This window comes from Bufo bufo, chromosome 4 (assembly GCF_905171765.1).
Source record: "Bufo bufo chromosome 4, aBufBuf1.1, whole genome shotgun sequence".
Classification (NCBI taxonomy): domain Eukaryota; kingdom Metazoa; phylum Chordata; class Amphibia; order Anura; family Bufonidae; genus Bufo; species Bufo bufo.
In genome coordinates, this window is record NC_053392.1 from 633,022,152 (window position 1) to 633,094,240 (window position 72,089).

General features: G+C 48.6%; 3 protein-coding genes across 3 annotated transcripts; 2 read left to right on the forward strand and 1 right to left on the reverse strand.

The window, feature by feature from the left end:
- Positions 1 to 41,192: 41,192 nt before the first annotated feature.
- LOC120999404 (histone H1B-like) lies at positions 41,193 to 41,831 on the forward strand. Its single transcript, XM_040430285.1, has one exon. It carries the CDS (start codon positions 41,193 to 41,195, stop codon positions 41,829 to 41,831), a length of 639 nt encoding a protein of 212 aa, XP_040286219.1.
- Positions 41,832 to 43,103: 1,272 nt separating this feature from the next.
- Positions 43,104 to 43,527, forward strand: LOC120999844 (histone H2A type 1-like). The gene has a single exon (XM_040430864.1). It carries the CDS (start codon positions 43,129 to 43,131, stop codon positions 43,519 to 43,521), a length of 393 nt encoding a protein of 130 aa, XP_040286798.1. The 5' UTR covers positions 43,104 to 43,128; the 3' UTR covers positions 43,522 to 43,527.
- Positions 43,528 to 44,184: 657 nt separating this feature from the next.
- Positions 44,185 to 44,596, reverse strand: LOC120999842 (histone H3). The gene has a single exon (XM_040430862.1). It carries the CDS (start codon positions 44,594 to 44,596, stop codon positions 44,186 to 44,188), a length of 411 nt encoding a protein of 136 aa, XP_040286796.1. The 3' UTR covers position 44,185.
- Positions 44,597 to 72,089: the final 27,493 nt, after the last annotated feature.

Here is a 72,089-nt window from a genome sequence, read left to right on the forward strand (position 1 = left end):
GAATTTTCTGAAAACAAGATTCACCCAGATTCAGTCTGACCTAGACCAGGGGGTCTCTAGGGACGACATTCTGGCCTCATGTAAGACGGCCAGCCTTGCCATAGACTTCCTGTGTGACGCAGCTCCACAACAGTTGAAGCTGGCATCTAAGTCCATGGCTCTCTCAACCGCGGGCAGGCATCCGCTTTGGTTTAAACCTTGGAAGGCCGATACAACCTCAAAGCACAATCTTTGTGCCATGGCATATGAACCCGGCAAACTCTTTGGTGCAGAGCTTGACCAAATAATGGAAGGGCTGTCGGACAAGAAGGGCAAGTCCCTTCCCCAGCAGTCCTTTCGTGGTCGGGGCAAGGGGTTTGGTTCCAGGGCGAAACCTCAACCCAGAGCCCAGAGGAATTGGGGCTCCCATAGAGGAGGAAAATCCTCTCGGGGTTCTAGACCCCCCAAGAAGTCCTCGGCGCTCTGATTGCGTGCCTCCTCGAGGCTCTTGGTATTTAGCCGGTCTGACTGGAAATCCCAGGCTCCCTTCTCCCCACATTCCCGTAGGCGGTCGCCTACAGCACTTTCTACCTTGTTGGCAGGATCATATCCAGGACAGTTGGGTCCTGCGTGTAATTTCTCAGGGCTACCTTGTGGACTTGAGCAGTCCGCCTCCGGACAAGTTCGTCCAAACAAGGCTTCTTCCCAGCAACAAGCAAAAGATTCTAGAAAATTACGTGCTAGAATACTTCCAGAAGGGGGCCTTAGAAGAGGTTCCTCTCCAAGAGAGGGGAACAGGTATCTACTTGTTGAGGAAGGGTGGCAGGTATACATAAATATATATGCATGCCTACTGGACATGCATATATATATATATGTTAGCGGTGCATAATGTTCCCCTCAGAGGGCGATGTGCGCAGACATGCGCAGCACCTGCGCCCATCCGCCTCTGATATTCCCCAGGGGCTCATTCATGCTCCTGTGGGAATTCATATAATGTGCCCCCTGATATATATGCACGTGCCCCCTTAATAGATATATGTATTACTTATAGGCCCCCTGTATCATATAGGCCCCCGGTATCATAAGGCCCCCTGTATCATATATGCCCCCTGTATCATACCATATAAATCCCCCCCTACATGGACACAGATGCATCAATGTAAATGTGCCCCAAGCATTTACATTGATGTAATCTGGGTGAAGGCGCCAGAATGACTGGACAAGGTCCGGTCATTCTGGTGAACTCAAAAGGATTCAAATTCAATAGAATTTGAATCCTTTTGTTCTAATTATCTGCGGCTCTGCTGGAGATAATTAGGCATAATAGAGAGAGAGGAGATACCTCCGCTCACTCTATTATGTGCATTCTGGCATCGCAATTACCATTGCGATGTCCAGAATGCTGAGAGCTACAGGCGGGAGATCAAAGGATCTCCCGCCTGTCAGCAAGTGCACGCGGCCCTGCGGTGCGCGTGCAGGGACGCGCGGGCAGGCGCGGTGACGTCATCTCACCGCGCCGGCCCACGTGTCCTGCACTGTGGTGCGCGCTCGCGCGCCGCTGTGTGGGCGGTACGGCAGTGCGGGCGGCCGGACATATAAGTCCGGCAGGCCTGCACTGGGTAGAAGAGAGCCGGCCGCCCACCCACCCTGAAGGAAGGAGACCCCCTTGGACTAACGAGCACCCCTAAACGAACGAGCGACCCCTGGACAACAAGCATTAACCCTAAGTATCTCTATATACCCCCCCTGCACTATATCTATATACCCTCCGGACCCCCCTGCACTATATCTATATACCCTCCGGACCCCCCTGCACTATCTCTATATACCCCCCGGACCCCCCTGCACTATCTATATACCCCCCGGACCCCCCTGCACTATCTATCTGATATATATATCCCCCCTGCACTATATAAATCCCCTGGTAACCCTCACTATATACCCTCCTGCTATCCCCTGGTAACCCTCACTGTAACGGTCCGTTTCAGCAGACAAGGGGTTAAAATCCGTTTAGGCGATAAGCCCCTTTCTGAGAGACAGGCACAGCTACTTGCAGAACACCCAACTCCCGAACTGGATACAAAGTAGCACTCCAAACTGGAACCTCACGAATAGCTGCTAGCAGACGAACAGGAAAAGCATACAATCCTGGCAATCGGTCTTCTAACAGCATACAGCGGATCCCCCCAATAACGAGACAAGGCTCCGTGTTGAGGGTCAAACAGTGGTCTGCCTGTACTTCACGTACAGCCTCTTTTATTCATAAACCACAAACATAGTACTGCCCACAGGGGTTTGAAATACAACCAATCAGTAATTAACACATACAATGTAACTACAGCAACCAATCGTTCACGCCCCCAGAGGACCAGAATGAAGACTGTGACATAGGACAACATATCCCCACAATGCATCATGGTTTCCTCCTCTCTGTCCATACAACCTGAAGAGCAATCTAATTATCTCTGAGGACAAAGGGAGATCGCCAATACACATGTGAGGACAACAGAACAGACATCACCATTTTAAACACACAATGGGACAATGGCACAATAGAAACACACCCGCATATTCCTCCCAAGCAGACAAGTTACACTTATTATAAATTGTTACAACTTTGTGAGTTTACATTGGCCATACATATAACTTACATTAATTCAAACAGTATAACGTGGGGACAAACCTATCCAAAATTCACTTGAATCGGTTCAGGGGTTTAAAAGTTAGTATATGGCCCATAATCCTGGGGCAAGAGGCCAGCAGCCAGTCCTCTCCAAAACCCAGTGGCGAGGTCGGTTTCGCCACACATCTCCCCCCCCAGGGAAGACTAACCAGATACCTGACCTCACGCCGGTCGGTACCTGAGTTAGTCTGGCAGCCCACCCACAACCAACTACTGGACCTGTTGACTTTAGTAGCCTGTCTCTGTCCAGTGAGTCCACCAAGGTTATGTTGGAAGCTGGTACTCCCGGTCTCTGTGTTGCTCCCTGGCTTGGAGTGGAGGTTGCTTTGTGGGCAGGGATCAGCGGTACTCTGCCCTGGTGCCAGCGCTACCACGGAAGAAGCCTGGTTGGAGCAGGGGGAGACCGACTGTCTCTACCCCCTGTGCTGTAAGTGCAGAGACCACGGTCCCATCTGCACTGTTGTGGGGCTTACTGTCTCCCCCTGGTGCGTTAAGCTGCCGCTGGGGAGAGGGGGTAACAAGCTCCTCTCCCATACATACTTCCAGCCGCTGGGGAGGGCTACCGACCGTCTCCGCTCCCAATACAGTGTCCTGCAGCTGGGGAAAGGAGACTGGGCTCTCTATTCCCTGCTGGACACTCTGCCGCTGGGGGACAGGACCGACTGTCTCTGCCCCCTGTAACTCCGCCTGCCGCTGGGGAATGGAGACTGGGCTCCCAATTCCCAAAAAATCATGCTGCTGCTGGGGGGCAGGAACAACTACCTCTGCCCCCCGTAACTCAGCCTGCCGCTGAGGAGGGAGGACGCTGCTCTCCTCTCCCTGCATTTCACACTGCCTTCCCGGCATATCACTCTGCTGCTGGGGGGCAGGAACAACTACCTCTGCCCCCTGTAACTCAGCCTGCCGCTGGGTTTGGAGGACGCTGCTCTCCTCTCCCTGCACTTCACACTGCCGCTGGGGAATGGAGACGGGGCTCCCAATTCCCTGCTGGACCGGTGGAGAGACCTCGGTCCCATCTCTACCGGCCACCTGGGGTCCTTCCCAGTAACACTCTACAATATCTGCCCAGCTGAATGGGTCTGGATCTGGGTCTGTCACCTTACCGTCCTGCTGAGCCTTCTCAATGGAGTGGAAGAGATCTCGGTAGTCCTGCTCCAGTTCCCACTCCAGGGTTGCTAGGTGAGCCAGGTCTTGCTCTACCTCATGAGGGTCATCCCACTCATGCCTAGCCTCCCTCTCATAGAAAATGTCCTGAAATCTGGACTGGGCAGGGCTCCCGAAGTCAGGCTCTGCAAAGTACTCCCATAACAAGCCAGGACCATAAAACTCCTCTCCCTCTGGCTTGTCATGTTCGGCTGTCCAGGGTATATACTGTGCCATATACCACCAAAGCGCCTGGTAGGCATCCTCCAGCCATAGCTCCTGCCATACCCGGTGCTCTAGTTCCTTCACCCATTCCTCCAGGGGCTGCTCTCCCAGGAAGGGCATCCGCAGGGCCACTTGCTTCTGCAACCGCTGCTCTTCACTGGGGAGACTCTCACCCCGCTGGTATTGTAGATTATACAGGGCCTGGTACCAGATGCCTTTCCTTAATGCATCCCGGCCATTCAGGTCCTTCTCCTCGTATAACACTGCTGGTTCCATCCTGCTGCTGTCAGGGACGCTGTACTGGGACATGCGTTGTCCTTAAATTGTAGAATCCACAGAAATGGTGTCTCCTGTAGCTGTCCTTCTGGCTGTAGGAACGATCCCGCTGCTTGCCACCAATGTAACGGACCGTTTCAGCAGACAAGGGGTTAAAATCCGTTTAGGTGATAAGCCCCTTTCTGAGAGACAGGCACAGCTACTGCAGAACACCAACTCCCGAACTAGATACAAAGTAGCACTCCAAACTGGAACCTCACGAATAGCTGCTAGCAGACGAACAGAAATCAGCTTACACTCCTGGCAATCAGTCTCTAACAGCATACAGTGAATCCCCCCAATAACGAGACAAGGCTCCGTGTTGAGGGTCAAGCAGTGGTCTGCCTGTACTTCACGTACAGCCTCTTTTATTCATAAACCACAAACATAGTACTGCCCACAGGGGTTTGAAATACAACCAATCAGTAATTAACACATACAATGTAACTACAGCAACCAATCGTTCACGCCCCCAGAGGACCAGAATGAAGACTGTGACATAGGACAACATATCCCCACAATGCATCATGGTTTCCTCCTCTCTGTCCAGACAACCTGAAGAGCAATCCAATTATCTCTGAGGACAAAGGGAGATCGCCAATACACATGTGAGGACAACAGAACAGACATCACCATTTTAAACACACAATGGGACAATTGCACAATAGAAACACACCCGCATATTCCTCCCAAGCTGACAAGTTACACTTATTATAAATTGTTACAACTTTGTGAGTTTACATTGGCCATACATATAACTTACATTAATTCAAACAGTATAACGTGGGGACAAACCTATCCAAAATTCACTTGAATCGGTTCAGGGGTTTAAAAGTTAGTATATGGCCCATAATCCTGGGGCAAGAGGCCAGCAGCCAGTCCTCTCCAAAACCCAGTGGCGAGGTCGGTTTCACCACACTCACTATATACCCTCCCGCTATCCCCTGGTATATATCCCCTGGACACTACATACCCCTGATAACCCTACCCCACATACCCCTGGTAACCCTCTGTATCCCTACCCCTTTACCCCTATTACCCCCGATCCTGGTAACCCTTTACACCCCTTGTTGCCCTGATTCCTGATACCCTAATTCCCTCCCGCGGTATATTTGTGCTTGGTGGTCGAATTGTAAGACCACCGTCTACCTTCGTCTGCCCCATAGGGATAGTATACAGTACTAGGTGGGTGGGCTGTTAATATTGAATGTGTGTATCGTATAGTTAGTTTACGGGTGGAATTGGGAACGTGTAGTGTAGTTGAGTACTGTATATGTAGTGCTGTGTATTTACTGTATTGCAAGCTTAGTGTTTAGTATTAATAAATACTGGGTTTGGTTTATAACTATCTGTGTGGTGTGTAGTTATTGGCGATCGTTAGTTAGTAAGGCGCATGCAGCTAGCTTAGTGATCAGTGTAAAGTATAGCGAAGGTATTGTTATTATTATATAAAGGCATAAATAGGCGGAGGTATCAATAGACGGTTCCTCCTATTTATGAATATTAATTATCGATATTTGCATAAATATTGGTGATTAATATTCCCCCTTTACATTGGCGAGCCAGGCCCACTGCGTGGATTTTGTGCTTATTTTTGGTCTTAAGGCTGAGGGTCGCTAGTACTGTGAATTAGCGGGCAGGAGAGACGCGGTCAGCGGAGTGTCTGAGCGTCTAGGACCCGATATTTCGTACAGGAGAAGCGATACTTCCCTTAAGAGCACCAGAAATAAAACAAAATCTTTTGCAGAGAATCTATAATTGTTCTGTGAATTAATATTTTTGTATTTGCTTTACACGGTCACTGTCGCTGGGGTAAGAGAAGAAGGATACGTCACGGAAAGAGATCCATCTTCGTTGGAGGTACATAAAAGTCCAGCTGGTCGGAAAGAAGCGATCCGGAAGAAAAGGACTTCTTTCAAGCAGCTGCAAGGGACAAGAAAGTACAGCACCAACAAGAAGATGGAGGCTCAGCAAACGGTGAGTATGAACTTCTCCACACTCCAACACTTAGCCAAAAACAGCACTTTTAATCCCATTGTTCCTACTACATATAAATCCGCTGAGCTGCTGTGGTCCGCTTTACTGGACCAGGTGTACGCTCATGACCGGGTTTGTATTAGTAGGAGTGTCTTTAACAAGACCACCAAACGCCTCCAAATGCTAGCCAAATTGGTTCTTTCCTATGAGGATACCATTTGGAGGGCGGAACACACAGAGATACTTGCCAGCACAAGAAAGGCAGGGGAGGCTGCGGACAAAGCAAACTTCCACTGCAATTGTTGTGTTGATAACTATAGAAGAATTCACACGCTAGAGGTTCAATTACAAGACGAAGCCCAGTGTACAGTCGAGAGGGGCAGAGAGATCTGTGTGTTAGAGTTGAGACTCTCGGATAAGGACAGTCTCTACTCTGACATGGACAGAGAGCTGCTCCGGCTGTACACTGAGATTAATCAGTACAGGAACAATACGGTATCTACGGATTCCCTGATTGTTCAGATGAGGGAGGACCTGGCTGCAAAGACGCAAACCATTGCAGACTTGCAGCGGGCAATCTCCAATTTGTCCAGGCCTAGTACCAACGGTATGGTGCCCACGAAACAAGTTTGTGTTTCGGAAATGGCACAGGGGGAGACAGCGGCGGCAGCGCCAGGGCCTTCGACGGATAATACATCCGCAGTGGTAGACATTAGGGGACAGGTGGAACGGTCTCTACAATTCACCCCGTCATCCGGGGAGAATAGAGGTAGCAACCGTTACCAGGACAACGGTTGGGGAGAGGAAAGTGGAGGGGTATATTCCGCTTCCAATCCGCCAACACGTCCGGAGAAACGGGAAGAGGTGTATCCTAACCATTCCAGTATGGAAAGGATAAACTTCCTGTTAAGGATCTGCAAGGAGATCCCGAAATATGATCCCCATGTAGATCCGTTCGCTTCATGCGATATTTTCGAAGGTCACTCTAACAAATATTCAGTGGCTCCGGAATATCGCATGGAGCTGTTCAGATTATGGTTACCAACACACCTTAATCAAAGGTATGAGGTAACGGGGAGGATGCGACCCACGAATGGCCAGTTTCATGATAAGGAGGAGCGCCTCTCCATACTCACGAGACTGGCCACGGGTCATTGGGATGTCACTCCAGAGGTCCTGTCAAAGTTCAAGCCTACTATACATGATGAACCCTTGTCATTGTGTAGTCGGTTTGAAGCGATGTACAGGAGGGTTACCAAAGATCAGGGTATTGGGATTCCACCAGGCATGGTGCGCATGTTTGTGGAAAAATTCCCATATCTTGATACTGCAATCCGGCTGAGTGCAGCTAGGGAGCCATCCCTCACGGACGCAGCCATGATTATTGAGCAGTGTAGACAAGACATACTGCTCAGTAAGAAGTCTGTGAAAGTGAGGGAGCGTGTGCCTGTATACGGTAGGTCGCAAGACGACCGGGTACAACACACGAGGTATGCATCAACTGTCCGCCCCACGGCCCCACCGCTGGAAAGGGCAGGAAACTTTCGTTGTTTCCTGTGCTTACAAGAGGGGCACATAAAAAGAAATTGTCCACAGTGGTTAAAGATTAACCGGACAAATTCGGAGAAAAACGGCAATAATAACGGTTTCAGGATGAAGCCTAATTATGCCAGACCTGTGGGGGAACAGGTTGATATGAATCTGGGACATTCATCAGGGCAAGCACCAAAATGCGTGGCGGTCATGAATGTCCCAGGGGGCGTGGAATCAAGAGATTCCACACCTAAGGATCAGGAACAGAGCACAAGAGTGGCAGTATGTACCACACAAATACCTACTGGGAGTCTGGTGGATATCGATTGAAGATTAGGGGTCCCTAAAGAATTGGCACCAGTATGTCCAATCATACTGGATCCTTCAGGGAGACCCCATATAAAAGCCACGATAAAAGATAAAGAAACGGAAATCATGCTTGATACTGGGGCGGAAATTTCCATTACCAATATCAAACATGATCTACTCCCCAACAGCCCTCAGTGTGTGGTGATCGGATTTGATCACCAACAAGGGGGGGTGAAGGCCCACAGAATTGATGAGGTAATCGTTCAGATTACCAGGTGCACTACCCTCAGGATACCCATGTGGTATTACCCCGGTTCTGATAACATCATCGGAACCGATGTAATGACACAAAATGGGTGGATCCTGGATCTGGCAAATTGCATAGTGTGGAAGGGTCCCAGACGAGCCAAGGTGTTTGTCATTCAACGCCAGTGTCTGGGACCACCTTTGCCAGCAGTAGACAACTCTACTGATGTGCTGGAACACAAGTGGCCTGAGGTCTCGCACAATCCAGACCTTGAGCCAATTGTGTACGAGCACCCTGATCTGTGGGCCCAAAATAAGAATGACTGTGGCAGATTGATTGGCGTTTTGGTGGACATACAGGGTCCTGACCCTCCACCTCAACGCCAATATCGATTTCCACCAGAGGCCACCCATTCAATTATGGACACTGTCCTTGAATTGAAGACTAGGGGTGTGGTCATTGAGGGCAACTCGAAGTGCAACAATGCCCTCTGGCCAGTTAAGAAAAAGGACACAAACGCATGGAGGCTGACCATAGACCTCCGTGTCCTTAATAAATACACCCCAATGTCAGCCCCAGTGGTGGCCCAAACTCCCGACATCATGGCCAGAATAAGTGGCGAAAGCCGCGTATTCTCGACCATCGATGTTGCCAACAGGTTCTTCTCCATCGAACTCACGGAGTCGTGTCGGTACAAATTTGCTTTTACGGTGGGGGACAAACAGTACATGTTTGCTGTACTGCCCCAGGGGTTCCATAGCAGCCCCACGTATTTCCATCAGGCATTGGCGGCTGTGCTGAGTGTGTTCTCACGGCCGGAATGCCTCCTGCAATACGTGGATGACCTGCTTTTGCATACAGAAACCTTGGAGGAACACTTGGTTCTGTTGAAAGAGCTGCTGGGACTCCTGGCAAAGTCAGGACTCAAACTGAGTCCCCATAAGGCAAATTTGGCTAAAGCGGAGGTAACTTTCCTTGGGGTCCAAATTTCCTGTGGAACCAAAGGAATCATGACGTCCCGGGTGGAAGCCATGGTAAAGTTACCCAGGCCTGGCACCCTTCAGGATTTGAGAAAATTCCTGGGGGTTGCCAACTTCATGAGGGAGTTCATAGAGGATTTCGCGGCCAAAGCGAAACCTGTCTACGAACTCCTTCGAGGAGAGTAACCCTCAATCAAAGGATGGTCCGATGCGCAGGAGGAGGCCTTTTCAACCCTGAAAAGGGACCTCTCCTCGGCGCCTGTGTTGGCCACTCCACATTCAGATGGGGAAATGGCCATACAGGCGCATGCAGGGATGGAGTCTATCTCAGCTGTCCTTGTACAGAAAGTAGGTTACGAGACCAGACCGCTGGGATATTTCTCCAGGCTGCTTTCGCCCGTCGAACGAGGGTTCGATGAATGCGCCAAACAATTGGCAGCCATACACTATGCTGTTAAGACCACAGAGCATATTGTTGGCTTCCGGCCCCTCACTTTGCAGACTCCACATTCACCGCTGACCCTTTTGCTCCGTGATACTCTCCCTGGAGTCTCCCAACAGAGATTCGGGAGATGGATCATGGATCTCAGCGGCCGGAATCTGCAGGTGGACCACAAGGCCAAGTATGTTCTGTCCCAGTTGCTGAACCTGACTGGAACTGAACATGACTGTGGCCAACCGGTAATTGACGACTCTCCACAGATGTTCAGGACTGACAAGCATCCAGATGACAGAATCATCTTTGTTGATGGCTCTCGGTTCTATCTGGATGGGGAATATGTCACAGGTTTTGCTGTGCTGGATGAGACCACTGGTACCCAGAGTCTTGTCCGGTTACCAGGTCACATGTCAGCACAGCGGGCAGAGCTGGAGGCGGTTAAAGAGGCTCTGCTTCTCTACCCTCCAGGGAAACGAGTTATATAAAGCGACAGCGCATATGTAGTTCGCTCCCTAACATTGCACCTGGATGTTTGGAAGAGAAGAGGATTTGTGGACAGCCAAAACAAACCTCTGGCTCATGTGTCAGTCCTGAAGGAGCTGTGGGAGTGGGGTATGGCACACGTGGCGGAAGCAGCCATCATTAAAATCCCGGCGCATCAAAAAGGGGACGAACCTTTGACAGCAGGTAACAACCAGGCAGACGAACTGGCAAAACTAGCAGCAGTGTCTGGGACCTTTAGGGAACCAGGCACTGAGCCACTGCCCGCATACCGGATTGCAGCACATACCCATCTGAGTGACAGCCCAGTGTCATTCGAGGAGGAACAAGCTAAGGATCCTCTTCTAATGACACACATCCAAGTACCACAGCATCCCTGGTCCTTACAACAGGGGATCCTGTGTTACGACACCGGTACTCAGTCGCTTCCTCTCCCGGTGGTTCCACAGCATCTGCAAGCAGAGCTGACATGGTTGAACCACAAAATGTTTGGACATCTTGGCCGGAATAAGCTCTTGCCTCTCCTGAGAGACAAATTGTACTGGCCTGGAATGTCCAACACAGTAGAGGACGTTACGCAACAGTGCCTGGTGTGCGCTCAGGTTAACCCAAGGGCGTCAGCCCTGAAGCCGGTGTTACAGCGGGTTCCTCCTACTGATGGTCCATGGTCCGCTATCCAAATTGATTTAATCTGACCTTTGCCAACTGGGAGTCGTAACTGTCGTTACGCCCTGGTAGTAGTGGATTTCTTCTCGAAGTGGGTAGAAGCCATCCCTACGGTCAATGACTCGGCCTCCACCACTGCCCGTGTTCTCTGGGAACAAGTTCTGTCACGATGGGGGATCCCCAGATTGATAGAATCTGACAGAGGGACTCATTTCACGGGTAAGGTCATGAAAGCGCTTTGTGGTCTCCTAGACATAAAGCAAAGGTTTCATGTCCCTTACCACCCTCAGTCGGCGGGCATCGTGGAGCGGATGAACCGGACCATCAAAACCCGGCTTTCCAAGGCACTGCTGGAGAAAGGTTCCTCTTGGGTAATCTCCCTTCCAGCTGTGCTAATGGGCATCCGAGCCACAGAGGCCTCTAGTACCGGTATCTCCCCATTTGAACTCATGACCGGACGTAAAATGCCCCTATGTCTACCAAACGAACCCCAAGTGTCGGAGCCCACGAAGAACGCCATCGCCAGAGACTTGTTTCTTCAACAGGTTCAGCAGAACCTGAAGGAGTTACTGCCTCATGCAGCTATACGGTTACACAAACCGTATCTACAGGGGGAAACGCCTAAGCCCTCTGTAGGAGAAATGGTAATGGTGAAAGTCTTTCGTCGGGTCGGCCCATGGGACGCAAACTGGGAGGGACCGTACAAGGTCCTTGAAGTAATGGGGGACACCATGCTGAAGGTACAAAGGCCTATCACGAGCAAGAAGAAATCCCGTAGACGCCAGGAAGTTTTTTGGATTCACATCGACCAGGCCAAAGCCACCCGAGCCTCCCCAACTCAATAACGCATACCGTTCCGAGTTGGGTGAGGGGGGGGGGAAGGGCTTGGTGGGTCGAGTGTGAATCCAATCCACTTAACACATTCCATCTCATTGCAGAACACAAGAGGGAGACACTCCATGGGACCACACTGCCAGGGAAGAGCTAGGCATCCTCTGAATGAGATACGTACCCAGCTTGTGACACTAGTGGTAAGCATGTTGATGGCGGCTCAGCCTCTTCAGGGGAGGACCTGGGGACTAATATTGGTATGGCCAGCATATCACTTGATGGACCCGGCCTTTTAATGGTGGAATGTTTGGATGGCAAAATCCTGGAACCATACAAGAACGTTACCTTTACACCAGGTCAATGGTATCTGTATGGTTTCCAGAGAGAGGGTTTTGCCAATGGTGTAATTCAGCATTATACCCCGGTGGAGAATGTGTCTGCCATACAACATGACTTGCACGCCCTCTGTTTTAAGGAATACAGGCATTTTCAGGACTTGGACCCTGTACCTAGCAAATCCTTAAGATGGGTGTCTAGGAATCCACACTTGCACCCTTACCAGCAAGTGAGAGCCAACACTACCACAGTGTTGTGTACCAAGGAGGGTTTGCTGAGTCCTGAAGATGTCACTGGGGCAGAGTACAGCGGTTGGTATATCCTGAAAGCTACCTTCCTAGGGAAGGATAGCAGAGACGGGTTGAGGGTTAGGACATATTTTGATAGGCCCATTCCGGTAAAAGGCACCCTGAAGGCTTATTGTATGTTGAGGGATTCCCAGATGATTATCACCAGGGAATCCAGTTATGTACAGGGCCATGTATCCACAGATTACGTGCAAACCAGCATAATGATGTTCAAGTTAAACTGCAGTGACTCTGATCAGGCCATTTGGAATGATCAGAGTGGTCCGGTAAAACTGGAGGGTTTGTATCGAGCCACAGTTTTAAAAGTACGGACCGATGCCAAGGACCCAAGGTATGCGCAGTTAAAGGGGTCTCCATCCATACGGTCTTTCATGATCACGATCATGAGAGACAACTGCGTTCCTGAGGTGACGGGATACTATTTCGTCACCTATGCCCACTGGGAACAGGATACCCAGATGGTGATGTTGGACACTAATCCCTGGAGGTGGGATTTAGTGTGCAATGGGGTGGACACCCCTACAGTGGATGTATGGATGGATGGTACCCCTATGACTGAGGAATACCGGGGTAGGTATGTGTCTTCCGATTGGACAGACCCCAGGGGCAGGGACATTAACTTTGACATCAATATAGATGGTTCATTCAAGTGGCCTTTTTGCGAGGCAGCCGACGAAGGGTGCTGGACCTTTACTCAATGGGTCTATCTGTCTCAAACCAAACCCGTAGGGAAACTAGTGTTACAGGCTGGAGAAGACGATCAATGGTATCCATTCAAAGGACGGGGACGGGTCTGTGTTACTATAGTAAGGGTCCCCTACGAAACAGAAGGTCTCCAACCAGTAAGACCACATTAGGACTCTTGCACCACCCCTATCCATCAATTGGCAGACCCTGTAGCTCCTCAACTGTCATCCCCCTGGAAGATCATCAGGGATGCAAAATTCATCCTGTTTACCTGGAGAATTTCCATAGATGACTTCCGAGTCGATCACTGGGATCACAGGTGTGAGGAGTTCGTTAGGAACCAAATTGACATGGTAAGAGGTTGGATAGAGGCGGGGCAAGAGGTCAGGAAAGACGACTCTCGACTCAGGAAGAACAGGGGGAGGAGAGACCTGGTGGCTATGGGACTTGGCGGAGGTGCTTTGGGAGTGGGTGCCCTGAACACTATGGACATGGAAGTCTTGAGAAGTAAGCTTGGGGAGGTTGCGCGACACGCCGGGGAAGGATTCAAGACCCAGATTGATGTAGACCATGTTTTAGAGGGTTTACAACACTCGCACATTGATGCCACTACCTCTCTATCTTCTGCTATACGTGAGAAGTTTAGGAGGTTAGTTGTGGGTCTTTTGGAGGAGCAATAAAAAGAAAAAATGTGCAGCAGCACTACGAAAAATATAGAATGTTCCTTACTGTGGTGGTGCTCGCTGTGTCAGAAGCCAGTCCTTAGCTTCCCCAAATCCAGATGCAATTGTAACAGAAAAACTGCAGCACTCTCCAGCCTTGATCCTTAATGCTTTATTTCACCAACAAATGCGACGTTTCGATCAGTGTGATCTTTCTCAAGCAATATAACAATGTGAACTAAACAGCGGATACATATACCCTACAAAGTCGGTCACATGACCTAATCAATTATGCAAATACATCATTAACAAAGGCTGTGAGTACCTCCCCTTTCTCTGCTCATCTTGCAGCAAATTCAACATAATGTGTCTTTCTAAAATCTCATATAATGTGTATACATCAAAAAATCATAAGTATCATTCCATCAACTTACTAAGATGCTGGGTGTGAACTGGGGAATATCGCCACTGCGGTAACTTCTATTATTTCAACCTTGTGTGAGGCCGAACTCCTTGCTTCACTCGGCGTTCCTCCATGTCAATTGCGCCTGCGCGTCTGTCTCATGACGTCAGCCTCAGGACGCTTAGCAGTCGCCCAGGAGACCAGACGCTTCCTATCCACGTCACCACTAGGTTGAGACGCGCATGCGCGCCCGACTCCAGTGGCGACAGGGCCCGGTGTCAAGTCTCCCGTCGCTGTGTAACGCCCCCTCGGCCGTTGTCATGGTATCCTAACACATTGTGTCGTCCTCTTATGCAGAGTGTAAACGCTAGACTTCTATGTTGTCATATATAATCTCCATATTCTACCCATGTCAAGGGGCAAACTTGGTCTATAGTTAATATTGATGTGGTTGAACTTAGATGTTTACTTATATGACCTTTAATCAAAAAATTGTGCAAGGCTACATGAACTAGGTGTCCACTACTCGCCCAAAACTCGGGATTAGAGTACCCAGTCACTAGTTTGAGTTTAGCCTCATGGTAATTGATTCGGGGTCCATAACCTCATACACGTAGGGCGGCACCATTCAAATTGGATCACTGAGTGTAAATCACCTCCGTCCTAGAATATGCCAGCACCTACCCTCATCAGACAATCCTGATGGTCACAATGGTAACACGTCTCCCCCTCTCACGGGGTTAATAGATGTAGCCATGGATCATCCCAAACAATTCTAGGGGGGGCATACCCTCCAATCTGGAGGGACGTCCGTCCCATATGTCCAGCCATTCCAACCTATCTAGTCAGATGATGGGCATTCCCGTCTCCGGGTATGCATCCATAATTCTGACCATTAGGTCATATCATACAATTCAACCCCCCTCCACTGTAGATATATATATACACCATACGGCTACTTCACAAAGGCCACGTAACTCATTCCCCCATATATATGGAGCAAGCAGTGGAAACCATATGTTATAGTCCAGTGTAACTTAAATAGATCCAAAAATTTGCCCCCTTTGTGGGGTGAATACAGAGAAAAATCCAAAATATTATATAACAAGTGACTACCTTTCAATTGTCTATATTATGTCACCTCAGTCCGCATCCCCAGGTCACACCCGCATACCCAGTCATCTATAAAAAAGAAGACAGAAATTGTGTGAGTATGTGACACATAAAAAGTTACAAAATTATTATAAATAATCTCAACCATTCAGATTGGGTACTAACTTCATTAGTTAAAAAAATCCAATTAATACTTAAGTAGAGCATAGTATTAATAGACAAGTGTGGAGGCTATTAGATTCAGGGAGGTCAGTAGAGTAAGCCAATCCTAAATTCCCTGTTGAGGCCTTTGGGTTCGAGTGTTTGTAACTCGTAAATCCACCTCAACTCCATTCTTTTTAAGAGTTTCTCCCTATCCCCCCCTCTCCTTTGGGGTGGAACTCCATCTATGATGCGGAAACGTAGCTGCGAAACATTATGGTTATAGTTGAGGAAATGTTCTGGGACGGGTAGTTCTGTCCTGGAGCTATCTGTCTCTTTTACTCCTCGTAGTAGTTTACGTATGTCATACCGATGTTGATTTATTCTTTTTCTAAATTCTTGGGTTGTTTCTCCCACGTAGAGAAGTCCACATGGGCATTGTAGTACGTAAATCACGTACTCAGATTTACAGGTGTAGTAATTCCTAATCTGATATGTTTTTCCTGTCCTGGGATGTGAAAAGGAACTTCCTTTTAAAATTCCATTACAGTTACAACATCCCAGGCAGGGAAAACAACCCTTTCTCTGTATAAGGGGTAGGCTACGCTGTTTGGTATCAGCATTAACCAGCTTATCCCCTACATTGCGTGGTCTTCTATAGGACATGAGAGGTGTAGTACAAAATGCCTCGATATCAGGAAAAGACTCAGTGAGAATGTGCCAATTGCTTTTGAGGACATGTGTTATTTGTTTGCTAACCGCTGTGTGTGTCGACACAAAGGGAATCCTCTTGTTCTCCTCTCCTGATTCCTTTTTCTTCAGGAGGTCCTCCCTTCTAAATTGGTTAACCCTCCGTTTGTGCCTCTGCACCATAGGCCTCGGATAGCCCCTCTCATAAAACTTATTGCACATCTCACTGAGTCTAATCTCTGATAAATCATTATCTGTAACTATTCTTTTAACCCTGAGTAACTGACTATATGGTAGTGACTCTTTCATATACCCAGGGTGATCACTCTGGAATAGCAACATGTTGTTCCTGTCCGTAGGTTTTACAAACAGATCAGTATATAGTTTCCCATCTACGCAATACACTGTCGTGTCCAAGAATTGTAAACTGGTTTGGGAGTACACAGCCGTAAACTGTAATTCTGCATGGACTGAATTAATATCTCCCTGGAACTTAAGTAAGTTCTCAAGGGATCCGGTCCAGACAAAAAATATGTCATCTATATACCTCATCCAGCCTTTCACTGAAGTAAAATGGCTGGATGGGTATACAGAACATTCCTCAAATCTGTTCATATAAATGTTTGCATAAGTTGGGGCCACATTGGACCCCATTGCGGTTCCCCGCTGCTGTACATAGTAGATATCCTCAAAGAGGAAGTAGTTGCACGTCAGGACAATCTCCAAAAGGGAGAGAACAAACTTAGCAATCTCAGGCTTGGTCCCACTCCTTGAGAGGGTCCATTCAACCGAATCTAATCCTTTGATGTGGTCGATACTCGTATAGAGGCCGACCACATCAAAGGAGACCAGGTATTGTCCTTCCTCAATTTGCAAAGTTTGCAATTTCTTGAGGAAGTCCGTTGTGTCTTTTACATATGACCTAGTGGACATGGCATAGTCTCTGAGATATCTGTCAAGAAAAATAGCAGCTGGGGAAAAAATTGAGCCAATCCCAGAGACTATGGGGCGCCCAGGTGGATCTGGGAGGTTTTTGTGTATTTTGGGCAATGTGTACAATAATGGTGTTACCGGTTTGTCCACCAATAGATATTCATGTAGCTTCTTATCTATTATATCCGATGCAAAAGCATCGTCTATTAATAGTTTAAGTCTCCTTTGGATGGAAAATTTGGGGTCAGCATCCAGTGCTCGATATACCGCGCTGTCCCCCAATTGCCGCTGGATTTCGGCTAAATATTTATTGGTGTCCATAATTACCGTGGCCCCTCCCTTGTCAGCTTTTTTTATTGTGATCTCCTTTCTACTACTGAGATTTTTCAATGCTTTTTTCTCTCCCTGACTCAAATTGTTCTTATTCTCACGTCCACTACTATTAATCTTAATTTTTTCTATACCTTTTTTGACTAGGTCAATGTATGTATTTACAGCGTCTTTCATGACTGGTGGTTGAAAATCACTCGGCAGAAAAAGACCCATTTCTTTCAGACACAACATATCAGTATTGACATTCTCCTGATTATCTGTCCTGGTGGCTAATTTAGGGGAATCCTTAAAGAAAACCTGTAATTTAATACGCCTATAAAACCTTTGTAGGTCTATCTCATAGTTAAACCAATCTACGTCTGAATAGGGACAGAAAGATAACCCTTTTTCCAACAGTGAAATTTCATCATTAGACAATGTAGCAGATGATATATTTACCACTAAAGTCTTTACATTTTCTGGTCCTATTGCATTCACTATATTGGTTGTTTCTTGGCCGTCTGTCCATGTTTGTAATCCAGTGGTGGTTTCTTTGAGCGAGTCATTATCAATGCCTCGTTTCTTCCGCCTATGGTGCTTGCGCCCCCCTCTTCTTGGCGGTTTTTGGCGCCTTGTATCGGTCTTTGATCTAAAAAACGCTGGTCTTCACTTATTTCCCCAGAGGATTCAGTGTCGGTGTTACGGTCTCTCCTTATTTGTCGCCTCACTGGTTTTTGTCGTCTCTGCACGTTTTTTCTCAGTCCCCCTTCTATGGGGTTTATTCTATATATTTCTCCCTTCAAGTAGTCGTCCTGGTCGCGGAACCACTTCTGACGTTTTGAGGTCTCTATGTTGGTTCTATACACCTGTAGATCTTTATCCGTTTGTTCTTTCATTATTGCATAATCTTGCGATGTCATCATGGATTTCAAATGCATTTCCAATCCTTCTATCCTAGTTTTGTTCTCTATGAGTTCCTTTTGTAGGTACTCCATATTGAGGAGCATTATGTCCATTGAAAAGCGGTTTGAAATTTGTGCGAATTTCACACAAAATTCTGTGTTTTTTGGTAGAAGGATTGGCCTCAGGTGTGTTCTTAAACCCCGTGGGATCCGCTCTGCTACGTAATACTCCTTCATAGTGGACAAGTGAAGTTTGGAGGAGCAGGATCGGGCCCAGCTTGCTCTGGCGTGTACGCAGGTCCAGAGCGAACTCTCGGACAACCTTAAACATATTGTCACGGCACTTCACAACGGCCACTTCCCATTCAACCTCCGTCAGCGAATAAGTCCACTGATTTCTCCTTTTGCCATTAATCACACCAACTGGTGGGTGGTTCAGTGGCATGGATGTCAAAATTTAACCTGCACTGCTTCGTCCCTGGCACCTGTATCCGGTCGCATCAGACAAGGATACAGTGTCATCAATCTAGGAACGATGATTAACAACCAGACGGTGCTTCATCCCCAGCTCCCCTCGGGCGTTCTAACCTATGAGGAGGGCCATCCCTTTTTGTTTGATACAGAGGGATGTCGGATAAGGGAGAATGCCATCCTCTGTCAGGGTAGTCGGGAGCGGATGCTCAGACACCAGTGTTGGAACACCGAGGGGTCCTGTGAGATGAAGGCCAACCCAATGCCCTCATCCTCTTTGAAATATTTGGGGCAGGGGTATTGGTGTTGGTACCAAGGGAGTGATCCATCGTATGCAATTTTTGGGCTTAACTGTACCGAACGAGGAACACTCCGCCCCGGAGTGTACTGCACCCTTAGTCCCGTTTTAGGTTTGAACGTCGCAGAGCAGCAGGGAAGAACCCCGATTACCCCAGAGAAAAGACTTGACATCCGCCCCGATGTTCCTGTAAGACTTCAGATTATTCCTCTTGGCTTCGGCAAAGAACTTAGACATCTCCTGATGGATTTCGGCCAAGAGGAAGAGATCATACAATGTCTTCGGGAGTCGGAAAAGCAAGCCACCATTCAACTCACCCATGACCGAACAAAGATTATCGCGGTTGCCACCGCATTGGACAAGGACTCAAAGGTTTCGTGGTGGGAGAGTCTTTTCGGATACAATCCAAAGGCAACGTCATTTTTCAATTTATTGATTCACCCGGTGATAGTGCTTCTGTTTCTGGTTGGACTCATGTACCTTGGACTATGGTGGATGTATCGGAGAGTCAAGAGACTAACGGACCAACTAAACCAGAACCAGACGGCACTTCACGAAAACAACCGCCGAAGGCTCAGGACTTGACGTCACAAAAAGTCCTGAGGCCTAATCGCCCAAAGAACAAGACAATTGGACTGAACTCTTGGATTTAGGGGGGGGGGGGGGGGGGTTGGTGTGTGAATAGGTGGTGTGAATGGGGATAAGATTAGGGCACGATAGGGATCTGGTTTCCATTTGCCACTTTGACCCCTGAACGGTAAGGATCATAAGGGAATAACCTGGATGTGTAGTGTAACGGAGGTATTCCCGTTGTTAGAATTTAGGTACCGTGACATCACCTCTATTGAAAGAAAAACATATATATATATCTGACCTGCCTTGTAAAGACCGATTCAGCTGTCCATGGGAGAACCGCACCCATCCTTCGATCAAGATGGAACAAGTCAGGCTTAAGAGTTGGCGCAGAATAGAGACTGAGACTGTAAGGGTGGACCCACTCCAGATTCCTTGGGCGTGGACTACACCTGAAGATCGACAGCAATGCCGAGACAGCGAGGGTGTGGTCATTCTAAACTTATCAGGAGTGACCGACACCGGAAGAGTGAGAGAAAGACAAGTCAAAGACAGCGAGGGTGTGGTCATTCTAAACTTATCAGGAGTGACCGACACCGGAAGAGTGAGAGAAAGACAAGTCAAAGACTGCGAGGGTCAAGCCACTCCGAAAGTCCAGAAAGAAATGACAGCAGGAGGGGCTAACACCGTAACAGTCGAGGCAGAAGAGAGTTCCTGGGAAACAAAGACGACGGTGTATCCTGTGGATGGAGGAGTCGGTTACGGTGAAGGGCAGGTCGGAGAAAGTCGTTGGGTTAGATGATGTCTAGGTACCTAAGAGACAGGGTGCACTCCGGTTTTCCTGGACCATCACCGAGGATGGGGTTGAGGGGGGCAAAAGATGCCTCCACCCTTCCCCCAAGATATTGTCGTATCACCGACAACAGGGGGATTGTTGAGGAAGGGTGGCAGGTATACATAAATATATATGCATGCCTACTGGACATGCATATATATATATATGTTAGCGGTGCATAATGTTCCCCTCAGAGGGCGATGTGCGCAGACGTGCGCAGCACCTGCGCCCATCCGCCTCTGATATTCCCCAGGGGCTCATTCATGCCCCTGTGGGAATTCATATAATGTGCCCCCTGATATATATGCACGTGCCCCCTTAATAGATATATGTATTACTTATAGGCCCCCTGTATCATATAGGCCCCCGGTATCATAAGGCCCCCTGTATCATATATGCCCCCTGTATCATACCATATAAATCCCCCCCCTACATGGACACAGATGCATCAATGTAAATGTGCCCCAAGCATTTACATTGATGTAATCTGGGTGAAGGCGCCAGAATGACCGGACAAGGTCCGGTCATTCTGGTGAACTCAAAAGGATTCAAATTCAATAGAATTTGAATCCTTTTGTTCTAATTATCTGCGGCTCTGCTGGAGATAATTAGGCATAATAGAGAGAGAGGAGATACCTCCGCTCCCTCTATTATGTGCATTCTGGCATCGCAATTACCATTGCGATGTCCAGAATGCTGAGAGCTACAGGCGGGAGATCAAAGGGTCTCCCGCCTGTCAGCAAGTGCACGCGGCCCTGCGGTGCGCGTGCAGGGACGCGCGGGCAGGCGCGGTGACGTCATCTCACCGCGCCGGCCCACGTGTCCTGCACTGTGGTGCGCGCTCGCGCGCCGCTGTGTGGGCGGTACGGCAGTGCGGGCGGCCGGACATATAAGTCCGGCAGGCCTGCACTGGGTAGAAGAGAGCCGGCCGCCCACCCACCCTGAAGGAAGGAGACCCCCTTGGACTAACGAGCACCCCTAGACGAACGAGCGACCCCTGGACAATGAGCATTAACCCTAAGTATCTCTATATACCCCCCCTGCACTATATCTATATACCCTCCGGACCCCCCTGCACTATATCTATATACCCTCTGGACCCCCCTGCACTATCTCTATATACCCCCCCGGACCCCCTGCACTATCTATATACCCCCCGGACCCCCCTGCACTATCTATCTGATATATATATCCCCCCTGCACTATATAAATCCCCTGGTAACCCTCACTATATACCCTCCTGCTATCCCCTGGTAACCCTCACTATATACCCTCCCGCTATCCCCTGGTATATGTCCCCTGGACACTACATACCCCTGATAACCCTACCCCACATACCCCTGGTAACCCTCTGTATCCCTACCCCTTTACCCCTATTACCCCCGATCCTGGTAACCCTTTACACCCCTTGTTGCCCTGATTCCTGATACCCTAATCCCCTCCCGCGGTATATTTGTGCTTGGTGGTCGGCTTGTAATACCACCATCTACCTTCATCTGCCCCATAGGGATAGTATACAGTACTAGGTGGGTGGGCTGTTAATATTGAATGTGTGTATCGTATAGTTAGTTTACGGGTGGAATTGGGAACGTGTAGTGTAGTTGAGTACTGTATATGTAGTGCTGTGTATTTACTGTATTGCGTGCTTAGTGTTTAGTATTAATAAATACTGGGTTTGGTTTATAACTATCTGTGTGGCGTGTAGTTATTGGCGATAGTTAGTTAGTAAGGCGCATGCAGCTAGCTTAGTGATCAGTGTAAAGTATAGCGAAGGTATTGTTATTATTATATAAAGGCATAAATAGGCGGAGTCATGAATAGACGGCTCCTCCTGTTTATGAATATTAATTATCGATATTTGCATAAATATCAGTCGGTGACCAATCTTCTTATGTCGGGAGATTTCTTGGCAACCTTAGACCTCAAGGATGCTTATCTCCATATTCCCATCCATCCTGGGTCCAGAAGGTTCTTAAGGATCGCGGTAAACATCGGGGGGGGTCCTAAAACATTTTCAGTTTCTGGCCCTCCCGTTTGGGATTTCTTCAGCCCCACACACTTTCACCAAAGTGGTGGTCTCTGTGGTGGCCGCGCTAAGGCTTCAGGGCCTGAGTATAGTTCCATACCTGGACGACTGGCTCCTCAGAGCTCCTTCCCAAGCGATCCTGTCCTAACACATCCAACAGGCTGTCACATTCCTGCATCTGTTGGGATGGATAATCAATTGGGACAAATCCCAACTTCAACCAGCCACCTCGGTAAGGTTCCTGGGGTTCATGGTGGATTCAGTCAGGATGATGATTCATCTCACTCCCGAAAGAAGGCAATCCGTGCAACAGACAGCCCGTTCTCTTTCTGTACCAAAACAGGTAACGATTCGAACATGGATGAAAATGTTGGGACTAATGTCTTCAACCGCTCAGGCGGTACCTTGGGCATTATGGCATCTACGTCCGCTCCAGTCGGAAGTACTAGCCAAGTGGAATCACAGTCCAGTGGGACTCAATTCCGTGCTCTCCCTGCCTTACAAAGTCCGATCCTCTTTAAGTTGGTGGTCCCACCTCAAGGATGGCAAGTCCCTGATCCAGCCCTCTTGGATCATACTTACTTCAGACGCATCCCTAGTAGGCTGGGATGCGCATCTTCAGGGCATGACAGCCCAGTGATCTTGGACACCTCAGTAGAGGTTATTGTCATCCAATCTACTGGAGATCAGAGCAATCAGACTAGCTCTTTTTCATTTTGCTCCCTTCATTCGAGAAGGGTGGGCACCGGGGAAGGCAGTGAAGGTACAATCAGACAGCATGACCGCTGTGCTGTATATCAACAAGCAGGGAGGCACGAGGTCACAAAGTCTCCTGAGAGAGATAGGGGTGATATTGGATTGGGCAGAACTGAACCTCACCCACTTATCAGCCGTTCACATTCGCGGAGTTCTCAATGTGATTGCGGATCGCCTGAGCCGAGGTCTTCCAACCGGAGAATGGTCACTTCATCCAGAGGTCTTCAAGGAGATAACGCTCAGGTGGGGCATGCCAGAGATCGATCTCATGGCAACGAGGTTCAACACCAAGGTGGAGAGGTATTGCTCCCTTTACAGGGAGGACAACCCGGTGGCTATAGATGCTCTGTCAATCCCATGAAGGTTCAGGCTGGCCTACATCTTCCCTCAAATTTCCTTGATACCAAGGGTCTTGATGAAAATCAGGCAGGACCAAGCGTCAGTTATCGCCATTATCCCATACTGGCCGAAAAGAGCTTGGTTTACCCAACTCTTACAGATGAGTCGGGGTCAATTTCTGAGGCTTCCCCCAGAGAGAGTACTGGTGTCGGGGGACACCCAGATCTCCTCAAATCTTCAAATGTTCAACCTGACGGCCTGGAGGTTGATCAGTCCCTTCCAAGGATAGAAGGTGTGGCGAAACCAACCTCGCCACTGGGTTTTGGAGAGGACTGGCTGCTGGCCTCTTGCCCCTGGATTATGGGCCATATACTAACTTTTAAACCCCTGAACCTATTCAAGTGAATTTTGGATAGGTTTGTCCCCACGTTATACTGTTTGAATTAATGTAAGTTATATGTATGGCCAATGTAAACTCACAAAGTTGTAACAATTTATAATAAGTGTAACTTGTCAGCTTGGGAGGAATATGCTGGGTGTGTTTCTATGGTGCCATTGTCCCATTGTGTGTTTAAAATGGTGATGTCTGTTCTGTTGTCCTCACATGTGTATTGGCGAGCTCCCTTTTGTCCTGAGAGATAATTAGATTGCTCCTCAGATTGTCTCCGGGACAGAGAGGAGGAGACCATGATGCATTGTGGGGATATGTTGTCTTATGTCACAGTCTTCATTCTGGTCCTCTGGGGGCGTGAACGATTGGTTGCTGTAGTTACATTGTATGTGTTGTAAATTACTGATTGGTTGTATTTCAAACCCCTGTGGGCAGTACTATGTTTGTGATTTATGAATAAAAAAGGCTGTACGTGAAGTACAGTCAGACCACTGTTTGACCCTCAACACGGAGCCTTGTCTCGTTATTGGGGGGATCCGCTGTATGCTGTTAGAAGACCGATTGCCAGGATTGTATGCTTTTCCTGTTCGTCTGCTAGCAGCTATTCGTGAGGTTCCAGTTTGGAGTGCTATTTTGTATCCAGTTCGGGAATTTGGTGTCCTGCAGTAGCTGTGCCTGTCTCTCAGAAAGGGGCTTATCGCCTAAACGGATTTTAACCCCTTGTCTGCTGAAACGGTCCGTTACATTGGTGGCAAGCAGCGGGATCGTTCCTACAGCCAGAAGGACAGCTACAAAGAAACATCATTCCCTGGAATTACAATTTGAGGGCAACGCATGTCCCAGTACAGCGACCCTGACAGCACCAGAATGGAAACAGCAGTGGAGTACGATGAGGTTGTCAAGGATGACCGAGATGCAGTCCGCAAAGGCATCTGGTACCAGGTACTGGGTATTGTGGAGTATATGCAGGACGAGAGACTCCCCACGGAAGACCAGCGGCTGCAGAAGCGAGTAGCCCTGCGGATGCCCTTCCTGGGAGAGCAGCCCCGGGAGGAATGGGTAAAGGAATTGGAACTCCTAGCATGGCGGGAGCTGTGGCTGGAAGATGCCTACCAGGCGCTCTGGTGGTATGGGGCACAGTACCTACCCAGGACAGCTGAGCATGACAAGCCGGAGGGAGAGGAGTTTGATGGTCCTGGCTTGTTATGGGAGACCTTTTCAGAGCTGGAGTTTGGGAGCCCTACACAAGCCCGGTTCCATGATCTCTTGGAATGGAGGGAGAGCAGGTATGACTGGGACGACACTCATGAGATTGAGCAGGACCTGGTCCACCTGGTGACCCGGGAGATGGAGCTGGAACAGGGCTACCAGCAACTGTTCCACGCCAGTGAGAAGGCTCAGCAGGACAGTAAGGTGACAGACCCAGTCTCCATTCCCCAGCGGCAGTGTGAATTGCAGGGAATTGGGAGCCCAGTCTCCATTCCCCAGCGGCAGTGTGAAGTGCAGGGAGAGGAGAGCAGCATCCTCCCTCCCCAGCGGCAGGCTGAGTTACAGGGGGCAGAGGTAGTAGTTCCTGCCCCCCAGCAGCAGAGTGATATGCCGGGATGGCAGTGTGAAATGCAGGGAGAGGAGAGCAGCGTCCTCCCTCCTCAGCGGCAGGCGGAGTTACAGGGGGCAGAGACAGTCGGTCCTGTCCCCCAGCGGCAGAGTGTCCAGCAGGGAATAGAGAGCCCAGTCTCCTTTCCCCAGCAGCAGGTCACTGTATTGGGAGCGGAGACGGTCGGTCGCCCTCCCCAGCGGCTGGAAGTATGTATGGGAGAGGAGCTCATTACCCCCTCTCCCCAGCGGCAGCTTAACGCACCAGGGGGACAAAGTAAGCCCCACAACAGTGCAGATGGGACCGTGGTCTCTGCACTTACAGCACAGGGGGTAGAGACAGTCAGTCTCCCCCTCCAACAACCAGGCTCCAACCAGGCTTCTTCCGTGGTAGCGCTGGCACCAGGGCAGAGTTCCGCTGATCCCTGCCCACAAAGCAACCTCCACTCCAAGCCAGGGAGCAACACAGAGACCGGGAGTACCAGCTTCCAACATAACCTTGGTGGACTCACTGGACAGAGACAGGCTACCAAATGCAACAGGTCCAGTATTGGGTTGTGGGTGGGCTGCCAGACTAACTCAGGTACCGACCGGCGTGAGGTCAGGTATCTGGTTAGTCTTCCCTGGGGGGGGGAGATGTGTGGCGAAACCAACCTCGCCACTGGGTTTTGGAGAGGACTGGCTGCTGGCCTCTTGCCCCTGGATTATGGGCCATATACTAACTTTTAAACCCCTGAACCTATTCAAGTGAATTTTGGATAGGTTTGTCCCCACGTTATACTGTTTGAATTAATGTAAGTTATATGTATGGCCAATGTAAACTCACAAAGTTGTAACAATTTATAATAAGTGTAACTTGTCAGCTTGGGAGGAATATGCGGGTGTGTTTCTATGGTGCCATTGTCCCATTGTGTGTTTAAAATGGTGATGTCTGTTCTGTTGTCCTCACATGTGTATTGGCGAGCCCCCTTTGTCCTGAGAGATAATTGGATTGCTCCTCAGATTGTCTCCGGGACAGAGAGGAGGAGACCATGATGCATTGTGGGGATATGTTGGCTTATGTCAAAGTCTTCATTCTGGTCCTCTGGGGGCGTGAACGATTGATTGCTGTAGTTACATTGTATGTGTTGTAAATTACTGATTGGTTGTATTTCAAACCCCTGTGGGCAGTACTATGTTTGTGGTTTATGAATAAAAGAGGCTGTACGTGAAGTACAGTCAGACCACTGTTTCACCCTCAACACGGAGCCTTGTCTCGTTATTGGGGGGATCCGCTGTATGCTGTTAGAAGACCGATTGCCAGGATTGTATGCTTTTCCTGTTCGTCTGCTGGCAGCTATTCGTGAGGTTCCAGTTTGGAGTGCTATTTTGTATCCAGTTCGGGAATTTGGTGTCCTGCAGTAGCTGTGCCTGTCTCTCAGAAAGGGGCTTATCGCCTAAACGGATTTTAACCCCTTGTCTGCTGAAACGGTCCGTTACAGAAGGGCTATCAGGGTCTGTCTTGAGAACCTTAGAGCACTCCAGATCAGAAGCTACCAATAAGGCCTACTCCAGAATCTGGAAGATCTTTTCATCCTGGTGTACAAGGCATCAGCAAACATCCGCTGAAGCTTCCATCCCGATAATTCTCTTAATTTCTTCAAGACGGTCTGGACCGGGGGCTATCACCAGCTACCCTTAAAGTGCAGATTTCAGCAATCTCTGCTTGTCTCAACAGAGCTATTTCTCAAGACCCTCTTATCAAGAGATTCCTGAAGGGAGCCTCAAGATTAAAGCCTACAGTAATCAGACCTATCCCTGTTTGGGATTTATCGGTCGTGCTCAGGGGGTTATCATCTCCCCACTTTGAGCCCTTAGAGGAGCCGGGATTCAAGTTCCTGACCTGGAAGATCACCTTCTTGTTGGCTGTTACCTCTGCAAAGCGAGTTGGGGAACTCCAGGCTTTTTCTGCCTTTTGAGCCTTATACAAAGTTCCTGCAGGATCGGGTACTTCTCAAATTTTGCCTACTTTCATCCCAAAGGTTCCTTCCTTTGACAATATTAACCAGGTGATCTCCCTGCCAATGTTGGCTCCACCCCCCTCCTCTGAGGAAAGAGGGCTCCATACCCTCGACATTTCGAGATGTCTTAGGATTTACCTGGAACGCTCCAAGGTATTTAGGAAGGATGAAAACCTCCTTATCCTTTTTTCCGGTACCCATAAGGGGAGAAAAGCCTCTAAGCCCTCCATCAGTCGCTGGATTAAAGAGGCAATTCGGGATTCTTATATGTCTCAGGGCTCGGAGCCCCCTGAATTTGTAAGGGCCCACTCTACTCGAGCAGTGGCCACTTCTTTTGCAGAGAGAAGCTCGATCCCATTGGACGTGATCTGTAAGTCAGCTTCTTGGAGTTCTCACTCCACTTATATCTCACACTATAGAGTGGATACTAGAATACATAGTTATTCCTCATTTGGCCGGACAGTGTTATCTTCCGCCAGGCATGAGGACCCTCCCATGGGGGTTTCTACTTGCTAAATCCCCATCTGTGCTACTGGTTGGGATGTAAGGGAATCGTTAATTTCTAACGATAATTTGTTTTCCCTTAGTCCTAACAGTGGCACACAAATTTCTCCCCCTTTTTTAGTAATTGTGGTTATTTTTGTCTACTTATAATTACACGATGTCCGGAGGGTCACTCCCCTCTTTATTGGGGGCAGGGAGGGCGTATATATGTCAGTTTTTTATTATTTCATTAAAACTTCCACCTGTCCTAACCAGTCCACAGGGGCAGAATACCCCATCTGTGCCACTGTTAGGACTAAGGGAAAACAAATTATCGTTAGAAATTAACAATTTTATATACACAGCTGAGATTGTTATGCTGTTTTATTACTGAATGTTATTATCACTTTAGAACACGATTGGGTGAATATGTAAGGGGGGGATTTGACCTTTCTGGGGGACAACCCCTCAACCAATCCGGATTGAATGTTACACCTATATACAGTTGCAAGAAAAAGTATGTGAACCCTTTAGAATGATCTGGATTTCTGCACAAATTGGTCATAAAATGTGATCTGATCTTCATCTAAGTCACAACAATAGACAATCACAGTCTGCTTAAACTAATAACACACAAAGAATTAAATGTTACCAAGTTTTTATTGAACACACCATGTAAATATTAACAGTGTAGGTGGAAAAAGTATGTGAACCCCTAGACTAATGACATATCCAAGAGCTAATTGGAGTGAGGTGTCAGCCAACTGGAGTCCAATCTATGAGATGAGATTGGAGGTGTTGGTTACAGCTGTCCTGCCCTATAAAAAACACATAGAAACATAGAATGTGTCGGCAGATAAGAACCATTTGGCCCATCTAGTCTGCCCAATATATCTGAATCCTATGAATAGTCCCTGGCCCTATCTTATATGAAGGATGGCCTTATGCCTATCCCATGCATGCTTAAACCCCTTCACTGTATTTGCAGCTACCACTTCTGCAGGAAGGCTATTCCATGCATCCACTACTCTCTCAGTAAAGTAATACTTCCTGATATTACTTTTACACCTTTGCCCCTCTAATTTAAAACTGTGTCCTCTTGTGGTAGTTTTTCTTCTTGTAAATCTTCTCTCCTCCTTTACCGAGTTGATTCCCTTTATGTATTTAGCAGTTTCTATCATATCCCCTCTGTCTCTTCTTTCTTCCAAGCTATACATGTTAAGGTCCTTTAACCTTTCCTGGTAAGTTTTTTATCCTGCAATCCATGTACTAGTTTAGTAGCTCTTCTCTGAACTCTCTCTAGAGTATCTATATCCTTCTGGAGATATGGCCTCCAGTACTGCGCACAATACTCCAAGTGAGGTCTCACCAGTGTTCTGTACAGCGGCATAAGCACTTCACTCTTTCTACTGCTTATACCTCTCCCTATACATCCAAGCATTCTGCTGGCATTTGTGCTGCTCTATTACATTGTCTTCCCACCTTTAAGTCTTCTGAAATAATTACTCCTAAATCCCTTTCCTCAGATACTGAGGTCAGGACTGTGTCAAATATTCTATATTCTGCCCTTGGGTTTTTACGCCCCAGGTGCATTATCTTGCACTTATACACATTAAATTTCAGTTGCCAGAGTTCTGACCATTCTTGTAGTTTTCCTAAATCCTTTTCCATTTGGCGTTTCCCTCCAGGAACATCAACCCTGTTACATATCTTTGTGTCATCAGCAAAAAGACAAACCTTACCAGCGAGGCCTTTTGCGATATCACTTATGAAGATATTAAACAAAATTGGTCCCAGTACAGATCCCTGTGGAACCCCACTGGTAACATGACCTTGTTTTGAATGTTCTCAATTGACTACAACCCTCTGCTGTCTGTCACTCAGCCACTGCCTAATCCACTCAACAATATGGGAGTCCATGCTCAATGACTGCAGTTTATTGATAAGTCTTCTATGTGGGACAGTGTCAAAAGCCTTACTAAAATCTAGATATGCGATGTCTACTGCACCTCCACCGTCTATTATTTTAGTCACCCAGTCAAAAAAATCTATAAGATTTGTTTGACATGATCTCCCTGAAGTAAACCCATGTTGTTTTTCATCTTGCAATCCATGGGATTTTAGATGTTCCACAATCCTATCCTTTAATAGGGTTTCCATTAATTTGCCTACTATTGATGTCAGACTCACTGGTCTATAGTTGCTCGATTCCTCCCTACTACCTTTCTTGTGAATGGGCACGACATTTGCCAATTTCCAATCTTCCGGGACGACTCCTGTTACTAATGATTGGTTAAATAAATCTGTTAACGGTTTTGCCAGCTCACCACTAAGCTCTTTTAATAATTTTGGGTGTATCTCATCAGGCCCCTGTGACTTATCTGTCTTCACTTTAGACAGCAAACTTAGAACATCTTCCTCTGTAAAGACACATGCATCAAACGATTTATTAGTCATCCTTTCTAGTGGAGGTCCTTCTCCTTCTTTTTCTTTTGTAAAAACTGAACAGAAGTATTCATTAAGGCAGTCGGCTAGCCCTTTATTCTCTTCTACATACCTTCCATCCTTTGTTTTTAATTTAGTTATTCCTTGTTTTAATTTCCATTTTTCATTTATATATCTGAAGAATGTCTTATCCCCTTTTTTCATAGACTGAGCTAGTTTTTCTTCTGCCTGCGCTTTAGAAGTTCTTATAACTTGCTTGGCCTCTTTCTGCCTAATCTTGTAGATTTCCTTATCTTCATTGCTCTGGGGTTTTTTATATTTACAAAATGCTAGCTTTTTATTTTTAATGATTTGGGCCACTTCTGCTGAGTACCACAGTGGTCTCTTCCACACACCACAGTACCACAGTGGTGTGTGTTCATTCTTCTGAACAAGAAGAATGAACACTCACCAGTTCTGGGTTTGCTTTTCACAAGAAGCATTGCCTGATGTGAATGATGCCTCGCACAAAAGAGCTCTCAGAAGACCTACGATTAAGAATTGTTGACTTGCATAAAGCTGGAAAGGGTTATAAAAGTATCTCCAAAAGCCTTGCTGTTCATCAGTCCACGGTAAGACAAATTGTCTATAAATGGAGAAATTTCAGCATTGCTGCTACTCTCCCTAGGAGAGGCCATTCTGTAATGATGACTGCAAGAGCACAGGGCAGACTGCTCAATGAGATGAAGAAGAATCCTAGAGTGTCAGCTAAAGATGTACAAAAGTGGAATCAGCTCCTCCTCTGGCTGCCCTCTCCTCTCTCTCCCCACCTCGCTCCTGGATGTGAAGGAACGCCGATCCCAGACCAGACCAGCCCTGGCTAATCGAGCCTAGATGGGACCGAGAGCAACCTCCAGACGTGACCTCACTGATGTGACCTGCCCCTGGCTGCTTCGCCCTGCCATCTGCCGCGATCTGCTTTGACGCAGGATTAACAGTGCTGTCTGTTACTTTCCCTGAGCGGTCTCCCGCGACTCAAAGTGACCTGCTGCCTGCCGCTTCATCCTGCCGCCCGCCGCTGCCCTACGGTACCTGCCTTGATCCACTGCCTGCCTGCGGCCTAATTTGGGGAAGGAAGAGGGTGCGTATAAAGCAGAGGTATCTATGGTTGTCGGAGGCAGATGGGGGGCTGTCATTACCTTTTTTTCAAGGTTATTTTCTATGTGCACAGATTCAGCGTTGTTGTTTTTCAAAAGAGAGTTTACTTTCACGATATTTGACAAAAGTTTTTGATAAACCAGTTGATAATATCCTTGCATGTTTGGAGACTGGGTTTATGGGAATGAGGAGGTCCTGGCTGGTCCCGTGCTCACTGCAGAGGGTCTGGAACAGACTGAAGAAGATCCTTAAATCTTCCGGTCCGTTTGTTTTCACCCCTCTGTGGGAGAACAGGGGGCTGGAGGAGTTCTTCAAAATCACAGATTTTGGTTATTGGTTACGTAATGGTATTAACAGAGTGTCCGACCTTTTTTTTTTATGGGTCGCTTTAAATCACTTTTGGAATTTGGTTTTTCAGATAGTTCACCATTAGACTTATTTATGTATTCACGTTTGAAACATATATTTGAAACCTCTAGGAATAGGGGTTTATTTTTCCACGAGAGAATATATTTTTTGATTTTTGTGACACCCAGAAGTATGAAAAAGTGAAGTTATCTAGACTTTATGTGAAACTCCGAATGGCACTGGCAACTGTAACACCTTTCAAAAGTACAGATAAGTGGGAGCAAGAGTTGAACTGCCCCCCACTACAGTGGTCTACTATCTATAGGAACGTGAGAAGGGCGACAGCTTCCAGTGCGCATAGGTTAATCCAATTTAAGATCCTCCATAGACTCTACTATACGCCTAAAACCCAAGGAAAATTTCTCCAAAATAAAGATCGTGATTGCTGCTGCTCTAAATGTGGATATATTAATGCGGACTATGTCCACTTGCTTTGGAGCTGCAGCAAAATAAGAAGTTATTGGGATGAGGTTTTCGCTACCCTACAAAGGGAGAGTTCAATGAATTATAACCCGGGGATTTTGGTAGTGATCTTTGGAGATTATGGGTCAGATGTGGAAGTCCCGCCCCAGGTCAGACGGATTTGGATGCGGGGATTGATGGTCGCTAAAGCTATATTGATAAAGTATTGGGGCTCCGTCTCCCCGCCCTCAATAAGGGAGTGGGGTGCATACCTCCAAAAAATTAGGGTATATGAGGACATTGAAAGGAAACGGAGAGCCGCACGCAGAACTGCATAGCTATAATTAATACTGATACTATCCTATACAACAATGAATGGAGTGGACGGCAGCCAATGGGGGGGGGGGGGGGGGGGGGGGGGGGTTGATATAGTTATTATTATATATTATCTTGAGGGTGTTATTAGGATGTTGTGTAGAACTTTTCTTGTAAGGATGTCTATGATTGCCATGCTGGACACACCTCTGTGATTAATATTGTTTTATGTATTAATACTATGATCTGGAAAATAAAAATATATATTTATAATAAAAAATAAAAAAAGATGTACAAAAGTCCCTGTTAGCGAATCTACGATACGTAAAACACTGAACAAGAATGGATTTCATGGGAGGACACCACAGAGGAAGCCACTGCTGTCCAAAAAACCATTGCTGCACGTTTACAGTTTGCAGAAGAAGCACCTGGATGTTCCACAGCAGTACTGGCAAAATATTCTGTGGACAGATGAAACCAAAGTGGAGTTGTTTGGAAGAAACACACAACACTATGTGTGGAGAAAAAGAGGCCCAGCACACCAACATCAAAACCTCATCCCAACTGTGATGTATGGTGGTGGGGGGGGGGCATCATGGTTTGGGGCTGCTTTGCTGCGTCAGGGTCTGGACGGATTGCTATCATCAAAGGAAAAATGAATTCCCAAGTTTATCAAGACATTTTGCAGGAGAACTTGAGGCCATCTGTCCACCAGCTGAAGCTCAACAGAAGATGGGTGCTGCAACAGGACAACGACCCAAAGCATAGAAGTAAATCAACAACAGAATGGCTTAAACAGAAGACAATCCGCCTTCTGGAGTGGCCCAGTCAGAGTCCTGACCTCAACCCGATGGAGATGCTGTGGCATGACCTCAAGAAAGCGATTCACACCAGACATCCCAAGAATATTGCTGAACTGAAACAGTTCTGTAAAGAGGAATGGTGAAGAATTACTCCTGACCGTTGTGCACGTCTGATCTGCAACTACAGGAAACGTTTGGTGGAAGTTATTGCTGCCAAAGGAGGTTCAACCAGTTATTAAATCCAAGGGTTCACATACTTTTTCCACTGCACTGTGAATGGTTACATGGTGTGTTCAATAAAAACATGGTAACATTTAACTCTTTGTGTGTTATTAGTTTAAGCCGACTGTGATTGTCTATTGTTGTGACTTAGATGAAGATCAGATCACATTTTATGACCAATTTGTGCAGAAATCCAGATCATTCCAAAGGGTTCACATACTTCTTCTTGCAACCGTAAGTATTGAACTTCACTTGTAAACCACATGTAGCTGAGAAAGACCTGGGTGTCCAGACGTTGCTGTATCCTTTCAGTGTGATTAAACGCTAAGCTTTGATTCAAGAACAAGAGGGCCGCGACTTTTCTGAAGTTTTCTCTAAGTTTGAGGGTTCCCTGGCGCCGGGAGCTGACGCCACGAGCAGCGCCGCCATACCACGGACTATGTGTTCCAGGAAGTGGTGCTGTCCTATTCCATTTATTATGTGGAGCCCTCGGGAAGCACTAGGAGCATCCATCAACGGAGGTACCCAGTCGGGGTGCTAGGAGATCCGTTACAATACTATTCTGTACTATACTATGCTGTACTGTACTGTGCTGTACTATACTATGCTGTGCTGTACTATACTGTGCTGTACTATACTGTGCTGTACTATACTATGCTATAATATACTGTACTATACTATACTATACTATGCTGTACTATACTGTGCTGTACTATACTATACTATACTGTGCTGTACTATACTGTACTATACTATACTGTACTATACTATGCTGTACTATACTGTGCTGTACTGTGCTGTACTATACTGTGCTATACTATACTGTACTATACTATACTGTACTATACTATGCTGTACTATACTGTACTATACTATGCTGTACTATACTGTGCTGTACTATACTGTGCTGTACTATACTATACTGTGCTATAATATACTGTACTATACTATACTGTAATATGCTGTACTATACTGTGCTGTACTATACTGTGCTGTACTATACTGTACTATACTATACTATACTGTGCTGTACTATACTGTGCTGTACTATACTGTACTATACTATGCTGTACAATACTGTGTTATAAAATACTGTACTATACTATGCTGTGCTGTACTATACTGTGCTGTACTATACTGTACTATAATATACTGTACTATACTATGTTGTGCTGTACTATACTGTGCTGTACTATACTGTGTTGTACTATACTGTACTATACTATACTGTGCTGTACTATACTGTACTATACTATGCTGTACTATACTGTGCTGTACTATACTGCACTATAATATACTATACTATTCTGTGCTGTACTATACTGTGTTATAAAATACTGTACTATACTATGCTGTGCTGTACTATACTGTGCTGTACTATACTGTACTATAATATACTGTACTATACTATGTTGTGCTGTACTATACTGTGCTGTACTATACTGTGTTGTACTATACTGTGCTGTACTATACTGTGTTATACTATACTGTGCTGTACTATACTGTGCTGTACTATAATATACTGTACTATACTATACTGTACTATAATATACTGTGCTGTACTATACTGTACTATAATATACTGTACTATACTGTACTATACTATGCTGTGCTGCACTATACTGTGCTGTACTATAATATACTGTACTATACTGTACTATGCTGTGCTGTACTATACTGTGCTCTACTATACTGTACCATACTGTGCTGTACTATACTGTGCTGTACTATACTGTACTATACTGAACTATACTATACTGTACCATACAATACTGTACTATACTGTGCTATACTTTACTGTACTAAAATATACTGTACTATAATAAACTGTACTATACTATACTGTGCTGTACTATAATATACTGTACTATACTATACTATGCTGTACTATAATATACTGTACTATACTGTACTATAATAAACTGTACTATACTATACTGTGCTGTACTATAATATACTGTACTATACTATACTGTGCTGTACTATACTGTACTATACTGTGCTGTACTATAATATACTGTGCTGTACTATACTGTACTATAATATACTGTACTATAATAAACTGTACTATACTATACTGTGCTGTACTATAATATACTGTACTATACTATACTGTACTATACTATACTGTGCTGTACTATACTGTGCTGTACTATACTGTACTATACTATGCTGTACTATAATATACTGTACTATACTATGCTATACTGTGCTGTACTATAATATACTATACTATGCTATACTATGCTATACTGTGCTGTACTATAATATACTATACTATGCTATACTGTACTATAATGTGCTGCACTAAACTGCACTAAACTGTACTATATTATGCTGTACTATAATATACTGTACTATACTGTGCTGTACTATACTGTACTATAATATACTGTACTATACTGTGCTGTACTATACTATAATATACTGTGCTGTAATATACTGTACTGTACTATAATATATTGTACTCTACTATACTGTGCTGTACTATACTGTGCTATAGAATACTGTACTATACTATGCTGTGCTGTACTATACTGTGCTGTACTATACTATACTATAATATACTGTACTATGCTGTACTATAATATACTGTACTATACTGTGCTGTACTATAATGTACTATAATATACTGTACTATACTATACTGTACGATAATATACTGTACTATACTATGCTGTATAATACTGTACTATAATATATTGTACTGTACTATACTGTACTATAATATACTATACTATACTGTGCTATACTATACTGTACTATAATATACTGGACTCTACTGTGCTGTACTATAATATACTGTGCTATACTGTACTGTGTTGTAGTATACTATACTATAATATACTGTGCTGTACTATACTGTACTATACTATACTGTGCTGTACTATACTGTACAGTACTATAATATACTGTGCTATACTATACTGTACTATACTATGCTGGACTATACTATGCTGTACTATAATATACTGTGCTATACAATACTGTATTATAATATAATGTACTATACGATACTGTACTATACTATGCAGTACTATAATATACTGTACAATAATATACAATACTGTGCTGTACTATACTGTGCTATATTATACTGTGCTATATTATACTGTGCTATACTATTCTGTGCTGTACTATACTGTGTTGTGTTATACTGTACTATACTATACTGTGCTGTACTATACTGTGCTGTACTATACTATAATATACTGTACTATACTATACTGTACTATAATATACTGTGCTGTACTATACTGTACTATAATATACTGTACTATACTATGCTGTGATGCACTATACTGTGCTGTACTATAATATACTGTACTGTGCTGTACTATAATATACTGTACTATACTGTACTATGCTGTGCTGTACTATACTGTGCTGTACTATACTGTACCATACTGTGCTGTACTATACTGTACTATACTGAACTATACTGTACCATACAATACTGTACTATACTGTGCTATACTTTACTGTACTATAATATACTGTACTATAATAAACTGTACTATACTATACTGTGCTGTACTATAATATACTGTACTATACTAAGCTGTACTATAATATACTATACTATACTGTGCTGTACTATAATATACTGTACTATACTATACTGTGCTGTACTATACTATGCTGTACTATAATATACTGTACTATACTATACTGTGCTGTACTATAATATACTGTACTATACTATGCTGTACTATAATATACTGTACTATACTATACTGTACTATACTATGCTGTACTATAATATACTGTGCTGTACTATACTGTACTATAATATAATATACTGTACTATAATAAACTGTACTATACTATACTGTGCTGTACTATAATATACTGTACTATACTATACTGTACTATACTGTACTATACTATGCTGTACTATAATATGCTGTGCTATACTGTGCTGTACTATAATATACTATACTATGCTATACTATAATGTGCTGCACTAAACTGTACTATACTGTGCTATACTATACTGTACTATATTATGCTGTACTATACTGTACTATAATATACTGTACTATATTATGCTGTACTATACTGTGCTGTACTATACTATAATATACTGTGCTGTACTATACTATAATATACTGTGCTGTAATATACTGTACTGTACTATGCTGTACTATAATATACTGTACTATACTGTGCTGTACTATACTGTGCTATAGAATACTGTACTATACTATGCTGTGCTGTACTATACTGTGCTGTACTATACTATACTATTTTATACTGTACTATAATATACTGTACTGTACTATGCTGTACTATAATATACTGTACTATACAATACTGTGCTGTACTATAATATACTGTACAATACTGTTCTGTGCTATAATGTACTATAATATACTGTACTATACTGTACTATAATATACTGTACTATACTATGCTGTATAATACTGTACTATAATATATTGTACTGTACTATACTGTACTATAATATACTGGACTCTACTGTGCTGTACTATAATATACTGTGCTATACTATACTGTGCTGTACTATACTGTATAATACTGTACTATAATATATTGTACTGTACTATACTATACTGTGCTGTACTATAATATACTGGACTCTACTGTGCTGTACTATAATATACTGTACTACACTGTACTATACTATAGTATACTGTATTATACTGTGCTATACTATACTGTGCTGTACTATAATATACTATGCTGTACTATAATATACTATACTTTGCTGTACTATAATATACTGTGCTGTACTATAATATACTATACTATGCTGCACTATAATATACTGTACTATACTATGCTGTACTACACTGTACTATACTGTAGTATAATATACTGTACTATAATATACTATAATATACTGTACTATGCTGTACTATAATATACTGTGCTGTTCTATACTATACTGTGCTATACTATACTGTACTATAATATACTATACTTTGCTGTACTATAATATACTGTGCTGTACTATAATATACTGTACTATGCTGCACTATAATATACTGTACTATACTATGCTGTACTACACTGTACTATACTGTAGTATAATATACTGTACTATACTGTACTATAATATACTATAATATACTGTACTATGCTGTACTATAATATACTGTGCTGTTCTATACTATACAGTGCTGCACTATACTATAATATACTGTACTATACTGTCCTGTACTATACTGTGCTATCCTATACTGTACTATAATATACTGTACTATACTATGCTGCACTATAATATACTGTACTATACTGCACTATAATATACTGTACTATACAATACTGTCCTGTACTATACTATAATATACTATACTGTGCTGTCCTATACTATCCTGTACTATACTATTGCGTGCTGTACTATACTATACTATACTGTCCTGTACTATACTTTTCTATACTGTGCTGCACTATACTATACTGTGCTATACTATGCTGTACTATCATATACTGTGCTGTACTATAATATACTGTACTACACTGTACTATAGTATACTGTACTATACTATAATATACTATACTGTGCTATAATATACTATACTTTGCTGTACTATAATATACTGTACTATAATATACTAATATACTGTACTATAATATACTGTGCTGTTCTATTCTATACTGTACTATACTGTCCTGTACTATACTATACTGTGCTATCCTATACTGTACTATACTATAATATACTGTACTATGCTGCACTATAATATACTATACTGTCCTGTACTATAATATACTATACTGTGCTGTACTATACTATACTGTCCTATAATATACTATACTATACTATTATATACTGTACTATACTATAATATACTCTACTATACTATTATATACTATACTATAATATACTCTACTATACTATTATATACTGTACTATACTATACTCTACTATTATGTACTGTACTATAATATACTCTACTATACTATTATATACTGTACTACACTATACTGTCCTATACTATAATATACTATACTGTGCTGTCCTATAATATACTCTACTCTACTATGCTGTACTATACTATTATATACTGTGCTGTACTATACTATACTATTATATAATGTGCTGTACTATAATATTATATACTGTACTATACTATACTGTGCTGCACTATACTATATTATACTGTGCTGTACTATACTGTACTATAATATACTATAATATACTGTACTATACTATAATATACTCTACTATTATATACTGTACTCTACTATACTAAACTGTACTCTACTATTATGTACTGTACTATAATATACTCTACTATACTATTATATACTGTACTACACTATACTGTCCTATACTATAATATACTATACTGTGCTGTCCTATAATATACTCTACTATGCTGTACTATACTATTATATACTGTCCTGTACTATACTATTATATACTGTGCTGTATTATACTATTATATACTGTACTCTACTATACTATTATATACTGTGCTGTATTATACTATAATATACTGTACTATTATATACTATACTTTGCCGTATTGTACTGAGATTACGGAGGTGCAATGAGGGGGGTTATAGGGGCAGTTTTCTCTACTTTTCTTACTCCCCAGAATGTTTCCGGGGGTCAGTAAAGCGGGGTCCACACTTCTGGGGGGCGGGGCCATACTCTGCCCCATTGTACCGGCACCCCCTCTGCTGCAGCCAGGAGCCCAGGAGAGAAGTCCTCTGTCATCTGCGGAGCCCTGACCACAAGACGCATCTCTGCCCCCTGAGAGCCCTGTACACACATGAGGCGGCATCACTGCGGCGGGGAATGTGCGGGGACACGGAGCACTGGAGCCGGCAGGGAGCGGAGGCCGCCGCCTGTGTTACCCTCCCGGGCTCTCCGCGGCTCCAACTCCTCCCCGCAGCGTCCAAGCAGCTTCCTGCGGCCCCACCTTGTGGGAAAGAGCCCTGGGATGGGGACGAGGGCCGGGAAGAGAGGGAACGAGCCCCCGCAGCGGAGCCATCGGGCCGGATCCAGCCGGATGTGCAGAACGGCAGGCAGAGCGGGAGGACTGTGGCGGAGATCCCGGGGCCTGCTCCGGCCTCCTCCGCCACAGACGGCGACACACGGTGAGGGGGGATGTCCGGGAGGAGGAAGGCGCGGAGAAGGCGGCCTCTCCTGTCCGGTTCTAGCCGCTAAAGGGCTCTTCTCCCGGGCAGGGAAGCACAAGGGGAGAGCGGAGCTGCAGCCGGGCTGAGAGGGGTGAAGGCGGGGCCTGTGTCCAGTGTCAGCCAATAGACGCGCAGGAGGGCGGAGCTCGGCAGCCAATCACTGCGCAGCGCTCCACATATAAGAGGCGGTCCCGGCTCCGGCCTCAGTGTTTTCTCCAGGAGAAGTCTTTGTGTTTTCTCCCCACGTCTCACACGATGGCAGAGACCGCGCCAGCAGCCGCCGCTCCTCCTCCTCCCGCCGAAGCGGCCGCCAAGTCCAAGAAGCAGCCGAGGAAATCCGCCGCGGCAGCAGGGGGCGCCAAGAAAAGCAAGAAGCCGTCCGGTCCCAGCGTGTCCGAGCTCCTGGTCACAGCCGTGTCCGCCTCCAAGGAGCGCAGCGGGGTGTCTCTGGCCGCCCTGAAGAAGGCTCTGGCTGCCGGAGGATGCGATGTAGAGAAGAACAATAGCCGCATCAAGGTGGCCATCAGGGCTCTGGTCACCAAGGGGACCCTCACCCAGGTGAAGGGCAGCGGCGCCTCCGGCTCCTTCAAGCTCAACAAGAAGCAGCAGGAGACCAAGGACAAGGCGGCGGCCAAGAAGAAGAAGCCGGCGGCGGCCAAGAAACCTGCAGCTACTGCGGCCAAGAAACCCGCTAAATCCCCGAAGAAGCCCAAGAAGGCTCCGGCCAAGAGCCCGAAAAAGGCTAAGAAACCAGCCGCGGCCAAGAAAGCAGCCAAGAGCCCCAAGAAGCCGAAGGCTGCCCCCAAGAAGCTGGCCAAGAGTCCGGCTAAGAAGGCGGCCAAACCCAAGGCTGCCAAGAGTCCGGCTAAGAAAGCAGCGAAAGCCAAGAAGTAACCGGCGCCGCCCGCACCTCTCCCCCCAAAGGCTCTTCTCAGAGCCGCCACCTCCTCCTCAGACGAGCTCCACTCCGCCCTTCTGCCCTCGTTCTCCGCTCACAGCGGGCGGGGGCTCCGGCTCCTCTGCGGGAAGGGATAGGGGGCGGGTTAACCCTGTCAGCGCCGCTCTCTTCCGTCTATCAGGGACTCGCTGCTCGGCTGGTAGTGATGCCGCCGCTGAGTGTACTGTGCGTGCCGGGGGGTCCTTCTCCGGTGGGGAGCGGGAGAAGGCGGCCACTGACGGGTTAATACTGAGCAGGCTATGGGGGCGGGGCTATAGAACTAGTGCCTTGGCTTTTGAAATTCCCGCTCAATTACCGTCCAGGTAGAATTCAGCGGCCGTGGACAAGCTCCGCCCTCGGCTCATCTGAATGGATGGCTGTGAGTCCCGCCCCCCGGCTCTTCTGAATAAATACATGTGAGCTGCGCCCCTCCTGCTGCTCCGCCCCCGGCTCAAGTTAATAGAATAGTTGTGAGCCCCGCCCTCGGCTCAGCTGAATGGATGATGTGAGCCCCGCCCCTCCTGCTGCTCAGTCCCCGTCTCAGCTGAATGAATGGTTGTGAGCCCCTCCCCGCTCCTGCTGTCTCCTCCCCCTCCCCGCCCCCTGCTCTTCTCAGAGCCCCCACCTTCTCTAGGACGGAGCTGCCGCATTGTGTGAATACATGGAAGCCTCATGTCCGAGGCGGATTATTCCCTCATTATAGACCACTGATCGGGAGGATGAGGGGAGTAGTGATCGGCCAGAGAGAAGGATGGGGGGGAGTAGTGATCGGCCAAGAGAAGGATGGGGGGAGTAGTGATTGGACACCGAGGATGGGGGAGTAGTGATCGGCCAGAGAGAAGGATGGGGGGGAGTAGTGATCGGCCAGAGAGAAGGATGGGGGGGAGTAGTGATCGGACACTGAGGATGGGGGGAGTAGTGATCGGCCAGTGAGGAGGATGGGAGGGGGGAGTAGTGATCGGCCAAAGAGAAGGATGGGGGGAGTAGTGATTCGACATTGAGGAGGAGGAGGTAGTGAAGGACGAGTGGCTGGATGGATGCACAGAGCCGGGCACTCGGGGATACACCGGCGCTATGGGGGCGTGTCCTCACAAGCCTTTCCAGGTTATCTGCTCCCTCATTGGCTGCAGGCTTTGGCGCTGAAAACTGGGTTTGTATTCGGCCAATCACAGAGGAGTTCTCCTGCGCCATCCGGGTATAAGAAGTGACGGGCGGAGCGGGGCTGTCAGTCTCATCTGTACAGAGAAGAGGACGATGTCTGGACGCGGCAAACAAGGAGGCAAAGTCCGGGCTAAGGCCAAGACCCGCTCCTCCCGGGCAGGGCTCCAGTTCCCGGTCGGCCGAGTGCACAGGCTCCTCCGCAAGGGCAACTACGCCCAGAGGGTGGGCGCCGGCGCTCCCGTCTACTTGGCCGCTGTGCTCGAGTATCTCACCGCCGAGATCCTGGAGCTGGCCGGCAATGCCGCCCGCGACAACAAGAAGACCCGCATCATCCCCCGCCACCTGCAGCTGGCCGTGCGCAACGACGAGGAGCTCAACAAGCTGCTGGGCGGCGTCACCATCGCCCAGGGAGGCGTCCTGCCCAACATCCAGGCCGTGCTGCTGCCCAAGAAGACCGAGAGCACCAAGTCGGCCAAGAGCAAGTGAGCCCGGCTCTGCTGCTGCTGTGCCCCCCGGAACCAAAGGCTCTTCTCAGAGCCCCCCACATGGTCTGTACGACTGAGCTGGCGATGCCGCTGATCTCCGCTCTGGAGGAGGCGTCACACAGGGCCACTTACCGCTCCTGACCTGCTGCGAGTACGGGCGTCACACAGGGCCACTTACCGCTCCTGACTAGAGATGGGAAGTTTGGATCTTTGGCTCCAGTTGCTGACAAGTGACCCGGATGGGTAATAAGTGTCCGATCAGTGGTGACCGGACTGAGGACTAGGAAGGGGGGGGGGGGCGCTCTATTCTATGGACAGCACTGCGGGGGCTTTATACTGCTGCAGCCGGTCAGAGACTCCGTGTATTGTTCTAGGAGGAGTCGGATCATTGGATTCTTCTCCTGCTCCCGATCCTCCAGCAGTGGAGATGGCGGGGGGCAGGGAGGATGGAGGCGGTTATCGGTCCCGTTCAGCGAGTCCCTGATAGACGGGGGGAGGTACAGAGAGCGCTTTTAGAATAAAGGAACTGCTCTTACTAATTAGAGCGCTGAAAGGGTTAACCCGCCTCCTGTGAGCAGAGGTGGAGAATGGAGGGCGGAGTGGAGCTCGTCTCTGGAGGAGGTGGTGGCTCTGAGAAGAGCCTTTGTTGGGTGCGAGGCGCAGATCTAAGCCCTCTCCCCTCGGATCCTGCGGGCCAGCTGGATATCCTTGGGCATGATGGTGACCCGCTTGGCGTGGATGGCGCAGAGGTTGGTGTCCTCGAAGAGCCCGACCAGGTAAGCCTCGCTGGCCTCCTGCAGGGCCATGACGGCCGAGCTCTGGAAGCGAAGGTCGGTCTTGAAGTCCTGGGCGATCTCTCTCACCAGGCGCTGGAAGGGCAGCTTCCGGATGAGCAGCTCGGTGGACTTCTGGTAGCGCCGGATCTCCCGGAGAGCGACGGTCCCGGGCCGGTAGCGGTGAGGCTTCTTGACTCCGCCAGTGGCGGGGGCGCTCTTCCTGGCGGCCTTAGTGGCCAGCTGCTTGCGGGGAGCTTTCCCGCCGGTGGACTTACGGGCTGTCTGCTTGGTTCTGGCCATGGCACTGCAGAGATCTGTACACAGCAAGAGAATGAGGTGAGGAACGGACCGTGTAGATCATTTATACTCCCGGCCTCGTCCTCATTGGCTCATGTAAACCACACCCCTACATCCCTATTGGTTTATTCGTACAGTGATGTGCCCGCCAAAACTTCCGTTACTAATCATCGTTCACAAGAGGCGGAGCCCAAGTGGAAGAAGAGGGCGGAGCTACAGGACAATTACGTTACAGTGATTGGCTGATCTCTGGCTTTTGAAATTCTCGCTCAATTCCCGTTCAGCGGCCGTGGAGGAGCAGTCCGTTACACACAGGGGACGAACCCGCTACAGCAGCAATGTCTGCCCGTACACGCAGACGGCCTCCATATTACCAGCCTGTAAATTACACCATATCCTCCGCATTATATTAAAGCCTCTATATTATATTCTATTACAGCCTCCATACTACCAGCCTCTGCATTACATTATAGCCTCTATATTATATTATCAACCTCAACATTATATTACAGCCTCTGCATTAGGTTATAGCCTCCACCTTACATTACAGCCTCCATATTACATTACCTTCCTTCACATTATATTACAGCCTCCATATTACCAGCCTCTACATTACAGCTTCCATACTACCAGCCTCCACATAATATCACAGCCTCTATTATATTACAGCCTCAATATTATATTATCAACCTCAACAACATATTACAGCCTCTACATTACATTATAGCCTCCACATTATTTTACAGCCTAAATATTACCAGCCTCCATGTTATATTACAGCCTCCGTATTACCGGCCTCTACATTAGTCTCCATGTTAAATTACCGGCCTCCACATTATCGTACAGACTCCATATTACCGGCCTCTACATTACATCACGGCCTAAACATTATATGACAGCCTCCATATTACATTATATTAAAGCCTCCATACTACATCACAGCCTTAATATTACCAGCCTCTGCATTACATTACAGCCTCCAAATTATATTACAGCCTCCATCTTACATTACCGGCCTCCACATTATATTACAGCCTCCGTATTACCGTCCTCTACATTACAGCCTCCATATTAGGGTCTGTGGTCTCCCCGGTAATCCCCCCGCTTCTCTGCCGGCACTGACCTGACCCTGCACCCCTTCTTCCTGCTCTTCCCTTCCGTCTCTTTGTCACAGACGTCCCCGCATTCTCCGCCATGTCCTGAGCTGGGGGCCCCGGGCTCCAAACCTCTCCCCGCCCCCATAGCACCGAGTGCCCGGCTCTGTGCATCCATCCAGCCGCTCGTCCTTCACTACCTCCTCCTCAGTGTCCAATCACTACTCCCCCCATCCTCCTCTCTGGCCGATCACTACTCCCCCCATCCTCCTCAGTGTCCAATCACTACTCCCCCCATCCTCCTCTCTGGCCGATCACTACTCCCCCCATTCTCCTCTCTGGCCGATCACTACTCCCCTCATCCCCCCGATCAGTGGTCTATAATGAGGGAATAATCCGCCTCGGACATGAGGCTTCCATGTATTCACACAATGCGGCAGCTCCGTCCTAGAGAAGGTGGGGGCTCTGAGAAGAGCGGGGGCGGAGCAGCAGGAGGGGCGGGGCTCACATCATCCATTCATTCAGGTGAGACGGGGGGCGGAGCAGCTGGAGGGGCGGGGCTCACATCATCCGTTCATTCAGGTGAGACGGGGGGCGGAGCAGCTGGAGGGGCGGGGCTTATATCTATTCATTCCGCTGATCCGGGGAGGCGGGGCTTATATATTTTCATTCAGCTGAGCCGGGGGGCGGAGCTCACATCCTTCCAGTATTAACCCGTCAGTGGCCGCCTTCTCCCGCCCCCCACCGGAGAAGGGGAGAACAGTCCCGTATTCACTGTGCGGAGAAGAGCGGCTCCATCGCTGCGCTGGTGTCCAGGGATAGAGCGCACGACCCCCCTGCGGGCACAGTACACTCAGCGGCGGCATCACTACCAGCAGGGGGCGGGGCGCAGTGAGGGGCGGGGCTCAGCCGAGCAGCGAGGCCCTGATAGACTGAAGAGAGATGTTAGCCCCGCCCCCGGCTCAGCTGAATGGATGGATACGAGCCCCGCCTCTACGTCTACAAGGTGCTGAAGCAGGTCCACCCCGACACCGGCATCTCCTCCAAGGCCATGGGCATCATGAACTCCTTCGTCAACGACATCTTCGAGCGCATCGCAGGGGAAGCCTCCCGCCTGGCTCACTACAACAAGCGCTCCACCATCACCTCCCGGGAGATCCAGACCGCCGTGCGCCTGCTGCTGCCCGGAGAGCTGGCCAAGCACGCCGTCTCCGAGGGCACCAAGGCCGTCACCAAGTACACCAGCGCCAAGTGAGCGCCGCCCCCGCTCTCCGGACCCAAAGGCTCTTCTCAGAGCCCCCACCCTGTCTCCAGCGGAGCTGCTCCCGGGTCTCCCCGTTGTTCTCACAGTGGCTGCGGTTTTCCTCCCTGTCAGCTCGATGAGATGCGGTAACGCTATCGGAAGTTACAATACAAGCTCCCCTCCTCCTCCTCCTCCATGCCCGATCACTACTCCCATCATCCTCCTCAGTGTGGCGCTCCCTGGAGAGAGGCTGTGCGGCCGCTCAGTGCAGGACAGGAGGACGAGGCTCCTACGGGCACATAACGGCTGCGGGGTCCAGAGCTCTGCTATTGGCTGGGAGAGATCAGGATCTCGTCGTTCAATTGAATTTCCCGCCTATAGTTGAGCTGCTGATTTACAGGTGGAGCCGGTCATGTGACCTGTACCAGCGCCGCTCATTGGCGGGACGGATTAACCCCTCAGTCTCCGAGCACAGCTCGTCTCGTAGCTGCGGGGGAGAACACCCGGGGCTCGGGATTTACAGATTATTGGGGGGTTTCTGTAATGTAGACCTCCGGCTGTACTGAGCACAGGGCGCCGCTGATCTCCTGATGTGCGGGCGGTGTTAACCCCTCAGTGGAATTGTAGCTCCTCCTCCCCGGGAAGATGTGGGCGGCTCTGAGAAGAGCCTTTGTGCTGTGAGGACGGAGGCGGCGGCGGCAGCATTAACCCCCGAAGCCGTAGAGAGTGCGGCCCTGGCGCTTGAGCGCGTAGACCACGTCCATGGCGGTGACGGTCTTCCTCTTGGCGTGCTCGGTGTAGGTGACGGCGTCCCGGATGACGTTCTCCAGGAAGACTTTCAGCACCCCGCGAGTCTCCTCATAGATGAGGCCGGAGATGCGCTTGACGCCTCCCCTGCGAGCTAGGCGGCGGATGGCAGGCTTGGTGATGCCCTGGATGTTATCACGGAGCACCTTCCTGTGCCGCTTGGCGCCGCCTTTCCCGAGCCCTTTCCCTCCTTTACCGCGACCAGACATCTTCTAGGTGTGAGGAGCAGAGAGCAGTGACTGTTCAGCCCAGAGCCCTCCTTTATATGGAGCATGGGCGGACCTGAAAGAGAACTGGAGGCGGGGCTGTTCCTGAACTCCAGGCCCCGCCCTCCAGCTCTGATTGGCTGAGCTCAGAAGTGCTGGTGGTTTGCATTTTCCAGCCTCCATGTTACCAGCCTGTAAATTACATCATATCCTTCGCATTAAAATAAAGTCTCTATATTATATTATCAACCTCCACATTATATTACAGCCTCCATACTACCAGCCTCCACATTCTAGTACAGCCTCCATACTACCAGCCTCCACATTCTATTACAGCCTCTGCATTACATTATAGCCTCCACCTTACATTACAGCCTCCATATTACATTATCTTCCTCCACATTACATTACAGCCTCCATATTACCAGCCTCTACCTTACATTACAGCCTCCATATTATATCTATGTTTCTATTACAGCCTCTGATAGGAATCTCTGACTGATAGGAATCTCTGAGTCCCACTTGGTACCCCTGGCACCAATCTTCTAGTATCGGTTTCTTGGTTTGAGTCCTGTCTGACGTCAGGAGAGCGCTTCACTCAGTAAGTAACGAAAGACACAACAGTGATGTACTGAATGAACACTCTGAGGTTTATTTCTAATGCACACAGGTTATATAGAGGGGGCTTTACCCTCTTTATTAGCATCATCGTATGTTATGTATTTAACCTATCATATTAACACGTTTCATTCTACGCTTAGAGAAATAGAAACAAAAACGGAACTTCCATATTAGGAATATTGTCCGGGAGTAGTGCCAAAGAGATAAGATTCAGGGTTACAGAGAATAGAAACCTTACAGTATATTAGTTTCACAGCAATCAGAGTTAGTACCTAACATAGAAACAAAACTTCAGCAAAAAGCAGAATTGATTTTGACATAATAAAGAACATGGATTCCTTTCAGCCTCCATATTACATTACCAGCCTCTGCATTACATTATAGCCTCCGTATTACCGGCCTCTACATTACAGTCTACATATTACATCACAGCCTCCAAAATATATATCAGCCTCCATATTTACAGCCTCTACATTACATTGTAGCCTCTATATTAACGGTCTATATTAAGGCAGCCTATATTACAGCCTCTAGTGCTGGTTGTTTTCATTTTCCAGCCTCCATATTACCAGCCTGTAAATTACATTATATCCTCAACATTATATTACAGAATCCATATTACATTACATCCTCCACATTGCATTACAGCTTCCATATAACATTTCCGGCCTCCCCATTATATTCCAACCTCCAAATTACCAGCCTCTACATAATATCACAGCCTCCATATTACCAGCCTCCATATTATATTACAGCCTCCACATGATATTACAGACTCCATATTACATCACAGCCTCTATATTACATTACCAGCCTCCACATTACATTACAGTCTCCATATGATATTACAGCCTCCATTTTTCAGCCTCCACATTACTTCACAGCCTCCATATTTCATTATCAACCTCAACATTATATTACAGCCTCCATATTTACAGCCTCCACATTATATTACAGCTTCTATATTAGCAGTCTTCACATTACATTACAGACTCCATATTGCCAGCCTCCACATCATATTACAGCCTCCGTATTACCAGCCTCTACATTACAGTCTCCATATTACATTTCCAGCCTCCACATTATATTACAGCCTCCATATTACCGGCCTCTACATTACATCACAGTCAAAACATTATGTTACAGCCTCCACATTACTTCACAGCCTCCATTTTTTATTATCAACCTCAACATTATATTACATTACATTATAGTCTCCACATTATAATACAGCCTCCATATTACCAGCCTCCACATTACATTACAGCCTCCAAATTATATTACAGCCTCTATATTACCAGCCTCCATATTACATTACAGTCTCCATATTAAATAATTGGACTCCACATTATATTACAGCCTCCATATTACCGGCCTCTACATTAAAGTCTCCATATTACATTTACGGCTTCTACATTACATCACAGCCTAAACATTATGTTGCAGTCTCCACATTATTTCACAGCCTTCATCAACCTCAACATTATATTACAGCCTCCATTAAAACAGTCTCCACATCATATTACAGCCTTTATATTACTGGCCTGTCCATTACATTACAGCGTCCATATTATATTACCGGCCTCCACATTATATGACAGCCTCCATCTTATATTATCAACCTCAACATTATTTTACAGCCTCCACATTACATTGTAGCCTCCACATTATATTACAGCCGCTATATTAACAGTCTTCACATTATATTACAGCCTCCATATTACATTACGCACACCTCGCGGAGAAAGGTAGAGAGGCCCTGGGGGTGAACAGGGTGGGCGCATCCCACCGGCAGTTCCAGGGGCCTGGGCAGGAGTCCGCCACTCCTCCCACTGGCAGAGAAGGGCGGACTTTGTCGTTTTGAGAGAGAGGACCAGGAATGAGAGCGAACCTGACTTCAACACCCGACCAGCAGTTCCAGGGCCGGGCAGGTTGGGTCGCCTCACTCCGGTCTCACTCGTATCCCCCAGCATTAATGCTTAGTATCTTTTAACCTCCTCCTTCGGGTACCGAGACTCCACCCTTCGGGGACCGAGACGCCACCCTTCGGGGACCGAGGCGCCACCCTTCGGGGACCGAGGCGCCCCCCTTCGGGGACCGAGACGCCACCCTTCGGGGACCGAGACTCCACCCTTCGGGGACCGAGACGCCACCCTTCGGGGACCGAGGCGCCACCCTTCGGGGACCGAGGCGCCCCCCTTCGGGGACCGAGACGCCCCCCTTCGGGGACCGAGACGCCACCCTTCGGGGACCGAGACGCCACCCTTCGGGGACCGAGGCGCCACCCTTCGGGGACCGAGGCGCCACCCTTCGGGGACCGAGGCGCCACCCTTTGGGGACCGAGACGCCACCTTTACAGCCTATTTCAGAGAAGTGACAGAGCAGGAGTCGGGGTCCGTTCAGGGGAGAGCTGAGGGTCCTGCTCAGAAGTTCCGTCAGTTTTCCTTGCGATTGCCTTCAGCCCTTCAGTTTTTTCCACGCACATCCAATCAGTGTTCAATGTAAGAAGAATAACCCTCAACATCTGCCAGCAGCCGTCAGTGAGAATCGCATTGTATCCGGACGTCTTCCGTTTTTCACATGAGCCCCATTCACTTCTATGGAGCCAGAGCCGCGAGAAAACCCCCCAATATAGAACGTGCTGCGATTTCTCCTGAACACGGAGATGATCCGTGATTAACGAGGCTCGTGTGCACAGACCCAGCTCAGGATTCAGTCCATTCACAACACGCATCGCGTCCGGACGGAAAACTCATTAAAACAGCCAGAAGCATGTCCGACATCGCTACCTACAAGCTGAAGATCGAAGCTGTCAGTCTCTTACCTCTGGTGTGTCGCCATCTTGTGGTCTGTACGTGTATTACTATCACCGCTCTCATCTGTAGCTTTCAGTCTCTTACCTGTGATGTGTCGCCATCTTGTGGTCTGTACGTGTATTACTCTCACCGCTCTCATCTGTAGCTGTCAGTCTCTTACCTGTGATGTGTCGCCATCTTGTGGTATGTACGTGTATTACTCTCACCGCTCTCATCTGTAGCTTTCAGTCTCTTACCTGTGATGTGTCGCCATCTTGTGATCTGTACGTGTATTACTCTCACCGCTCTCATCTGTAGCTGTCAGTCTCTTACCTCCGCTGTGTCGCCATCTTGTGGTGTGTACGTGTATTACTCTCACCGCTCTCATCTGTAGCTGTCAGTCTCTTACCTTCGGTGTGTCGCCATCTTGTGGTCTGTACGTGTATTACTATCACCGCTCTCATCTGTAGCTTTCAGTCTCTTACCTGTGATGTGTCGCCATCTTGTGGTCTGTACGTGTATTACTCTCACCGTTCTCATCTGTAGCTTTCAGTCTCTTACCTGTGATGTGTCGCCATCTTGTGGTCTGTACGTGTATTACTCTCACCGTTCTCATCTGTAGCTGTCAGTCTCTTACCTCCGGTGTGTCGCCATCTTGTGGTCTGTACGTGTATTACTCTCACCGCTCTCATCTGTGGCTGTCAGTCTCTTATCTGTGATGTGTCGTTATCTTGTGGTCTGTACGTGTATTACTCTCACCGCTCTCATCTGTAGCTGTCAGTCTCTTATCTGTGATGTGTCGTTATCTTGTGGTCTGTATGTGTATTACTCTCACCGCTCTGATCTGTAGCTGTCAGTCTATTACCTCCGGTGTGTCGCCATCTTGTGGTCTATACGTGTATTACTCTCACCTCTCTCATCTGTGGCTGTCAGTCTTAAAACCTGTGATGTGTCGCCATCTTGTGGTCTATACGTGTATTACTCTCACCGCCCTCATCTGTAGCTGTCAGTCTCTTACCTCCGATGTGTCGCCATCTTGTGGTCTGTACGTGTATTACTCTCACCGCTCTCATCTGTAGCTGTCAGTCTCTTACCTGTGATGTGTCGCCATCTTGTGGCCTGTACGTGTATTACTCTTACCGCTCTCATCTGTGGCTGTCAGTCTCTTACCTGTGATGTGTCGCCATCTTGTGGTCTGTACGGGTATTACTCTCACCGCTCTCATCTGTGGCTGTCAGTCTCTTACCTGTGACGGGTATACAATATATCGATCGGCACTGCAGGAAATAGAGTGGCGGTGCGCGTGTCCTAGTAGATAAAGGAAAGAAGGATCGGCACTCGCTGTTAGTAAATAATCTTGTTGTGATTTATTGTCACATTCCAGTGACGCGTTTCGGGGTACAATCTGCCTTTATCAAACTGTGAACAAACAATGGACCGGCACCTGTTTAAATAACCCGCCAAACCACGCTGTGGTTGGGAGACACCATCGATGATCTGGAAGTGTAATTGCGCAATTGTATGTCTATGCGAGTGAAAGTGATGTGGAACGGGTAACATCAGGTTCCCTTTCGTATGGTGGATTTGTGTTCTGACAATCCGTCCTTCGTTCTCGTGGATGTCCCCCCTACATATACCGAGCCGCAGGGCACTTCAGGATGTATACGATGAACCGGCTGTTACCCCTAAATGTCCCTCGTATAGGTACTCTCTCTCCTGTGTGTGGGTGAGTGAGGCGCGCGCCTCTTATAATGCTGGAGCAATGCATACAACTGGGCAAGGAGACGTCCCAAGCCTTGGAGTGGAGAGCGCGCTCTGTCTGGAGAACCCTCTATTACTCCCAATGTCAGCTCTGATGTTGTTTGCTCTTCTGTAGCAGACCATCGGTGGTCTCTGGAACTCTTCTACCTGTAGATAGGACTGGGCCATCACATTCCAGGGTTTATAGATGACTGACCTGATCTTATCCGTCCAAGGCTGGTATTTCACAATAAGGGGAATGCGCCGTTTCTTGGGGATTTTTTCTGTTTGTACCGTATCTACCTTCTCCCGTTGTTCTACCAGTAAAGGTTTGGGATGACCTCTGGCCAAGAATTTATTAGTCATTTCATCTGACCTCACAGTTTTCTCTGTCACTAACTATCCTCTGATATTGGGAATAAGGGAGGGACTTTTTTGTGGAATTAGGGTGGTTACTTTGGAATGGGAGTAGACTATTTCTGTCTGTTTCTTTGACATACAGGTCAGTGTGGACCAGTCCGTCTACCCCCTTTATTACCCATGTATCTGTGGGTCCTGGTGGACTGTAAATCGGAGTTCTGGCCAGATGGAGTTGATGTAAGTGGTGAATTCTAGAAGGGTTCGCACGTCGCACCGCCACACACCGAAAATATCATCTATGAAGCATCGACAAAAAATGCAATTTTTTTGATATAATTCATGAGAATATATGAATGTGCTTTCAAAATGGGCCATGTATGAATTTGCGTAAGGCGGGGCGATGTGCGAACCCATGGCGGTCCCCTGTTGCTGCTGGTAGAATGTGTCCTGGGACAGAAAGTAATTCTGCTCCAAAACCACCCTAAGGAGTGGAAGGAAGAAGCCTCTCCGTGTTATTGTATGCGCTCCGTGTTAGCAGTCGTTCCACCGCGTGGATCCCTGGATCATGAGTGATAGACGTGTACAGGCTACATACGTGAAAAGTAACCAAGACGCACTCGGAATCAATGTGTGGTGATGTGACCTGAGCGAGAAAATGAGGGGTATCCAAATCTGCACCTTCATACTTGAGGGATACCCCTCAGCCGGTTCATCGTATACATCCTGAAGTGCCCTGCGGCTCGGTATATGTAGGGGGGACATCCACAAGAACGAAGGACGGATTGTCAGAACACAAATCCACCATACGAAAGGGAACCTGATGTCACCCGCTCCACATCACTTTCACTCGCATAGACATAAAGACACAAATAACATTTCTGTGTGATCCCAGGAATATAAAATGAGCAGCAGTCCCAAAATTCGGAGTAAGTCCCTTCTCCAGTAGAATCAAAAGAGTACATACATATGGGTCCGCGCTAAACTGGAAGGGGGAGTTTTTTCCCAAACAGGCGGTCTTCACGGAGATTTCGCAGAGGCTTCCCCGGTGTATGGTCTCGATATCAACCAGCAAAGCGACTTCCTTCAATCGGAACGGATCCTAGTGCAATACCCGAATCTGCTTTAAAAGGTATCATTTATTGCACTTACAGTAAGACAACTTGCATATAGCGCGTAAACATGCCCGGCCCGGGCTTCGCCGTCGCTTCATCTGGGGCGTCGCAATCAAATCCACCCGAACTCTGATTTAATAATCCCTGATCACAGGAGCTTAAGATAACATGTCATCTCCGGTTTTCCCGAATGCAAATTAATAAAATCACAAAATGTTCTCATATATGAAAATTTTATGAAATAAAAAAGCCGGCGGCATCAAAGCTTCCAGCGATAAATGTAGAGATCTCTGTCACTGCACAGACCGCCATCGCATAGCATATATACATGCACTAAAGCGACCACATGAAGGTGACGCCGCCAGGTGGCGCCCAGTACTCGGAGTGTATACAGATATTCCGGTCCGGGCGGAGGGCAGTACAATGCCTCGTCCTGTGTGAATATTCCAATATATGTATATGAAGGGTATGGAAATCTGAAACTCCTGCAGCGACCTTAGAACCCCCAATGTAACCCCTCTGCCTTCTACCAGCTATTACCCCCACCCTCTACCAGCTATTACCCCCACCCTCTACCTTCTACCAGCTATTACCCCCACCCTCTACCTTCTACCAGCTATTACCCCCACCCTCTGCCTTCTACCAGCTATTACCCCCACCCTCTGCCTTCTACCAGCTATTACCCCCACCCTCTACCTTCTACCAGCTATTACCCCCACCCTCTACCATGTACCAGCTATTACCCCCCACCCTCTACCTTTTACCAGCTATTACCCCCACCCTCTACCAGCTATTACCCCCACCCTCTACCTTCTACCAGCTATTACCCCCACCCTCTACCTTCTACCAGCTATTACCCCCACCCTCTGCCTTCTACCAGCTATTACCCCCACCCTCTGCCTTCTACCAGCTATTACCCCCACCCTCTACCTTCTACCAGCTATTACCCCCACCCTCTACCATGTACCAGCTATTACCCCCACCCTCTACCTTTTACCAGCTATTACCCCCACCCTCTACCAGCTATTACCCCCACCCTCTACCTTCTACCAGCTATTACCCCCACCCTCTACCTTCTACCAGCTATTACCCCCACCCTCTACCTTCTACCAGCGATTACCCCCACCCTCTACCTTCTACCAGCTATTACCCCCACCCTCTACCATGTACCAGCTATTACCCCCACCCTCTACCTTCTACCAGCTATTACCCCCACCCTCTACCTTCTACCAGCTATTACCCCCACCCTCTACCTTCTACCAGCTATTACCCCCACCCTCTACCATGTACCAGCTATTACCCCCACCCTCTACCTTCTACCAGCTATTACCCCCACCCTCTACCTTCTACCAGCTATTACCCCCACCCTCTACCTTCTACCAGCTATTACCCCCACCCTCTACCTTCTACCAGCTATTACCCCCACCCTCTGCCTTCTACCAGCTATTACCCCCACCCTCTGCCTTCTACCAGCTATTACCCCCACCCTCTACCTTCTACCAGCTATTACCCCCACCCTCTACCTTATACCAGCTATTACCTCCACCCTCTACCTTCTACCAGCTATTACCCCCACCCTCTACCTTGTACCAGCTATTACCCCCACCCTCTACCTTCTACCAGCTATTACCCCCACCCTCTACCATGTACCAGCTATTACCCCCACCCTCTACCTTCTACCAGCTATTACCCCCACCCTCTGCCTTCTACCAGCTATTACCCCCACCCTCTGCCTTCTACCAGCTATTACCCCCACCCTCTACCTTCTACCAGCTATTACCCCCACCCTCTACCTTCTACCAGCTATTACCCCCCACCCTCTACCTTCTACCAGCTATTACCCCCACCCTCTGCCTTCTACCAGCTATTACCCCCACCCTCTGCCTTCTACCAGCTATTACCCCCACCCTCTACCTTCTACCAGCTATTACCCCCACCCTCTACCTTCTACCAGCTATTACCTCCACCCTCTACCTTGTACCAGCTATTACCCCCACCCTCTACCTTCTACCAGCTATTACCCCCACCCTCTACCTTGTACCAGCTATTACCCCCAACCTCTACCTTGTACCAGCTATTACCCCACCCTCTACCATGTACCAGCTATTACCCCCACCCTCTACCTTGTACCAGCTATTACCCCCACCCTCTACCTTGTACCATCTATTACCCCCACCCTCTACCTTGTACCAGCTATTACCCCCACCCTCTACCTTGTACCAGCTATTACCCCCACCCTCTACCATGTACCAGCTATTACCCCCACCCTCTACCATGTACCAGCTATTACCCCCACTCTCTACCTTGCACCAGCTATTACCCCCACCCTCTACCTTGTACCAGCTATTACCCCCACCCTCTACCATGTACCAGCTATTACCCCTACCCTCTACCTTGTACCAGCTATTACCCCCACCCTCTACCTTGTACCAGCTATTACCCCCACCCTCTACCTTGTACCAGCTATTACCCCCACCCTCTACCATGTACCAGCTATTACCCCCACCCTCTACCTTGTACCAGCTATTACCCCCACCCTCTACCATGTACCAGCTATTACCCCCACCCTCTACCTTGTATCAGCTATTACCCCAACCCTCTACCTTGTACCAGCTATTACCCCAACCCTCTACCTTGTACCAGCTATTACCCCCACCCTCTACCATGTACCAGCTATTACCCCCACCCTCTACCTTGTGCCAGCTATTACCCCCACCCTCTACCTTGTGCCAGCTATTACCCCCACCCTCTACCATGTGCCAGCTATTACCCCCACCCTCTACCTTGTACCAGCTATTACCCCCACCCTCTACCATGTACCAGCTATTACCCCCACCCTCTACCATGTACCAGCTATTACCCCCACCCTCTACCATGTACCAGCTATTACCCCCACCCTCTGCCTTGTACCAGCTATTACCCCCACCCTCTACCATGTACCAGCTATTACCCCCACCCTCTACCTTGTACCAGCTATTACCCCCACCCTCTACCTTGTACCAGCTATTACCCCCACCCTCTACCATGTACCAGCTATTACCCCCACCCTCTACCATGTACCAGCTATTACCCCCACCCTCTACCTTGTACAAGCTATTACCCCCACCCTCTACCTTGTACCAGCTATTACCCCCGCCCTCTACCATGTACCAGCTATTACTCCCACCCTCTACCTTGTACCAGCTATTACCCCCACCCTTTACCTTGTACCAGCTATTACCCCCACCCTCTACCATGTACCAGCTATTACCCCCACCCTCTACCATGTACCAGCTATTACCCCCCACCCTCTACCATTCACGGAGGAAACCTATGAATACTAAAGTGATGAACTAATGGACGGATGTTATATTAATCCGCGCTGGCAGCTTTCATGTCCCATTCAGTATTGAGGCCTTTGGGACATTTAATTGATAAGTCCACTGTGCTTCCCCCTTATCTGTGTCACCGCATCCCCACCTCTCCAGGTCTTGTGTTCGTGTTCAACCCCCACAAATCCCAGTCCTGCAGGATTTTTTTGGTGAACTTTTTTGAAATGTGCGGATACACTATGGGTTTCAAGTCCTCTTCTCATGTTTTCAATATGTTTGCTGATTCAAATTTTGAGTTTCCTCAGGGTTCTGCCCACATATTGTGACCTGCAGGGGCCCTCCAGCACATACATTACCCCTGCAGACTCACATGATAGGGTTATTGGGGAAGTTCTCTCGTGTCCCTCACACACCATCCCACCCCTAACTCTCAACCAGCCCCATCCCATCAACCCACCAATAAAGACACTGAGGCAGATAATTGGAATTAAATGGCCACAGCAGCCTTTTATTAACATAACATAACATTAAAACATGTACATCATGAACCCGACGAAGGAGGTCCTGAAAGCCCTAGTTACACTCTAAAACAAGTGCACCAAAAACACCCGGGTAAATACAACTTGCCTCCAGCCGCGCCACACCAGCTCAGAGACCCCCGAGTGCTGTATCCCCTTTAAACCGCCCGATTACCAAAACTTGGGAGTCCAGCCCCACCAATTGAGGCCCTCCCATCCACAAAACACCAAGTCCTAGCCCAGCTTCCAGGACCTCCTACCGCCACACCTACCGTGACAAACAGATTCGACCTCCCGCCACCAAGCAATACAAAAAAGGGGGGGTGGGTGGGAGCTTGTTCCAACTAAAGATGGCGCCGGATAGCCCTTGGCGCCACCCTTATAAACCCTCAGCTCCGCCCCTACTCCCCGACCGCTTCCTCACACCATTTAACCCTTACCTCGCCTCACCAGCCCTCACCTATCTACCCTGTGTCCCCTCGCTCCCCAAAACCTATCATGGCAGCCTCCCTTAAGGGCTGTCGCCCCCCAGTACAGCTGCACTTGATAGGGTTATTGGGGAAGTTCTCTCGGGTCCCTTACACACCATCCCACCCCTAACTCTCAACCAGCCCCATCCCATCAACCCACCAATAAAGACACTGGGGCAGATAATTGGAATTAAATGGCCACAGCAGCCTTTTATTAATATAACATAACATTAAAACATGTACATCATGAACCCGACGAAAGAGGTCCTGAAAGCCCTAGTTACACTCTAAAACAAAGTGCACCAAAAACACCCGGGTAAATACAACTTGCCTCCAGCCGCGCCACACCAGCTCGGAGACCCCCGAGTGCTGTATCCCCTTTAAACCGCCCGATTACCAAAACCTGGGAGTCCAGCCCCACCAATTGAGGCCCTCCCATCCACAAAACACCAAGTCCTAGCCCAGCTTCCAGGACCTCCTACCGCCACAGACGCGCAACTTGAACCAACTAACTCAAGCTTGCGCGCCCCTCCACACCGCCAATGCCCGTTCGATCCCGCCCTGCAGACCCAGGGCCCATAAATCCACACCCACCGCATTAAGGTGAACCCCGTCCGCTCTCCAATACGCCCCCTCACCTGACTCCAGATCAAAATGCCGCACTACCACCGAACCGTTCCGGGCCACAAACTTTCCTACCGCCCTATTCACCTTAATGCGAGCCCTATTGACCCGTTCCACCGAACGCGCCTCCTGCCAACTCTTCCTCGGGACAATATCCGACCACACTACCACCAGCCCTGTGAACAAGGCCCACAACCTTAGCAAGTCAAACTTAATGTCTCTTATCAACTCTCTCACCGGCTTCACCCCCAAATCGTTACCACCTGCATGAACAACTAGGACATTCGGGGGGCGATCCAGCTGAACAAAACGTTGCACCTCCCTCAAAACCCCACCCCACAACATACCTTGATAGCCCATCCACCGGATGGCCGCAACATCCCTGCTAATACCCAACTGCCGCCCGTTAGGCCTCACGTCAGGCCGTATCGCCCCCCAGAAAACAAAGGAATGGCCGATAATCCACACCAACGCCGGCGAATGACCTAAAATACAAAAGAAACAATCAACATCAGAGAGCAAGCCCTAAACCACAAACCATCAGACTTCCCCAAGCCGCACGTATGAGCGGAACCTACTAGATTCCCACCGCCCAATCCTCCGAATAACCTCATCACTCACACCCCTCCGCACAGCCTCCGTGGCTGCCCCAATCCTGAAAGAGTGACCCGTGTAATACCCTGGGTCCACCCCCAGGCTCCGCAAACACTTCTTCAACACAGCCAGAAACTGATACCGGGACAAAAATGCCCCATTCTCATGCCGAAGCAAAGGGGCACCCGCCCCCCGCAACCCCGCACCATACTCCCGCAAGCAAACCACCGGGCACATAGAACAGCCCGGAACCGAAAACAAACAGACACAACGACCCCGCCCTTCCTGATCCGTCTTTGACGCCCTCAGCCGAATCACCACCCGATCCGGGAACACATCATCATCACGCAACCCTCCAGCACAGCGAACACTCCCACTCACCAGTTCCCCCAACCGAAACGCCCCAAAAAAGGCCAGCGAATACGCTGCCTTAAACAAACGAACCTCGCTCCCCGAGCTGCAAACCAACTCAACCTGCACCCCCAGCCTCAGCAACAAGTCAAAAGACACTGGCCGACGCCGATCCTCCGACCTCCACCCCCTCCGCCAGCCCTTTAAAACCTGCCGAACCACAAAGGCCTTGGTACAGTCCACCAACCCCCGCACCCGAAACCCAAACGCCAGGCCCGCCATGCACTTGTTAATCCTAGCCACCGACCAACCCTCCTCCTTCTTCCACCCCAGGAACAACACTAAAGGAATCTCCCCAGCATCCACTCCCAGCCCCAACATACCACACCAATCCCCCCAAGCAACCCACGCAGCCTCGTATGCTGCCCACGTACCAGCCGACAGGGACACCCTGAACAGCCTGTTCACCGTACCTCCAATATCTCCCACAACAACCCCGGGCACTCCATCCCGACGAAGTCCGCGTCCGGCGCCAACTGCCGAAAACGATCCCACTGCGAACGAGAAAGAGCATCCGCAACACCATTAGAAACACCCGGCACATGTACCCCCACCGCCCAAACATTCAACGACAAACAACTCAGAACCATATGCTGCAACAACCTTACAACCTGAGGAGAGGAAGCAGACAACTGATTAATTGCCTGCACTACCCCCAAGTTGTCACAATGAAAGCGCACCTTTTTATTCCTAAACTTGTCCCCCCACAACTCCAAAGCCAACACAATGGGAAACAACTCCAACAACGCAACGTTCTTGACCCAACCCCTCTCCACCCACAACGAAGGCCAGCGATCCGCACACCACTGCCCGTTACAATAGACCCCAAAACCAACCCCCCCTGCCGCATCCGAGAAAAGATCAAATTCCACACTATCCACCGCGTCCCCCAAAACCAACGCCCTCCCATTGAAATCCTCCAAAAACCGAGCCCACACCCCCAAACCCCCCCTCAACTCCTTCCCCAAATGAATGAAATGGTGCGGAGCCGTCACTCCAGCGGTTGCCGCCGCCAACCGCCTGCAAAATATACGCCCCATGGGCATAATCCGACATGCAAAATTTAATTTACCTAATAATGACTGCAAATCCTGCAAACGAATTTTAACTAACCGGCTCGCCCCGGCCACCACTGCACGCAAATCCAACAACTTGTCCCCCGGAAGCCTACACTCCATAGCCACCGTATCCAACACAATCCCCAGAAAACTAAGCTCGGTAGTGGGCCCCACCGTTTTACCCCCCGCCAACGGAACCCCAAAAGACGCAAACACCGATTGCAACGTAGCGAGCAAAACCGCACAAACCCGAGAATCCGCCGGACCTAAACACAAAAAATCATCCAAATAATGAATGACTGACGTGCTCCCTGCTACCTCCTTCACCACCCACTCCAAAAAACAACTAAACGCCTCAAAGTACGCGCAGGACAGGGAACAACTCATCGGCAAACACCTGTCCACATAAAAACCCCCCTCCCAAAAACACCCCAACAAATGCAGGCTATCTGGATGCACCGGAAGCAGCCGAAACGCTGCCTCGATATCCGTTTTTGCCAACAAGGTCCCCGGCCCCAACCGCCGAACCCACTCCACAGCCGCATCAAACGAGGTATAGACCACCGAACATAATTCGGGGTCAATGCCCTCATTGACCGACGCCCCCTTTGGGTATGACAGGTGATGAATCAACCGAAACTTGTTTGGTTCCTTCTTCGGAACCATCCCCAAAGGTGAAACCCTAAAATTAGGCAAAGGCGGCTCCGAAAAAACGGGCCATCCATCCTCCCCAACCCCACCTCCTTCGCCAATTTCTCCGCCACCACCCCCGGATGATCCGGATGATCCCCCGCCGAGCGCAAATTCCGCCCCACGAAAGGGGCCGGTCCCGGATCCGACGGGATCCTAAAACCAAAACTAAAGCCTTCCCACAACAACCACGCCGCAACCCGATTCGGGTACCTATCTAGAAACGGCAACATCTTTTCCACCCGCACCGGCGTCCTGCCCTTTTCCACCATTCCCCCCCCCCCTGCTGCCGTGTTCCCCTGAAACACTGTGACGCTCCATGTCCTCCACCGCAGTTGGTGCACTCGTGCTTGAACTTGCACTTAGCACCGAACTTACAGGTTCCCTCATTAAAGAGGAAACACAGCCCCTTTGCCATCGCTGTTGACGCACCTGACGTTCCAGCCCCAGAACCCCCATCCCCCTGAAAGGACTGCCCCTGCCACCCCAGCGCAGTCACCCGCATCCATAACCCTATATCCTTATGGTCCCACCGCATAGACGGGCGGACCGCTTTCCTCTGCCTAAATTGTTCATCGTACCGAAGCCACCCCACACCCCCATAAACCCGGTACGCTTCCCCAATCGCATCCTTGTAGCAAAATAGCGCCGAGCAACACTCCGGCGCCCTCTCCCCAATCACGCTAGCCAGTATCGCAAACGCCTGCAACCAATTAGAGAACGTGCGCAGAATCAAACGATACCGCCGCTTCTCATCCTCCTCCTTCTTCCCCTCCTCGCGACGCGCCCTATCCAGGTTAAACCGTTCCAGCGGCAATACTGAAAAGATCTTAATATACTCCCCCCTCCAAATCCTCTCTCTCACCTCTTGCTTCAAATGCGCCCCCAAGGGGCCCTCGAAACAAACATATACCTCCTCTTGCGCCGCATCATCCACCTTGCACCACTCACCCGACCCGCCACCACCGGAATCCCCGCACCAACCCCGCCCGGCCCCAGGGAAGCCTCCTGCCCCCCCACGCCGGTAACGGAGACACCCCTGACCCCCCCAAACCAGCCACCCATCCCGCCAGACTCCCTAAAAGCTGGCTAAGGCCCCCAATTAATTCTCCCTGACCTCCACCAACCCCTACACCCCCTTGAACCCCCACCACAGTCTGCAATAAATTCCCCATGGTCCTACCTGGCTGCCCGGGCACTGTGAACCCCGCAGCCGTGGGTCCGGAATCCTGATGCTCCATCCTCTGCGACGAGACGTCATCACACGGCACCACCACGGAACTGGAACCCCGCACCCCAGCCTCCAAGCTGCTGGGTGCGCCAGAAGATGGCGAAGATGAGGCAGGCAGCTCCTCTGCACGCCTGCTCCCCACTGGGCCCGCGTCATCCCACTCAGCATCCAAAGGCCTGGGCCTCCTGTGGCCTGACACCACGCGCCCAGCCTCGCTTCCAGCACTTGCACCGCTCCCCCGTCGCGCGGGCCTCCCCACCCCCTGAGAGGGGGGGGGGGACCCCGCAGGCCCTGGTCCGGATCCCACGTCGCTAGCAGGGGGAGGGAACCCCTGCCCTGCACAGGACTCCGCCGTACTGCGGGATTCCTCCCACGCCGGGAGGATGATGCTGGGGGTCTGCTACGTCCTCCCCGGCGCGGAGGGTCCCTAGAGGGGCTCCGAATCCGGCGCCGAGTCCGTGGGGTGTCGCTTGGGCTAAGGCGCGCCGGCGGCCGTACCCGCCGCGGCCGTCTGCCCTCCGGCGGCGCGCTGGCTGTGCCCGCCGCCTCCCCACTCAGCAGGCTGGATACCTGCGCCTCTAGCCACTCCGGGCCCCGCTCCTCTGCCACCGCCCGCAATCTTTCCATTTTCGCCTCCATCTCCGGCGTGCGCACACTGCAGCTTGTTCCAACTAAAGATGGCGCCGGATAGCCCTTGGTGCCACCCTTATAAACCCTCAGCTCCGCCCCTACTCCCCGACCACTTCCTCACACCATTTAACCCTTACCTCGCCTCACCAGCCCTCACCTATCTACCCTGTGTCCCCTCGCTCCCCAAAACCTATCATGGCAGCCTCCCTTAAGGGATGTCGCCCCCCAGTACAGCTGCACTGGATAGGTGTCCTCTCACTTTCATCTCTTTTTGGCTGGAACATGAAAATATTGCATTTTGTGTCCTGCGTTTCTGATCTGCCATCGATCTATTTTTGCAGCCGGAACAGAAACCACACAAGATCCTTCTTGGCGGTGGCCTTAGTCTTTTTCCTCAAACACCCCTGTACTATTCTAGTGCGCACAGTGGGGGCCCTTCTGAAGATGAACGGTGATTTATCCGGGATCATTGGGCCAATAACCGCATCATTTTCCAGGACTCTCCAATTTCTCTGGATTATTTGTTTAATCCGGGGACATCGGGCTGAACACGCAGTTTTAAACGCCCATTTGTACTTGCCAGTATTTTTGTTTCTATTATCCTTTTTAGCAGTATTGTTCTCGCCAACTGCCCTTCTCTGTTCTTCTAGCGACGCCTCATTAGACCCCTCTTCTTAGAATGATATTACTCTGCGCTATCATTTTTTTTGTGTCTTTAGGTTGTATTAGTCCCACTGTGGTGGTCCGGGAATTGCAATATGGATATCTTAGATTTTAGAGAAAACCTGCATTTAAATATAGAAGAAGTGTTTAGTACAAAGAAGGAGATCCCTCAATCTAATGATATCGATGAGGTCTTTCTGGAATTACAACACCTGATATGTAGAGAAATCAGGACTATATGGGGTGTTATTTCACTTGAAAAAATTTGTGGAAGAAAAAAATCCCTGATGGTCTCAGGTGGCAAATCCCATTTAATTCTGATGATGATGAGGATCTCAACGATTGGGAGAAGTTTGTTGACTCCTGTGGTTTGAATGCAATGAGGTTCATCATCGAAAAAAGAAGAAACAAACTCACTGCAATTATGTAACAAAATTGATGGTATTAAAACCAAGTTATCTCCTTTTAAGGATATGGAGGAATATAAAGAGCTCTCCTACAAATGCCGAAAGGAGATAATAAAAGTTGAACAGGAGGTTAAAAAGAAAAAAAGCTGAAAAAATATCTGAAGGTCACTGATGACTATAATAACAATAAGGTTTATAAAAGGCAAGAGAAAAAGGTGCGGGAGACGAGGAGAAACACAAACAGGAGGAGGTCTCCGATACCTTTCCCATTCCTGGAAAAACTAGCAAGCAGGTGCATGAGGATAGGAGAACGCAACGGGTGTGAGGGACCATGTAACGGAGGAGCCAGTGCCTTCCCAATATGAGACAGGGAGAGGCAGGTTTAGACATCCACATCGTGGATCTAGACCCCCTTATGCACCGAGATATGGGTACAATTACCATCAGCCATATTACCCACAACGTAGTGACTATACCCAGCAATATGAATATGGATATGGAAATTATAGGGGACCGCAGCAATATGAAGGAGGTTTTAGAGGTGGGAGGACATATGGGAGAGGGACGTTTCAAGGTGAACAATGAACAAGTGACGCCGAAACCAAAAAGATGTGATGGAAAAGAGCAGGTTAAGAGTATAGAAGGTTGTGAGAGGGGGAGGGAGAAGGGAGAGAGTAGACCGGGGGATATGGGGTTGGGAAATTTTCCCCACCAAATGATAAAGGGATTACTAATAAACAATGTCCAAAAGGAGGAGCGATTGAGAAATACTCCAGGGAAGAAAAAAAGACCTATAGAGGAAGGAGGGGAGGACAAGGAAAAGGAAAGTCCGCAGGCCAAGAAGGGTCGGGAGAGCAAATAGGGATGTACAATTTAGGTTCCTATGAGTTATTGGAGGATGAGAAAAGAGTCCTGAATAAAGGTCTTAAGTTCGCCCCTACCAGCAAGGGAAATAAATTTGAGGTGTATCTAGATATACACCGATATATTAGGAAACTCAACATTTTCTAATATATGACGTCCAAACCCTCAATAAGTACAGGGCCGGTAGAAAAATGTTCACGTACCACCCTTAAAAATAAATCCAATTTCTACCCCAACAACGGGGATAATGAGTGTATCGAGGCCTTCAAAAGAGGAATAATAAAAGGATTGGAACAATAAGAAAGGCAATCTCAGCCGGAAAGAAAAAGATGCTTCAAAAAATCTGGAGAAAAACAAAAACATAATAATTAAACCTGCGGACAAGGTGGGGGGGGGGGATAGTTGATAAGAGCAGTTATGAGAAAGAAATGGAAAGAATTTTAGGAGATCGGGTAACCTATAAGATGTTGAAGAAGGATCCTGTTAACGAATATAAAAAAGAATTGAAAACATTACTTGAGAGATGGTTGGAAAAAGGAGTTTTTAATAAGAAGTATAATTATCTCCTCAACATCCATCCAATAACACCCTTCATTTATCACCTGCCCAAAGTCCATAAGGATCCGATAAACCCACCCGGGAGACCCATTGTCTCCGGGGTCGGATCCATTACTAGCAGGGTTTCAGAATATGTGGAGGTATTTCTCCAGAGATACGTGCCCACCGCACCTTCCCGCCTTGAAGATACAGGTCATGGCCTGGAAGTCTTGAAGGAGTTGGGGACGATTACAGATGATGTCACATCGCTGTATACTATAATTCCAAATGAGAAGGGATTGGAGGCGGGGACGTTTTTTATGGATAAGGATGAGAATATGGAAAAGGATCAGAAGGAATTTATTTTAAAATGTATAGATTATTGTTTGACCCATAATTATTTTCTATTTACAGACATCCGGTGATGGGTGTGAAATTCGCACCCAGTTTTGCCAATCTTTTTATGGCCTATTACCCCACTTATACAAAAAGAAGGAGCAGAAGGGATGTTGATTTTATGGAAAAGATACATCGACGACGGCCTGTGTATTTGGAAGGGCGATGGGTCCTCTCTGATGTGTTTTATTAGGCATATTAATAATAATCAGTGGAATATTCACTGAAGATATTAGTAAGGTCAAGGTTAACTTCCTGGACCTAGAAATATCAATAATAAACCAGTGTATAACAACTAAAACTTTTTTTAAACCCACGGATAGGAATGGGTATATTGACGCGACCAGCTGTCCCTATAGCCCATGGTTACAAAAGGTCCCTAGGGGTCAGTTCCAGCGCAGAAGAAGGAATTGTTCCCGTCAGGAAGATTATGAGGCGCAGAGCACTATCATTCTAAATAGGTTCAGAGAAGAGGGGTCTAATGAGGCGTCGCTAGAAGAACACAGAAGGGCAGTTGGCGAGAACAATACTGCTAAAAAGGATAATAGAAACAAAAACGTGTTCAGCCCGATGTCCCCGGATCAAACAAATAATCCAGAGAAATTGGAGAGTCCTGAAAAATGATGCGGTTATTGGCCCAATGATCCCGGATAAACCACCGTTCATCTTCAGAAGGGCCCCCACTGTGCGCACTAGAATAGTACAGGGGTGTTTGAGGAAAAAGACTAAGGCCACCGCCAAGAAGGATCTTGTGTGGTTTCTGTTCCGGCTGCAAAAATAGATCGATGGCAGATCAGAAACGCAGGACACAAAATGCAATATTTTCATGTTCCAGCCAAAAAGAGATGAAAGTGAGAGGACACCTATCCTGTGAGCCTGCAGGGGTAATGTATGTGCTGGAGGGCCCCTGCAGGGGTAATGTATGAGCTGGAGGGCCCCTGCAGGGGTAATGTATGAGCTGGAGGGCCCCGCAGGGGTAATGTATGAGCTGGAGGGCCCCTGCAGGGGTAATGTATGAGCTGGAGGGCCCCTGCAGGGGTAATGTATGAGCTGGAGGGCCCCTGCAGGGGTAATGTATGAGCTGGAGGGCCCCTGCAGGGGTAATGTATGTGCTGGAGGGCCCCTGCAGGGGTAATGTATGAGCTGGAGGGCCCCTGCAGGGGTAATGTATGTGCTGGAGGGCCCCTGCAGGGGTAATGTATGAGCTGGAGGGCCCCTGCAGGGGTAATGTATGAGCTGGAGGGCCCCTGCAGGGGTAATGTATGTGCTGGAGGGCCCCTGCAGGGGTAATGTATGTGCTGGAGGGCCCCTGCAGGGGTAATGTATGAGCTGGAGGGCCCCTGCAGGGGTAATGTATGAGCTGGAGGGCCCCGCAGGGGTAATGTATGAGCTGGAGGGCCCCTGCGGGGTAATGTATGAGCTGGAGGGCCCCTGCAGGGGTAATGTATGTGCTGGAGGGCCCCTGCAGGGGTAATGTATGAGCTGGAGGGCCCCTGCAGGGGTAATGTATGAGCTGGAGGGCCCCTGCAGGGGTAATGTATGAGCTGGAGGGCCCCGCAGGGGTAATGTATGAGCTGGAGGGCCCCTGCAGGGGTAATGTATGAGCTGGAGGGCCCCTGCAGGGGTAATGTATGTGCTGGAGGGCCCCTGCAGGGGTAATGTATGAGCTGGAGGGCCCCTGCAGGGGTAATGTATGTGCTGGAGGGCCCCTGCAGGGGTAATGTATGAGCTGGAGGGCCCCTGCAGGGGTAATGTATGTGCTGGAGGGCCCCTGCAGGGGTAATGTATGAGCTGGAGGGCCCCTGCAGGGGTAATGTATGAGCTGGAGGGCCCCTGCAGGGGTAATGTATGTGCTGGAGGGCCCCTGCAGGGGTAATGTATGAGCTGGAGGGCCCCTGCAGGGGTAATGTATGAGCTGGAGGGCCCCTGCAGGGGTAATGTATGAGCTGGAGGGCCCCTGCAGGGGTAATGTATGAGCTGGAGGGCCCCTGCAGGGGTAATGTATGTGCTGGAGGGCCCCTGCAGGGGTAATGTATGAGCTGGAGGGCCCCTGCAGGGGTAATGTATGTGCTGGAGGGCCCCGCAGGGGTAATGTATGAGCTGGAGGGCCCCTGCAGGGGTAATGTATGTGCTGGAGGGCCCCTGCAGGGGTAATGTATGAGCTGGAGGGCCCCTGCAGGGGTAATGTATGAGCTGGAGGGCCCCTGCAGGGGTAATGTATGTGCTGGAGGGCCCCTGCAGGGGTAATGTATGAGCTGGAGGGCCCCTGCAGGGGTAATGTATGAGCTGGAGGGCCCCTGCAGGGGTAATGTATGAGCTGGAGGGCCCCTGCAGGGGTAATGTATGAGCTGGAGGGCCCCTGCAGGGGTAATGTATGAGCTGGAGGGCCCCTGCAGGGGTAATGTATGAGCTGGAGGGCCCCGCAGGGGTAATCTATGTGCTGGAGGGCCCCCGCAGGGGTAATGTATAAGCTGGAGGGCCCCCGCAGGGGTAATGTATAAGCTGGAGGGCCCCCGCAGGGGTAATGTATGAGCTGGAGGGCCCCTGCAGGGGTAATATATGAGCTGGAGGGCCCCTGCAGGGGTAATGTATGAGCTGGAGGGCCCCTGCAGGGGTAATGTATGAGCTAGAGGGCCCCTGCAGGTCACCATATGTGGGCAGAACCCTGAGGAAACTCAAAATTAGAGATGTTGCGAACATAAAATTTTCCGTTCGCGAACGCGGATTTTCGCAAATGTTCGCGAACGGACAAATCGGGCTAACCGTTATTGACTTCAATGGGCAGGCGAATTTTAAAACCCACAGGGACTCTTTCTGGCCACAATGGGACGCCTGCTGTGTGCGGTCTTCCACCTCCTCAAAGCCACCTTCCTCCTCTGACTCCTCTTCTTCAGACTCCTCTTCTTCAGACTCCTCTCTCTGCGTTATTATAAGGTGTGTTAAGTAGTACTATTCTTATCAGTTTAATCCCTGTTACGTCCCCTATCAGGGGACATGTATATGGCATCGATTTTAGGAATGGGGAGATGGAAAAAGATGCTTGGTCGGTCCTCCTACTTCAAATTTGGGGCACTGCGCGTGCAATCTAATGTGCCGCCAGATAGTTGTGGTGTGTTATGTTGTTCTATTCTTATCAGTTTAATCCCTGTTACGTCCCCCTGAAAGGCCTCAGACTCCACCAGCTTGTATGGTAAAAGCTGGCGGGCTAAGAGTTCCGACAAGCCAGCTGTCAGACGCCGGGCAAGGGGGTGACTCTGTGACATTGGCTTCTTACGCTCAAACATGTCCTTGACAGACACCTTGACAGACACCTGACTGTGGGCAGATGAGATAGAACTGCTGAAGACGAGAGGCGGAGTGGCGGGTGGTTGAGAGGGGGCAAGGAGGACAGCAGTGGTTGACGTGGCTGAAGATGCTGGACCAGGAGGAGGATGGCGGCTTTGAGTTTGTGTGCTGCTTGTACTCATGTGTTGATCCCATAGGCGTTTGTGATGTGAGATCATGTGCCTTCACAAAGCAGTTGTACCTAGGTGGGTGTTGGACTTCCCACGACTCAGTTTCTTTTGGCACAGGTTGCAAATGGCATCGCTGTTGTCAGAGGCAGACACACAAAAAAGATGCCACACTGCTGAGCTCTGCAATGACGGCATTCTGGTGGTGGCAGCAGCATGTGTTGATTGGCGTGCTGTCTGGCTGACCCCGGGTGCCGATACATGCTGTCTGACTGTGCCACTAGCTCCTTGCGACCACCTCCCCCTGCTTCCAACTCCTCTCCTCCTTCTCTCTGTCTCCCCATCTGAACTTTCCCCCTCTTCTTCTTCTCTTCGAGCGGGCACCCACGTGACATCCACGGACACATCGTCATCATCAACCGCTTCACTTGTATCTGACAACTCAGCAAAGGAAGCAGCAGCGGGTACAACATCATCATCATCATCATCACACCGTACGTCCATGTGTGTAATGCTGCCTGACTGAGACATATCCCTGTTATCTCCATCCTCTGGCAATAATGGTTGCGCATCACTCATTTCTTCCAACTGATGTGTAAATAACTCCTCTGAGGGATCAAGGGAAGCGGCTGTGGTAGCTGTGGTGGTAGTGGTGGTGGTGGTGGTGGTGGCGGGCGAGTGGTAACTTGAGAGGTGCCCGAAGCTGAGCTGGAGGAGGATGGTGCGTCAAGGTTCCCAGCGGAAGCTGTAGAAGATTGGGTGTCCTGTGTTAGCCGGTCAACTATGTCCTCAGAACTTTTCGAGTTTAGGGTACGTGGCCTCTGAACACTGGGCATTATTCTAGGGCCAAAGGGAATGACAGCACCATGACCACGACGGCCCCTGCGGGGTGGCCTGCCTCTGCCTGTCATTTATTTTTTGATTAGTGGTACTATGCGTGCAAGCTACTGTGCCACCAGATATGAGTTGCGCTGGTGACACTATGCACTGCACTGGGCCTTAAACACACAAACACGTGTGCAACCGACTGCTATTTATTCAGCCAAAATATATTTTTTTTCTTTAACCCCTTAAGGACACAGGGCGTACCGGTACGTCCTAACTTTAAATAGGCATTCCAGCGCCCCAGGGGTTAATCTGAACAGGATGCCGGCTGAAATCATTCAGCCGGCATCCTGTCACAACGACAGGGGGGGGTCATGTGACCCCCCCGTGTCGGCGATCGCAGCAAACCGCAGGTCAATTCAGACCCGCGGTTTGCTGCGCTTTTTGCAGTTTCTGATCCCCGCGGTCCCTGACCGCGGGGATCAGAAACTTTAGAGTGCCTAAAATCAAGATTTCCCCCCCCCCTCCCGCACCCCTGCACGATTTGATGCCGGCGGGTGGTGCAGGGGGGGTGTCGCAGGCGGTGGGGGGCGTTGCGGGAGGCGGGCGGTGCGGCAGGCGGGATCGCGATCCCCCGCCCGCCTCCCCTTGATAATTCGTTGGCTTCTAGTGGGTTATACCAGGGTGCCAGCACATTGCTCACACCCTGGTATAAACGGCTGACATCTGTGCAGATGTCAGCCGTTTAACCCTTTCCATACCGCGGTCCGTACGGACCGCGGTATGGAAAAGGTTATCTGTCATCGGTCAGGGAGCTCCCTCCCTCTCCATCGGGGG

What these genes read in the sequence shown, in the direction of transcription:
- LOC120999404 (XM_040430285.1), top strand. Translation starts at nt 41,193, where the DNA reads ATGGCAGAGACCGCGCCAGCAGCCGCCGCTCCTCCTCCTCCCGCCGAA.
- LOC120999844 (XM_040430864.1), top strand. Translation starts at nt 43,129, where the DNA reads ATGTCTGGACGCGGCAAACAAGGAGGCAAAGTCCGGGCTAAGGCCAAG.
- LOC120999842 (XM_040430862.1), bottom strand. Translation starts at nt 44,596, where the DNA reads ATGGCCAGAACCAAGCAGACAGCCCGTAAGTCCACCGGCGGGAAAGCT.